This window comes from Oncorhynchus tshawytscha, linkage group LG05 (genome assembly GCF_018296145.1).
Source record: "Oncorhynchus tshawytscha isolate Ot180627B linkage group LG05, Otsh_v2.0, whole genome shotgun sequence".
Taxonomy (NCBI): domain Eukaryota; kingdom Metazoa; phylum Chordata; class Actinopteri; order Salmoniformes; family Salmonidae; genus Oncorhynchus; species Oncorhynchus tshawytscha.
The window spans coordinates 38246479-38318567 of NC_056433.1; the positions used below are offsets into that span (position 1 = coordinate 38246479).

The 72089-nt window shown below is 42.1% G+C and overlaps 1 protein-coding gene across 1 annotated transcript; it reads left to right on the forward strand.

Annotated features, from left to right (window-relative positions):
- Positions 1–10512: 10512 nt before the first annotated feature.
- LOC112232970 (prospero homeobox protein 1-like) lies at positions 10513–56353 on the forward strand. The gene is made up of 5 exons (XM_024400311.2): positions 10513–10873; positions 17711–19732; positions 26889–26996; positions 36917–37111; positions 55132–56353. The coding sequence occupies exons 2-5, from the start codon at positions 17777–17779 to the stop codon at positions 55315–55317; spliced, it is 2445 nt and encodes an 814-aa protein (XP_024256079.1). The 5' UTR covers positions 10513–10873; positions 17711–17776; the 3' UTR covers positions 55318–56353.
- The last annotated feature ends 15736 nt before the right edge of the window (positions 56354–72089 follow it).

Here is a 72089-nt window from a genome sequence, read left to right on the forward strand (position 1 = left end):
ATGTGCGTGTTTGTGTATCTGAGTGTATGTATGTGCATGTGGATGTATGTGCGTGTGTGTGCACAGCGCTCTGTGTGAGTGCGTGCGTGTGTGTTTTGAAGGAAGCAGCTTTGTGGTCCATGAGCTGCTGTAACCTGTAGCTGAAGTGTACTTATACATAGCCCAACTGAGAATGGATGAGGCAAGGCTCTGATGAATTAAAACACAGCACAGAAAATGGCATCTCATTAAGAGATAGAATATTGAAAACAGAGTACAGCATATTCAGTACAAATTCAGTTCATTACAATATATGATCAGATGATTACGGTCATTGCCATTGGAACAAAAACAGAAAATATATGTTTTTATGCATAATTAAATTGATGTGCACCAAGCATTTTTAACACCACAGTCAACCAAACAAGTCCTGCAGGCTCTAGTTTTGCCCTGTGGAATGGTCAAGTGCTACAAAGAAGGACCTAGAAAAGCTGGAGCTGGCCCAGAACTGGGCTAATGCCAACAGTATGCATGTCCATTTTTCTTGGCTCAAAGTAGAGGAGAGATTGACTACATCAATTCTTGTTTTTCTATGAAATATTGTTAAAAATTCAAAAATTGTCTGTATAGTCTACTTACATATACTACTAACAGAACAAATTTAAGGCAACACACAGTATTAAATAGAGCCATGATCACATGGAACTTCCTTCCTTCTCAAATTACTCAAGCAAACAGTTAAAATTGCTTTCAAAAACAAATAAAACAACACCTCACAATAAGTCTTACCTAATTAACCTAGTTAAGGCATATGTATAGGTAGTAATGTATGTATGAGTGTAAGTCTATAATGCCTTTGTTAATGTTTTATATGCCTGTTTTTTGGGGGGAGGTTGTATCATTTGATTTACACAACATGCCTACCCCTTTGAAGATGCTACATATTTTTTATTGTGAACTAAGAAAAAAATGACAACTTGCGCATGCATAACTATTCACCCCCCCAAAGTCAAAACTTTGGAGAGCCACCTATTGCAGCGATTACAGCTGCAAGTCTCTTGGGGTATGTCTCTGTAAGCTTGGCACATATAGCCACTGGGGTTTTTGCCCATTCTCCAAGGCAAAACTGCTCCAGCTCCTTCAAGTTGGATGGGTTCCGCTGGTGTCCAGCAATCTTTAAGTCATACCACAGATTCTCAATTGGATTGAGGTCTAAGCTTTGAATAGGCCATTCAAATACATTTAAATGTTTCACCTTCAACCACTCGAGTGTTGCTTTAGCAGTATGCTTAGGGTCAATGTCCTGCTGGAAGGTGAACCTCCGTCCCAGTCTCAAATCTCTAGAAGACAGAAACAGGTTTACCTCAAGAATTCCCCTGTATTTAGCGCAATCCATTATTCCTTCAATTCTGACCAGTTTTCCCAATCCCTGCCGATGAAAAACATCCCCATGGTGTTCTCGGGGTGATGGGAGGTGTTGGGTTTGTGCCATACGTAGTGTTTTCCTTGATGGTCAAAAAGCTCAATTTTAGTCTCATCTGACCAGAGTACTTTCTTCCATATGTTTGGAGAGTCTCCCACATGCCTTTTGGCGAACACCAAATGTGTTTGCTCATTTTTTTCTTGAAGCAATGGCTTTTTTTCTGGCAATTCTTCCATAAAGCCCAGCTCTGTGGAGTGTATGGCTTAAAGCGGTCCTATGGACAGATACTCCAATCTCTGCTGTGGAGCTTTGCAGTTTCTTCAGGGTTATCTTTGGTCTCTTTGATGCCTTTCTGATTAATTCCCTCCTTGCCTGGTCCATGAGTTTTGGTAGGTGGCCCTTTCTTGGCAGGTTTGTTGTGGTGCCATATTCTTTCCATTTTTGATAATGGATTTAATGGTGTTCCTTGGGATGTTCAAAGTTTCAGATTTTTTTTTTATAACCCAACCCTGATCTGAACTTCACAACTTTGTCCCTGAACTGTTTGGAGAGCTCCTTGGTCTTCATGGTGTCGCTTGCTTGGTGGTGCCCCTTGCTTTGTGGTGTTGCAGACTCTGGAGCCTTTTAGAACAGGTGTGTATATATACTGAGATCATGTGACAGATCATGTAACACTTAGATTGCACACAGGTGGACTTTTTTTAACTAATTACGTGACTTCTGAAGGTAATTGGTTGCACCAGATCTTATTTGGGTCTTCGTAGCAAAGGGGGTGACTACATATGCACACACTGCTTTCCCTTCCTTTTTAAAAAGACATTTTTTACAATTAGTTTTTTCATTTCACTTCACCAATTTGGAGAGCCACCTTTTGCAGCAATTACAGCTGCAAGGGTCTTCATGTCCATTACATGAAATCCAAATTAAAATCTATTTAAATTACAGGTTGTAATGCAACAAAATAGGAAAAATGCCAAGGGGAATGAATACTTTTGCAAGGCACTGTAGCTGTGTGTGTTGGTGTTTACATGACCCCTCCTATACTCTAGAATGTTATCGGTTTGAAAGGTCACTGAGAGGTCAAAAAGGGTCATGGATGATAGGACACTCCAGTCTAGAGGCCTGCTGATAGCTAGCCAAAACATCCACACATGGGCTCAAAGCTCATGGGTGTATGTAAACTAGAAGAGGGGGTGCCAATGTTTAAGATAACAGTTAACAGACCATCTTGAAGAAATCTTCCGGCAACCCTGAGGAAGGTGTGTGTGGGGGTGCATGTGTGTGTGTGGGTGGGTTAGTTTGTGTATGGGTTACTGTACCAGTCTAGTATGCCATTAGATGAAAGTGAATGTGTCTCCCATCCAATCCTTTCCAATGTATTTTCCATAAAGTGTTGTTAGATTTCATTTGGCTTCTCTTTGATTTTAACACCCTTGCTTCTGTTATTGTAGAATATCTTAGCGGTTCCTTGTAATGTGGTTTTATGATATGGAGAAGCGAATACAACACCCCCGGCGAGCAGCACTTACCTCCCCGCCAACAAATATAATTACTGAGGATCACAAGAGCGAAAGCAGACCGCCGCCCGCTTAGCATTTTTCTATCTCTGACACACGTTTGCCCGTGCAGGGGCTTACTGGTGTGGGCACATGACAGACATGGTGAAAACAGCTAAATATGAAATACAGCAGCTGAGGTCTGGAGGTGGGTGGGTATGGAAAAGATAGAAGTCCAGTGTTTATAACCCCGCTGTGCGCCCAAAGCCATCCCTCAACACTCCTAAATGGAGCAGCTTTGACACACCAAGGCAGGCACGCACATGGAGGCAGTGCGGAACTGGGCATTTATAATGCCTTAATAATCATATGGTTCACTGGCGGAGACGGTTGATCATGTCTTTGCAATCTGTAATAGACCCATAGTAAAACCATGCTTTAGGGGTAAAACCAGGGGGAAATATTGTTGGTCCCACTGATGTAAGTGTCACACCCTGATCTGTTTCACCTGTGCTTGTCTCTACCCCCCTCCGTCTCCACCCCCCCTTCAGGTGTCGCACATCTTCCCCATTATCCCCTGTGTATTTATACCTGTGTTTTCTGTCTGTCTCTTGCCAGTTTGTCTTGTTTGTTCATGCCTACCAGCGCTTTGTCTCAGATGTTTTTCTCTAGTCTCTTTTTTCTCGTCCTCCTGGTTTTTGACCTTTGCCTGTCCTGACCCAGTACCCGCCTGCCTGACCACTGCCTGTCTCTGACCCTGAGCTTGTCTGCCGTCCTGTACCTTGGCCTCTGCTCTGGATTATCAACCCCTGCCTGCCATGACCTGTTGTTTGCCTGCCCCTGTGGTTTCAATAAACATTGTTACTTCCCACAGTCTGCACTTGGGTCTTACCTTGATTCCTGATAGTAAGATTTGATTAGTCTACCACAGCACCGCATGTTTAGCCACAAAAGTGATATTTTTGAGTTGAAAGGTCAATATGAACAATGTTGGTCTCTCCTGTGGGTGCTGTGCATGTTTTCAATGACATGAGAGTGCGTGCAATCCCAAGAAGAGTCCCTCTCTGTGTGTTTCAGAGAGGGAAAGAGAGAACAGAGGTGGGGATACAGGCAGACAGAGACTGAAAGAGAAAGTGCTGAGGGGGCTCTTTGACTTTGAGCACTATAAGCCCCTATTTCATGGTGCCATTGTTTGTTTTAAGGATGTCGGCTGGGTTTAATGTAGTTCCAGGGCATTTCAGAGTGTGTCTCTGCCGAAGCACCTCCAAGGCGCGCAGTGCTCTTCGGTCCGCTGCCTCCCTGGCATAGATTCTCTTTGACTTAGCCCACCCTCTGATAACAGTTGTTGTTTTCTCTTTTTTTCATCTACCATGTTGATTTATTATTATGCATTTCAAGGTTAGGCTAAAGAGACACTCAACTATGTGTGTAAAAGCTTCCTGTAGTGCCAAAATTGAGATGAACATTTGCATTTCTAGCTGCAGTTGTGGCTCATAGAACAGCCGAAGATGTAAAGTAGATCATTGTAAGACCAATTAAGATGTTTAGAAAACATCTGCAATTTTAATGAAGGTTTGATTGAAGCCATGTTTGTTACAGCTTCAGTGAGCATTGTTTTAATTGCCCATTATTTCCAAGACATGTATTCTGAACTGGAAGTCATGGTATCCAAATAACATGACACTTCTCCAGATACGAGATTGTGTTTATTTTTTCTTAGGCTATAGCACGTTATTCCCTATTATTACTTTTAAAAAACTCTTAAGGATCCACCCCTTTAAAAAAAAACTTTAGCCTAAAATGACATACCTAAATCTAACTGCCTGTAGCAAGTATATGCATATTCTTGGTACCATTTGAAAGGAAACACTTTGAAGTTTGTGGAAATGTGAGCAAGTCAGTTAAGAACAAATTCTTATTTTCAATGATGGCCTAGGAACAGTGGGTTAACTGCCTGTTCAGGGGCAGAATGACAGATTAGTACCTTATCAGCTTGAGGATTTGAACTTGCAACCTTTTGGTTACTAGTCCAACACTCTAACCACTAGGCTACCCTGCTGCCCCAATATAAGCACAATAGATCTGGTAAAAGATAATACAAAGAAAAAACGTTATTTTTATTTGTACCATCATCTTTGAAATGCAAGAGAAAGGCCATAATGTATAATTCCAGGCTAGGTGCAATTTAGATTTTGGCCACTAGGTGGATTTTAGCCACTGATACAATGAACCATTGCATTTCTGTTAAAAATGTTGTATCAAGACTGTCCAAATGTGCCTAATTTGTTTATTAATAACTTTTCAAGTTCAAAATTGTGCACTCTCCACCAAAAAATAGCATGGTATTCTTTCACTGTAACATTTACTGTAAATTTGACAGTGCAGTTAGACTAACAAGAATTTAAGCTTTCTGCCAATATGAGATATGTCTATGTCCTGGGAAATTGTCTTGTTACTTACAACCTCATGCTAATCGCATTAGCCTACGTTAGCTCAACCGTCCCGTGGACGGGACACCCATCTCGAAGAAGTTTTAACTCTTATCAACAGGTAACATGTCAAATTGTGTTGGCAATTTGACATGCTACCTGTAGGTGGCAGGGAGCCTAGTGGTTGGTTGGGCTAGTAACTGAAAGGTCGCTATTTAGAATTTCCGAAAAATCTGCCGATGTGCCCTTGAGCAAGGCACTTCACCCTAATTGCTACTGTAAGTTGCTCTGGATAAGAGCGTCTGCTAAATGACTAAAATTTAAATGTGTGTGTGTGTTTTTAAAATGTGTCCCACTCCTCTCAGGGAAGATTTGGAGAGACCTCGGATTGGATTATTCATCATGAAATAGGCCTTGGTTACAGTATCCAGCAATTGAGGACCCCAAAACACAACCAAACCCTCCCAAACCCCACACAGTGCTACACCTACCCTCCTATATTCACCACCAATGCCCAGGGGTGAGGAGAGGCACTGTGTGATTTGGGGCATGGCTGGCCTGGTAGAAAAGCACAGTACCAGCTCTGGTATAACTCTGCCAGTCAGTCGTCAAAAGGAAAATGAGAGGGGCGCCACAAACCACAGTCTCACTGTTACTCTGCCATTTAATCATAATGTGGACAATTCATTTGACTAGCCATTTTGTGGAGGTAGATATCTCTCCAGTATATACAGAGCTATAGTCTGTGTTTACACAGGCAGCCCAAATCTGATCATCTGCCTCATTATTGGCAAAAGATATGATTGGGAAAAAGACTAATTATTGGCATAAAATCAGAATTGGGCTGCCTGTGTAAACACAGCCTATAGACACAGATAGCAACGGAATAATCCTAAATTTTCCTCTTAGAAGTAATGTCTCCCACTCATTCCTAGCTACCGTCTCCTCTCCTCTCTTCTCTTGAAACAATTCTGTTTTTTTTCCAAGGACACAGAACCTCTCTGGAACAAAACAGTTTTTAGTAGTCTTAACTCTCTCTGCCTGTATTTTCCACAAATAGCACCTCTCTTTCCCCCTCTCTCTCTCTCACCCACTCTCTCTCTCTCCTCCATCTCTCTCTGGTAATTTATCTGACAACTGCGTCTTGTGAAAAGTGTGGAGCGTTGTGGTCAGACAATCATGTCATTATCTGATTGAGGTGCTTTTGTAAGCATAGGTGCTTAACAGGCTACTTCCACACATACTTTTGTCTGTTTATGTTGATAGCCTGATTCTAAGAATAATGGCATGATTAGGTAGTTACTTGGGAAATCATATTGCACTGGCTTAGTTTGTTTTTGTGTTATAAAGCCTTTTGACATTCATGCACTAAGATTCTGGGGAATGTGTATGAAAAGGCTACACATTTCTTATGATTCCAGACTCTGACATGGTTCCTTCTGATATTTTTTCATTTCTTTCTTTTTACTTTTTGCATTTAGTGTGTATTGTTTTGTATTGCTAGGTATTATTGCATTGTTGGAGCTAGAAACACAAGCATTTCGCTGCACCTGTGATAACATCTGCACATCTGTGTATGCACCAATAATCTTTGATTTGGTTTTATTAATAGTGGTATAGATTACATTTGAATTATCATTAAATAATACAATAATAATATCCATAAAGTGAAATAAAAACATGACATAATTACATGAAGTAATGTTTCGGTGAAATTGTGTCTGTAATAGCATAATCATTATTATTATTGTTATTATAAATATTATACATGAATTATGCTTATTGTAATTAATCACCATCCAAAATGTTTCCCTCTTTAGGCCCATTGTTGGGCCAAATTAGTGAGGAGGGAAATAGGCCAGTGACCCACCTCAGCACTGTGGAATGCCTGCCTGCCCGGTTTGTGCGCGCGCCTATTACCATGACTGGCCAACAGATTGTGGTTAAACAAATTACGTTGATAAAACCTCCGAGAGAAAATCATGTTGTCACTGTCTCCCTTAATGCCTCCTCCCATGTCGATACACCAACTTAAACCAGAATATTAAATATGTCAATAAAGCACACATCAGCGCGTAACGCTCAATTTATAAGCCTTGCAGGATCAAAGTGGTGATTCGGCGCACTCTATAGAAAGCCAAAATGAGTCTGAAATAAATAGGGTTGGTCTGGAATGGACCGAGATAAGAGGTGCCAGTGTTAACGAACACGTTTCCGCTACACCTCGTCCGAGTCTTCCTTTTCCAAACACAGTCTTTAATGTCCCGGACTGTTTTTCCATGGAGTGTATGCACCGAGGGCACCATGGGGAGTTGAAGCCAAATGAGCTGGCCGAGTTAGGGAGCGGGGACCGGGACACCTGCTTTGAAAAAGAGACTCCAGACACTAAATTTGCTGACTTCATTGCAATTTATTCGTCCTCAAAAACACTTGCTTGCGACATGGAAAAGAGACGCGCCTTTCCTTTTTGGCATTTGACAGAGACATAGGAAAATCACAAGACTTCTCATTAAGCACATCAGAATCCTGTTTATGTCACGGATAGTTTTATTATAGCCGGCATAATGGACTGAAAAAAGTTGGACTGAAACTTTTCAGCTAAGGGTTTAAAAAACAACTCTAACTCCATAAAAATAGATGCAATTTATAGCCTATTTGATTCAAGATAGCCCAGTCTCAGCTGATAAATGCTTGTTTATTTTCATAGGCATTAGACGTAGGCTACATGATGATGATAACAATAATAAAAACAACAATTTACACTTATTTTTCAAGCTCCTCTAGAAAAATAAATTCAGGGGACATATGTCTTCACATTGATGGATAACCACATTCCTGATTCCTATGAAATCGTATTAACAGTGATATCAGTGCATGTGAAAGTAGCATCAGCCACAATAAGAAGTAGCCTACACTGTAACAGAAAACGGCAAATTGTAGGTACATATGAGGTATTATGAAGAGTAAAATACTCTGAAACGGTTTACTGCAACATACTGTAAATTATGGTGCATTGTGGGAAAATGTTGTGGGTGGGGAAATACTTGCTGCTGTATTTCGAATGGTACTTTAATTCCATCCAACTGAATATGGTACACTGACATATCACATCTTTGGAGCAACGAAAACCTTTTGACCACTAGTTGGTGCATGGTATTATTGTGTATGGCTCATTAACATATTTTGAGGCGTGCCTGAGAATCTGACCGATTTAACTCCAATGTGGATTTATAGTGCCCCATCCATTTGTATAGGGGACAGATTGGAGTGGCAGCAAGTCTTTAACCTTTAATGGTTTTTCCATTCATTTTGCCATGTCTTTTTGGTCTGTTTTGCCCTGTAGCCACTGCCAGTTTGGAAGCCTTTATTAAGGCCTCTAGAAGTGCAAGTGATATATATATATCATTCCTATACCTTAATGTGTAAACACTTTACCTAGAAGCCAACCTGCTTGCACCAATCCCTTGTAATTACAGTAAAATACTGTTAATACAAACCCCTCCCCTCAATTAATGTCATGAACTAATTAATTCCAATTACGGTAGCATTTACTTTTTTACTGTATAATACCGTCAATTTTAGGCATTGTAATGTGTGTCATTAGACAGTACTTTCTTTGATACTATCTTAATATTGCAGTAGGTGTACTATAATATGAAATACTGAATTTTACTTTCCATCGAGCTGCCTGTAAGCTACTGTCAAATTCACAGTAACCCCTTTACAATGAGTGTATAACGCGGTATCGCGTCCATTATAAATCAATGATGCAGATTGAAAGTCGTGGACGCACTGAAACATTATTCGGCATAAAGAGGAGCCTGTTGAAAAATGTTTCAACACACGACTTAATAAACCATTAGAAATCATATATCAAAATAACAAATAATGCTATTCACACATTTGGATTGAAATGTATAACCTATATTTTAATTTATGGGGGACATTTAGCCTCTAGTTATACTTACTATGAACACATATGGAACTAGGGCTAAAGACATTAGATTATTTTACAGAAGACCGGTTCAGATATTACATTTACATTTTAGCAATCTACTACAAACATGCGTGAGAATTGTACACTGAAATTCACTAGTCTATAAATCACAAATATGTTGATGTGGATAATATGCCTATTCAGTTGATTAGGTGCTGGTTATTTGTTACAGGTGTCTTCAATTAAAATATACAGAGGGTAAAAAGTAAGGCCAAGAATTGCAAAGTACAAAATGAAAACTTTCCTGAAGGAAACCTCTTGCAAACTGAACCGCGTAACTAATTGCCTAAATGTCAAATGACAAATATAAAACATAACATGTGAGGATTACGTAGCCTATAATTGATCATCTAAATTGCCCACTTAAATGCATACGCTATACTAAAATACACACATTGATATTTGCTCAGTAGTAAATATAGTATTAGCCTAATATGCAGTGAAACAGAGGGATGGAATTTTGTCTCACTCCGTGACAGAAATACCTGTGAATGAAATTAAATGTAACATAAACTCGTATTTGAAATGACTCTGGCCAGTGTTATCAGGCAATAATATAATAACATTTCCATGATATAGTGTATTCAAACCTTAGCGTGTTCGTCTGTGGTTGGTAAATCAAACCAGGATAGTGATATACCGGCACCATGCCTTTCTGAGCCCCTGCGCGCAGTTACGTTCAACCCCTGGACTCAGGAGACTCACAAAGTTAATCTTATCGTTGTTACGAGGATAGTGTTGCACTAAACACAATTCAATCGGCCTAACCGAGACACGACAATGAATCTCTTATCGAAAGGCAAACTTGGAAATAAAAAACTAAATGAAACAATGTTGCGTAAAATTTTTGAGGAATGTGTGTCTTTAATGGACACCGTTTAACATGAATTTAAATGACATAAACACGTATTCAGGACATTTAAAATTTAAATGTTGTATCTTAAAAAAACTGCTATTATCATATATCCACAATAACATGTCCATAAAATAAATGTTCATGCAAACATTAGGCCTATTAACAGTATTGTAATGCCATAAGCTACTTCTCAATGAGTTTTTCTTACATATTAAATCATTTATTTGTAAACAAAATAAGATACTTTTTTGGTATGTTGAAGTCCCATTCCTCGGTCAAGTTCAGTGCATTGTACTCCTCCGTATACGACGGACGGTTCTTATTGGTAGGTGCGATCCGTTACATCACCAAGCGTATGACGCGCCGTCTTCCTGTTTCCTTCAGCTGTGTCTTAAAGTGAATCTTGTTGGTGGAGGAGAGCTCGAGCGTCGAAGCTCTGCATCGCGTGCGCCTCGGTCAAGCTGCTACGACATCATCACCAGTCGTTCACCCCTCGAGAGAAGATGACAGAGAGCGGAGCAAAATAGCTCTTGTATGTCTATTTTTATGTCCTACGGTCGCGCTCATCACTCACTTTACTCATACTCTTCCTTCCCTGAGAAATTATAATATTTAACGTTTCGCGGCGAAGCTTCCATAGTCCGTATTCTTTTTTTCAGCAGTAAAAAAAACGGCCTTTCCCTTCATCTGCGGGTAAGTAACCTTGTCCTCAGATACCTCCCTCTTGTTCTTTTGCGTCGCGTGCGTTTGGTGGGCAGAAAAACAAAAACAAAGCAAAAGATAAACAGCAGAATTTATTCTAATGAAAGACAACATTAGCTGTCTTTGACGATATTATTAGGCTGAATTGTTTTCTTTAACCTAAAGTGTGACTAAGTTGCTTCATTGTTATGATGTGCAGAATACTTTATTATTACAGATTATTTCTTACTTTTAAAAGTAAGTTACTGTCTTTTAAAATGTGTTATTTGTGAATAAATGTTTTTTTTAGCATATAGGCTAAAGACTTTCAAGGCTGTCTGACTTGGTTTGCCTTTCAAGGCTGAAGTCCGTTATCTTTGAATCTGTGTGGGCTACACCTTCAAGTCTCGTATATGGTCTTTGTTGTGTGTAGTCTTATTCGTTCAGTGTATTACGCTTGTGAGTCGTTTCGATTTTAACAAGCTTGGTTTTATCACTATTAATATCTGATATATATCATATCAGATAAATGGGATCTACTCTTTGAATGTTTCAGTCTAGTAGTGGTTTAACTGTTTCCCTGGAATAATTATTGTGGTGATAGTGCCAAGAACGAGCAAATGTTGATGAGGGAAAAAGCGTCCAAAGTGCACATTATGGAGACAACAGGGATATTAGGCACAGACACACACAACCTGGTCATGGTTAGAAGGAAACAGCTTTTGTCAAATGATATTATCATTATTTTCAATTTTAGCTAACCCTAACCCTTTTCCTGACCTTAACCTAATTCTCCCAACCTTCTGCTCTGCTGCCTAAATTCTCCCAAACTGCTAAGAGAAGTCAAATCTGACTAAATCTGCGGCCTATCCCTCTGGGCACATACTGGTTGATTCAATGTTGTTTCCACGTCATTTCAATTAAATGATGTTGAACCAACGTGGAATAGAAATGTAATTGACATGATTGGGAGTCCCATAGGGTGGCGCCCAATTGGCCCAGCGTCGTCTGGGTTTGGCCGAGGTCGGTCGTCATTGTAAATAAGAATTAGTTCTTAACTGACTTAGGTTAAAAAAGTCAGACTTGCTTGAATAGTTACTTTGCCATGTTACAAATCCAAATGATGAACTTTTTTTTAACCTTCATGGTGCCCCGTTCTCTCTCTCTCAGAGCTGTAAAGATCCCGGGAACACACACAACTGCACCACCTATCACTCTTTCACAAAAAAAACATGAAGACATGGCTAAAGGCCAATCAGACTTGTGAACATAATCCCTAGTTGTCTATTGCCGCTTTCCATGTTGTCTGTTGTCTGTAGCTTGTGAGGTGTGGAAACACTTTGTTGCTTTTATGGATTTTGTCTTGTTGCTTTTTGTGCTATGTTGGTCTGTATGCATGCTACGTCTTGCTTGTCCAATGTTGCCCTGCGTGTGCTCACTGCTCATTGATTGTCTGTATTATTATTGTAATTGTTTTTAATAACCTGCCCAGGCACTGTGGTTGAAAATTAGCCGGCTGGCTAAAACCGGCACTTTTACTGAAACGTTGATTAATGTGCACTGTCCCTGTAAAAATAAAAATAAACTCAAACTCAAAATGAGTGAGGGGGGAGAGATGAGCGTAACTCATTGTTCAAATGCACTCATATTTCCTTGAAATTGTTGAAAGGTATTCCAATAGACTGCGCATGGGCAATGGGGGTGGCACGTGTGCCATCGGAAACGACAGATGCAAGCGGCTTTATTTTCGAGCGACAATGACCTGGCCCTTTGTTAAGCTCTTGTGGCACCCAAGTCAACGTTTTCTTGGAGATATTTCACCCTCGTTTGAACTTCTGGAGATGGATGGATGGAAAGAGTTGAGCCAGAGCCATTTGTCATAACTAGACACAGACATGCTTTTAATAATTTTAATAATAGACCGACATTTGTTTAGTCTGTGTAATATATTTAATTTTGTTTTGCCAGACTTTGTTTCTGTAATGAGATAAAACAAATCTGTCAAGCTTCCCCAACCTTGTTTCTTCTTCATTTAGTTACACCAATAATGTGCTAAATAGTGTACATCTTACCGCATGTTGCTCTTGTATTGCTTAATAATACAGTAATAAGCCTATCTCAAACAGTTTCCATCTAAAATTGTGTGTGTGTGTGTGTGTGTGTGTGTGTGTTTGTGTGTGTGTGTGTGTGTGTGTGTGTGAGAGAGAGCGAGAGAGAGGGGTAGAGTGTGAGAGAATGTGAGTTTGTGTTTATTAGAAGAGAAAATTATGCTTGTTATGCATGGTTACTTATGGCATCAATTACGTTGACATATATCCTATAGGTGATTTTTACTCCCAGTTCAACTAAGTGACGGGGGTTACTTTATAGACGGAATGGGCTCAGATTATAAATACTTTTACACTGGCCCCATTTTTATATCCGACTCTTGAGTGGTTTGAGCAGAGATCTAAACATTTGTTTTTAAAAATTACATTCTCCCTCAAAATATTTCTTGACAAATGAGTCAAAACACTGATCAGTAACAGTATGAGCTGTTGATGAACATTTAGATATACCTATATACATCTATATTTTGTCAGTTCAAAATGTCTTTGACAGTCTATTTGCATTGTCCGTTTTATTGCACTAAAATCCTAAATAGTGTTTGACAGATTTAAATGAATGTACTCTACTTTGGTTCTCCAGTAAGAACTCACACAATTGTCAAGCGTAGAAAACCCTATTCACCCTATACATATATGTTATTAATATAGATTTCCTATTAGATTGTCTCACTGCTGTTCTGCTTAGCAGGGCTTTAGTGGTCTTTAAAGGATCAGGCTTTGAGTAAAACGACTCGCCAGGATGAAGTCTTGTTATCTTACACAGTATTGTTTGCACAGATAGACAATAGTTGAGATTTGGAAGGAGGAATTAAGGAATATTAAATAATGTAACAAAATAATTCTTAAATTTTACATAAAAGTTTGAATTTTTTCTCTATTGCCAGCGAATGTTAATTTGTTCTGTAAATACACTGAATAAAAGTCCTACACCTCTGATGATGACATGCGTAGTCGTCAGCCGATGCTTACAACGGGGTTCTGATTCCGTCTGGATGGTGACAAAATATTTGTCATAGTGCTCTAAGTTGCTTCTTCAATCAGTGCGCATTCAGTCAGTAAAATATAAGAAGCAATCTGCAAATAGGTTTTATTGTTTGAGGCACTTGTTATTATAACACTTTAAATGGGTGTGATATGTGGTTTGGATGAATACACTTTCTGTACTTTCTGGTCATTCATTTTGATTTCAGTCACTTTTTGACCGCTCCCTTTTGATTTGAAAACTTTCTATACATATTTGCCCAGTGTAGAAGGGGTCAGAAAGTAACTTCTTGGACCTGAATGCCAAAACATTTAGGAGATAGCGGTGCCCAACCCTACCATGAGACATCCATGTCTTCATCACTGTAAAGATAAACAGTTGAGTTTTATATAAGCTTACAAACAGGGTTGCCAAACTATTTTATAATTTCTTGTTTTTTTTTACTTTAAACATCAATTATCAAAAAATGTATACGTTAAACATCATCTGAGGTGTTTGTGTTGTGCCCACCATAGGTTGAGAGATAGCATGTCTTAAACTTTTAAAATTTGGTAGCACAAAGATGGTTGGTCCACACATCAGAGAATGATGACTTTAATGGGAATATCAGTTATTTTAAATTACACTGTCAATGTTCCATGGACAACCTATTGAAATCATATAAATATAGATAATAAAATAGACATCCCCATTTAAGTTGACATTCAACATTGGGTGGACCAGCGGCCATCTTTGTGGTTGTAACTGGAAGTTCAAATTTCAATTCAATTTAAATGTAAAAGATGTACCAGCTAAATTCCAGTGATACTAAAGGATATACAGTGGGGCAAAAAAGTATTTATTCAGCCCCCAATTGTGCAAGTTCTCCCACTTAAAAAGATGAGAGAGGCCTGTAATTTTCATCATAGGTAGACTTCAACTATGACAGACAAAATGAGAAAAAAAAATCCAGAAAATCACATTGTAGGATTTTTAGTGAATTTATTTGCAAATTATGGTGGAAAATAAGTATTTGGTCACCTACAAACAAGCAAGATTTCTGGCTCTCACAAACCTGTAACTTCTTCTTTAAGAGGCTCCTCTGTCCTCCACTCATTACCTGTATTAATGGCACCTGTTTGAACTTGTTATCAGTATAAAAGACACCTGTCCACAACCTTAAACAGTCACACTCCAAACTCCACTATGGCCAAGACCAAAGAGCTGTCAAAGGACACCATAAACAAAATTGTAGACCTGCACCAGGCTGGGAAGACTGAATCTGCAATAGGTAAGCAGCTTGGTTTGAAGAAATCAACTGTGGGAGCAAATATTAGGAAATGGAAGACATACAATACCACTGATAATCTCCCTCGATCTGGGGCTCCACGCAAGATCTCTCCCCATGGAGTCAAAATGATCACAAGAATGGTGAGCAAAATTCCCAGAACCACACGGGGGGACCTAGTGAATGACCTGCAGAGAGCTGGGACCAAAGTAACAAAGCCTACCATCAGTAACACACTACGCCGCCAGGGACTCAAATCCTGCAGTGCCAGACGTGTCCCCCTGCTTAAGCCAGTACATGTCCAGGCCCGTCTGAAGTTTGCTAGAGAGCATTTGGATGATCCAGAAGAAGATTGGGAGAATGTCATATGGTCAGATGAAACCAAAATATAACTTTTTGGTAAAAACTTAACTCGTCTTGTTTGGAGGACAAAGAATGCTGAGTTGCATCCAAAGAACACCATACCTACTGTGAAGCATGGGGGTGGAAACATCATGCTTTGGGGCTGTTTTTCTGCAAAGGGACCAGGACGACTGATCCGTGTAAAGGAAAGAATGAATGGGGCCATGTATCGTGAGATTTTGAGTGAAAACCTCCTTCCATCAGCAAGGGCATTGAAGATGAAACGTGGCTGGGTCTTTCAGCATGTCAATGATCCCAAACACACCGCCCGGGCAACGAAGGAGTGGCTTCGTAAGAAGCATTTCAAGGTCCTGGAGTGGCCTAGCCAGTCTCCAGATCTCAACCCCATAGAAAATCTTTGGAGGGAGTTGAAAGTCTGTGTTGCCCAGCAACAGCCCCAAAACATCACTGCTCTAGAGGAGATCTGCATGTAGGAATGGGCCAAAATACCAGCAACAGTGTGTGAAAACCTTGTGAAGACTTACAGAAAACGTCATTGCCAACAAAGGGTATTTAACAAGGTATTGAGATAAACTTTTGTTATTGACCAAATACTTATTTTCCACCATAATTTGCAAATAAATTCAATTAAAAATCCTACAATGTGATTTTCTGGATTTTTTTCTCATTTTGACTGTCATAGTTGAAGTGTACTTATGATGAAAATTACAGGCCTCTCTCATCTTTTTAAGTGGGAGAACTTGCACAATTGGTGGCTGACTAAATTATTTTTTGCCCCACTGTATATGTCCATTCTATGAATTCTATTTCTATGACTGAAATTATACCCACCCTGAACTCAAGAGTATTCTGTGTCTCAAACGATTGCAGGCACAACACTAACACCAAAGATGATGTAAAATCATGTCTATTCTACAACATGGGAAAATGGAAAAGAATCTTGACTCCATGCATTTCTAGATAATTGACTTTAAACGTTAAAAAAAGGTACATATTTTGTATTAAAACTTTTTTCCCCCAAGAAATTACAAAACAAAACAACCATGTTTGTAACATTTTTTTAAAATGACATAAAATTCAACTGTTTATATTTTCAAGTGATGAAGAAATTGATGTCTCATCATAGGATTGGATGTGCAAAATGGTTCAACTTTGAGCACCTCTATCTCCAAATATGTTTGACATTCAAGTCCAAAAGTAACTTTCTACCATCGGCAAATATGTATTGTTTAAATCAAAAGGGGTGTGGTCAAAATGTGATTGAAATCAAATTGAACAACCCCACATGCACGTAATGAATTGCTTTGGGTATGGGCAACTTCTAATCTAAATGACTAAAATGTAACCTAAAATGTAAATGACCTACAGATGACTTTTGGAGAAGAGATTGTAATTAAGTCAGAAAGGAGTTCCACTGAGTTTACTGTGTCTTTGTGGTATTCTTATTCCAATCTCAGCCTTTCTCTTTAGTCTTTTGACTTAATGGTTTTCTGTACCGGCTTGAAGCCGCACAAACATGGAAATGAGGAAAAGTGCTTAAGTAATTATCATCATTTTATGAAGCTTTGTGTTGCGTAGGAACTGGTTCAGTGTTGCGCAGGCAGGCAGTGTGGAACAGGGGACAGACAGAGAAAATGTAGGGTGCGTGTGAAATGGTACCCTATACCACGGTTTCAGAAGCAGGACAAGACACCCTATTTTTGTCTGATGACTTGACACAAGGGGCATGTACACGATAGGCCTATCTGGTTCATATGATTATGATGTTCATAATGCTTCTTGACAGTGCCACAAAGTGTATTTTCTTAGTCCAAGTAAAGTGACACACAATGGTCATAATTCTTTATGCGGTGTCATGAAGTGTATTGTATTTTATTTGAAATATAATGAGAAAAAAAACATGTCTGTGAAGAATTCATAACAACAACAAAGGACTTAAGAAATACATTTTTCAAATGAAGGAAAACTTCTTGACAGGGGAAAACACATTAGAATAAATATGGCTTTTGACACTCTTATGTTGTTGTTATAACCAGCCATAAAATAACACAATATATGTCACAACAGGTGTAAATATATCGGCCATGACAGTTTTATGACCATGTTTCCTTTATGTTTTCATTCTACAGGTGACATTCAGTAGTGGTGCTAGAGGAGTGGCTTTGTGGGATATGGCCCAATAGCAGCAGACCGTGATGCCGGACCATGACAGCGACTCCTTCCTGAGCAGACAGACCAAGAGAAGACGAGTGGACATCGGGGTGAAGAGGACTGTGGGCAGCACCGCTGCCAACGCAGCAGCAGCAGCAGCCACAACAAGCGCCGACATCGCCCATGCCAAAGCAGCAATCTTCGGTGCTATGAACTCTCTCAACTCCCACCACCATGGCTCCGATGCAGACTCCATGGACTGCTCCATGGTGCAGCCGCACGGCCATGCCGGGGTCGTCACAGCAACCAACAGCGAGTCCAAGTCCAACGTGCTCCGGAAGCTCCTAAAGAGAGCCAACTCGTATGAAGACGCCTTCCCCGGCGCCACTATCATCTCCCAGCTCCTCAAGAGCAACATGGCCAAGAACGGAAGAGGAGAGAGAGGGGAGAGAGGAGATAGAGAGGATGGGGGGTTCCCCAGGTCGGGCCTCTCCAGTGGGGGTTCCGAAGCCCCCCAGGAGGACGCCTGCAGTAATTCGTCCCAGGACAGCCCCCAGGAGTGCCTTTCCCCTTTTGGCCATCCCCCGGCTCTGGGCGCCTTTGACCTAGAGCGCCTCAACGACGAGCACCTCCGGGCCAAGCGTGCCCGAGTGGAGAACATCATCCGGGGCATGAGCCACTCACCCGGGGTGGTGGTGCCCACACGCCACATCGGAGAGCGGGACCACGAACTGGAACAATGTGGACGGGAGAGAGAGCGAGAGATGGACGGTGACAGGGACAGAGAAATGGAGATGAACTGCCCCCCACAGCTGCCCAGCCCCAGGGGAGAGGTGTGCAGCCGGGAGAACAAAAGGAAACAGCGCCTGCCCCAGCAGCAGCAGCAGAGCTTCACCCAGCTGGTGTGCCAGCGTAAAGAGCAGAAGCATGAGGAGCGCAGACAACTGAAGCTGCAGCTGGAGGACATGCAGAAGCAGCTGCGCCAGCTGCAGGAGAAGTTCTTCCAGATCTATGACTCCACCGACGACTCGGAGCATGACCTGTCCCATGACCTAGGCAACATGTCTGAGGACAGCGCTGGGAGGTCTGATGCTGGAGGAGATGACCGGACAGACCGTTCCGACAATGAGATGTCAGACCTGGATCCGGGACACTTCCTGGACCGAGCAAGGGCGTTGCTCCAGGAGCAGGCCCTGCTGGCTGAGGGGGACAAGCTCAGGAGAGAGGGGCTGGTCTGGGGGAAAGGTCCTGGTCAGGGCCCCTCCTCCTCCATGCACCATGCAGAGGGCAAGCTGCTGGCTGAGACGTTGAAACAGGAGCTCAACTCGGCAATGAACCAGGTGGTGGACACAGTGGTCAAGGTGTTTGCCAAGCCCCCTCGCCCCACACCACCCCAAGTCTTCCCTCCCCTCCCCATGCCCCCAGAGAGGTTTGGTGTCAACGTCAAGGGCCCCAACTTCCACACAGCCAACCAGCGCCTGCAGTGCTTTGGCGACGTCGTCATTCCCAATCCCCTGGATTCGTTCGGCAGCATACCTGTGCCCGGCGCCAACGACCAGACGGAGGCGCTGCCCCTGGTAGTGAGGAAGACGCAGACGGAGCACCATCAACAATCCTCAGCCGTGGGCGCCCACGGGGGCCATCAGCACCCCTCCCTGCACCCCTCCTCCCTCTCTACCTCCATGGGCTTCAGCCCCCCTTCTTTCCGCCATCCCTTTCCCCTTCCTCTCATGGGTTACCCCTTCCAGAGCCCTGTGGGCCCACCCTCCGGCGGTTATCCAGGGAAGGACCGTTCCTCCCCAGACTCCATGGACCTGTCCAGGGAGACCACCAGCCTGCGGACCAAAATGTCATCAGGGCATCATGTGGGGCACCACCACCGGTCTTTCTCTCCGACCAACCCTGGGAGCACTGCAGAGGGGCTCTCCCTGTCCCTCATCAAGTCAGAGTGTGGAGACATGAGCGACATGAACGACATCTCACCATACTCAGGCAGCACCGTATCCTTCACCACACAGAGAGAGGGAGGGAGATGGGGAGGGAGGGAGAGAGAGTTAGAGATGCTATAGAAGGGCTGGTTGTTCATCTTAGATAGTTTAATATATTGTTATGATGACTATTGCATATTATTGCTACATCAGCACATTTATTTTATTTTCAGTTCTCTCTAAAACATCCCTTTTTTTATTTGATCATATACCTTTTGCTCTACTAATTTGTTGAAAGCACTCTAGTCACTCTACCATTGGTCAGATAATGTCTCCACGACATTTATAGCCCTGATTCCCATTTGAAACATGACTGAAAGAGACAAACGCTATAGAAAGCTGAAGTTGAGCACAATGGCTCTCTGTACTGATAGTTTAACCCCTGTGTACCTCAATCATGGGCTGCAGATAAAGAGGTAAGGTACCTATGGGAGGATCACAGTCAACCAACTGCGACTGGGCCTAAAAGCCTCAACTGATCCGTTCAGTTTGCCCTGTTCTCCTATATAGGCTACCTCCCTATCCCTCTACCATTCAGACCTGTCTTTGCAAAGACCTTTCACTCATGAAGCCTCCGTAGCAGTTATTTTGCGTGATCGCTGTCACTGAAAATGTTATATCAATGACACACACGACACACATGTACAGTGTACACTGAGTGTACAAAACATTAAGACCACAATCCTAATATTGAGTTGCAAGCCCCCCTTTTGCCCTCAGAACCGCCTCAATTTGTCAGGCATGGACTCCACAAGTTGTTGAAAGTGTTCCACAGGGATGCTTGCCCCTGTTGACTCCAATGCTTCCGATGGCACACATACACAATCCATGTCTCCAATGTCTCAAGGCTTAAAACACCTTCTTTAACCTGTCTCCTTAATCTACACTGATTGAAGTGGATTTAACAAGTGACATCAATAAGTTATCATTGCTTTCACCTGAATTCACCTGGTCAGTCTATGTCATGGAAAGAGTTGGTGCCCTTAATGCTTTGTACACTCAGTGTATCTATGGTCTAACAGGCTTGGACATGTTTTGGCTGAGATTCGACAGAGAGCATGTTTTTTTTTTTTTTACTTGACTGTGTCTAAAAGTTAGACATGGACGAAAGCATCTAACATGGATGCTACTGTATTATGATCACCTCAGGGCTCGGCCTTTGTGTGTGTGTGTGTGTGTGTGTAAATGGTAGATAGGGTTCGCCTGAGGACTCAGTAAAGATGTTTATTTATGGCCACCTGTGTCTTATCATCCCCCATTGTAAAAACAAACAATCGTTGTCGTTTCTTTTCTATTTCTTTCACGTTTCATAAATATCTGTCAACAGCCCGGGGAGCTTTCAGCAGTTGCTTGGCACCCAAATACTTAAAAAAAAAGGTTTATTTCTCTCCCGCTCCTCCCTTTCTTTTCTTTAAAATGGACGTTAACAGGTGTACGCAGCGAACTGCTTTTCTTTCATAACAATGATTGTCTTCATTTGTCTTCTGACCAAAAGGGGAGGAGCACTTCCCAGAGATCCATAATATCCTCTGCTACACTGTTTCTCCCGATGGGAGGATGAAAAGAGAGAGAGAGGGAGAGGGAGGGAGGGAGGGATAGAGAGAGGGAGGGAGAGAGGGAGAGAGAGTCAAACAATAACTAAAATTGATGTCGGAAGTTTACATACACTTAGGATGGAGTCATTAAAACCACTCCCCAAATTTCTTGTTAACAAACTATAGTTTTGGCAAGTCGGTTAGGACATCTACTTTGTGCATGACACAAGTAATTTTTCCAACAATTATTTACAGACAGATTATTTCACTTATAATTCAATGTATCACAATTCCAGTGGGTCAGTAGTTTACATACACTAAGTTGACTGTGCCTTTAAACAGTTTGGAAATTTTCAGAAAATGATGTCATGGCTTTAGAAGCTTCTGATAGGCTAATTGACATCATTTGAGTCAATTGGAGGTGTACCTATGGATATATTTCAAGACATACCTTCAAAGTCAGTACCTCCTTGCTTGACATCATGGGGAAATCAACAAGACCTCAGAAAAAAAAGTGTAGACCTCCACAAGTCTGGTTTATCCTTGGGAGTAATTTCCGAACGCCTGAAGGAGCCACATTCATCTGTACAGACAATAGTATGTAAGTATAAACACCATGGGACCACGCAGCGGTCATACCGCTCAGGAAGGAGACGCAGTCTGTCTCCTAGAGATGAACGTACTTTGGTGCGAAAAGTGCAAATCAATCCCAGAACAACAGTAAAGGACATTGTGAAATTGCTGGAGGAAACAGGTACAAAAGTTTCTATATCCACAGTAAAATGATTCCTATATCGACATAACCTGAAAGGCCCCTCAGCAAGGAAGAAGCCACTGTTCCAAAACCGCCATAAAAAAAACTAGACTACGGTTTACAACTGCACATGGGGACAAAGATCGTACTTCATGGAGAAATGTCCTCTGGTCTGATGAAACAAAAATAGAACTGTTTGGCCATAATGACCATTGTTATGTTTGGAGGAAAAAGGGGGATGCTTGCAAGCCAAAGAACATCATACCAACCGTGACGCACGTGGGTGGCACCATCATGTTGTGGGGGTGCTTTGCTGCAGTTGGGGCTGGTGCACTTTGCAAAATAGATGACATCATGAGGAAGTAAAATTATGTAGATATATTTAAGCAACATCTCAAGACATCTGTCAGGAAGGTAAAGCTTGGTGGCAAATGGGTCTTCCAAATGGACAATAACCCCAAGCATACTTCTAAAGTTGTGGCAAAATGGCTTGAGGACAACAAGGACAGCTTGTGGAAGGCTACCCTAAACGTTTGACCCAAGTTAAACAATTTTAAAGGCAATGCTACCAAATACTAATTGAGTGTATGTAAACTTCTGACCCACTGGGAATGTGATGAAAGAAGTAAAAGCTGAAATAAATCATTATCTCTTCTATTATTCTGACATTTCACATTCTTAAAATTAAGTCGTGATCCTAACTGACCTAAGACAGGGAATTTCTACTAGGATTAAATGCCAGGAATTGTGAAAAACGGAGTTTAAATGTACTTGGCTAAGGTGTACGTAAACTTCCGACTTCAACTGTACATATATGCCAGATGCTTTTATCTCTAATGTGGCATATAATTTGGGGGCATTAACAGATGTACTCCCTTTAATGGGAAGAATAGTTAGAACAACACGGCCATGTGTTCCAGGTTTTAAAATTTTCCGCCACATGTTAATTTCACGTCTACAATAACTAAAGACAACACATTGTCAGACATTTTGTGTTGAAGTTCATCGGCGTTCCGGAGCGCCGCACAGCAGATGGCTTCCATCAGTTTCCTCATTGTATATTGGCCTTACACCTGAAATGAGCAAGTGGAGCAGCTATTTTCTGTCTTGACTTGGGAAGAGCTGTGGAGAATGATGATATCTTGTCAGATGTGCTCAGATACCACTAACCTTGCTGGTACAAGGGCACCAACATGGCTAAATAATAGCTGTGTGTCACCCCAAGTCCAATCACTATTACATTTGCAAGCTGCAAGAGATATTAATTCATCAAGATTCACTGTTGCTTGATATTGAAGCATAGGGAGAGGATCCTGTGTTTGTAGATTTTTGCAACTTCAATTTATTTATATATATAAATGTAATCTATGTAATGATGTGATTGTCATTCGTTTTGAATTCATTTTGATTTAGAAGCGAGAGCGTAGTAGTATCATTGGGAAAGCCAAGTCTTATGAGACGAACATGATTGTGTCTTTACTGCAGCAAGTCATCTTGCCAGACTTGAAGAGAACAACCCTCTCCCACTCTGCCCATGCCTCTTTCTCTTCTGTCTTGCTTCCCTCTCTCTCAATTCAATTTTCAATTTAAGGGGCCTTATTGGCATAGGAAACATATGTTTACATTGCCAAAGCAAGTGAAATAGATAATAAACAAAAGTGAAAAAAAAAACAATAAAACATTTCCAGTAAACATTACACTCACAAAAGTTCCACAGGAATAAACACAGTTCAAATCTCTCCCTCGTTCCCTCGCTCCATCTGAGAGGCCATGGTATCCCTCGCTCCCTCGCTCGCTCTGAGAGGCCATGGTATCCCTCGCTCCCTCGCTCGCTCTGAGAGGCCATGGTATCCCTCGCTCGCTCTGAGAGGCCATGGTATCCCTTGCTCGCTCTGAGAGGCCATGGTATCCCTCGCTCTTGGAGCAGATGATGTGGAGAGTGGAGTGCTGCTCTTTTGGCCAGGCCTGTTGGTTAGCCTGCTAGGGTTCACCCCATAGGCCAACCCTCCCTCACTATTTTTGGACATAAAAGACTGTAAAAACACCAACAAATAAGCTCAAAGTGATTTTATTTTGGAAATCTGTGATTTGAGATGATTATGTTTTAGACAAATATTATATCTGTTTGGGCTACATGCTGTCAATTTGCAGTCTACAAAGAATTTCTAATAATGTTCTGTCCAATCCGCTTAAGAAAAATTCAGCCCGCGGCTGAATCTAGTTGATGATCCCTGCTTTAGGGCCTAACTCTATGCATGCCAAATACACACCAATCACCAAATGCTTTTGAGAACTTGGGCAGAAAAAGTAAACGTCGATCCAATGAGGCAAAATGGATGATGTCAAAGTTGAATCCAAGAAGAGAAAAGCTGTGAAATGGAGAGTTGAAAATAAAGAGAAAGGAGGGCCAGAACGGTAATGTTCGGGGAAGATTTTGTGAAGTGGTAAAAGAGGATGATAGCAGTGCCGGCTATGTGTGAGGTGCTATTTGAGAGTCACAAGACAGGGACTTCAAATATGACACGTCAAGGGAACTGTAGGCTTAATAGGCTTACTGTACAGATGGGTTACATTTAATAGCCTAACTGAAATCTGGACACTTACTGTATAATATTAACCCCTGCAAGGTTTAAGCATTTCTTGCAGTAAAATTATACACTAAATGTAAATGTTGACTTGAGAACAGGAGTGGATAAATATGATTTCTTTCTTTCGGCATCTTGAGAGAATGAATGTGCAGTTAGGGACCATCTGTAAAGGTGCTATATTTATCAGCATCATAGAAGATGATAGTTTTTCAACCACATAAGATATTCATCCAAGCCAAACTTAAATCGTATTAGAAACATGTTGGGTTGTTTTCACTGCTTTAAATTTTGTTAAAAGCGGTCAAACTGAAATGCTGCACTAAAAATATATTAAAAACATGTTTTGTATTTTCTCACCGGCCCCTAAACACCTGCTGCGTGAGAGAAGCAGAGATTAAATTAATTCATTCATCAATTTCATCGAGCAAGGGTTTATTTAGTCTTCTAGGGCTTCTAGGGCAGTTATGACAGAAGAGAAGCTGTATGTATCTAGTAAGACAAGTTGACTTACAAATACCCAAACAAAAATTATAAGCAGAAACATATATAAATTAGGCTAAAAAATTAATCCTGCACCTCCTGTCATAAAATCGTTCCACCGTCTGACTGTACAGCACATTTTCTATCAGCCTATTTGCGGGTTTGGGTATTCTACGAGGAGTCGTAAACGTTCCACATGAATGTTGGTCCATGCTGAAGCGATGTCATCATGCAGTTTCTGTAGATTGGTTGGCGGTACACTCATGCTGTGAACAGCCCTTTTCCCAAAGATGCTCTATTGGGTTGAGGTCTGGTGACTGTGCAGGCCACTCAAGTAAACTGAACTTGCTCTCATGTTCCAGGTGATGTATATGTACCTAACAAACTGGCCAGGTGAGTGAGTAGGGCGGTTACGGATGGGTTATTACCAATTGCGGACGGGTGCGGGTGAACAAACAGCTGACCCGCGCATTAAAACAGCTGATGCCTTCCTTGACTGACTGTCATGACACCCCATTATTGAGTGTAGAAACATTACACCATGAAAAGTTCCAACCGTAGCTATATAAACATACAATCCAGAAGGACAAGGTACTATGACATTGTCCTACTTACAGACTTACAGAGTAGCCCTTTATTTGTCGGTTCAAGATATAATAGTTACTAGAGATTGCTTTCCGCTCAACGAGAGAGCAGGTTTACCCTCATCTCTTTTCATTGTCTTAGCCCCAGATTGATATTAGCTGAATTATACAGCCATTAATTCACCATGGAAATGGTTTGGGCCGGTCCGCAGCACAGATGTGTTCCAGGGATGCAGCGCCCATCGCTGGAGAGATTCACTGCCTTGGAGCCCCTCTTCCTCCTCCTCCCAAGGTTTGGCAGCACTAGGAAGGCTGGAGCCTGGGGGACGAGCAGGGGGTGTAAATGAAGGTGAAACAACTCTATCGTTCAATGTGCACCCCCCCCCCCATCCACCCCCTGCTTCCTCCTGAGACTTCCCTTGGAAAACCTTAGTCTCTAAAATCTATGACGTGTGTATTTTAAATGAATAAGGTCTACAGCACTGTTATAGAGAGACAAGGCACTTAAAGACTTTGTCAGGGTTGTCCCTTTAAAACCTTATTTTTACATTAATATGAAGCCAACGTCACGTTAGTAGATCCTGTCTTTGGTTGTCATGTCTTGTCGCCAAGCCATTAGGCTCCTCTCTCATAACCAGTGTTAACTGCTTTCTTTGTCTGTGATATGCAAATTTTATTTTTTTCCCCTTCCTTTTTTGGGGTGGAGGTTGGAGGGGGGTATGATGGGGGGAAGAGGGAAAGGCGTTTGCTTACTTTGACTGTGAAATTAGCTCCTTATGTAAAGGCACCAGCTGTGGCGCTGGCCAACGTTTTATTTACCGTGACACGCTCACACCTGATTAAGAGTGGATGCTAATCGCAAGCAAATGGTTTGGCCCTAGTTCACTCACTACTCTCTAACAACTGATTCAAGATCAGCCCTACCCTTCTCCAGTGCTATCACCATCCTAAAATAATGAATGTGAAATGCATAATATTGGTTTGGCCTATATCTATTATAGTCTTCAAGGAAAACAATTAACTAACTAATTATTGTACATTAAGTGCATGTTAATTACATGTTATTTATATTAAAACCACACCATCTGAAATAGCAGTGGGTTTAGGTCAAGTTACCCTACCATAACTATGACTACACATTGAGAAGCATTGCAAGGTCAGCCATTTTAATTATAATTTTCCATCCCCCCCAAAAATATACATTTCCTTGACGGCAGACATGTTCAGATTCAGGAGGGTCTTTCCCCCAACCACCTGAAGAAGGCCAAGCTCATGTTCTTCTACGCCCGTTACCCCAGTTCCAACATGCTCAAGATTTTCTTCTCCGACGTCAAGGTGAGCCACACCCCGGGACCCCAACCTTTTACCTCTCACCTTTTCACCTCTATCATCATGAAAAGGAGTAGGATGACGTAGGCCCTAGACGAATGTAGCTCCCTGAAGTAGAAGTTGCCCTTGGGCACTGATTTAAAATCAAATTACCCTCCCAAAATCCAAAACTGAATTATTTACCCAGTGGTTATGGTAAGGATTTGGTGAGTGTAAGCTGATCCTAGATCTGTGCCTAAGGGATAAGTGCTACATGAAGCTCATGAAAACATACTCTGGGCTGGCATTCCTCTCCATAGTTATCTAACTGTCTAACTGTGCAGGTGTGTTCAACACCGTCTGTGTGTCTGTCCTTTGTCTTCCCAGCGGAAGTGACTGTCCTTGCCCCCGGTGACAAGTTGTAAGGACAGATCACCATGCCTGGACTTTTCTTCCTTTTCTTTTTCTCTGTGTTTTTCTATGCCTGTGCTCTCACCTCAGACTGCAGTTAAAAGTTGAGTGAAGCAATTACTCTTCTCACTTCCCCCGAGATGTTCTTCCGGCATAGTGCTGTACTAATGTGAAGTGCCTGTTGTGTGTCTTACATTGCTTCTGTATGAGGATCTTTTCCCTACTAAGTCATGGCTTTATGCAAAAGAGAGAGGATGAGGAAGGTGCAATAGGTAATATTTAGAAGCCAGCGGGGGAGCACGGACGTTACAGCATGGCAAAGGAATTGAGAGGGAGCGATAGACATGGGGTAGATTTTTTAAAACCTTTATTTTACTAGGCAAATCAGTTTAGAACAAATTCTCAGTCTTTTCCAAAGACAGCCTAGAAACAGTGGGTTAACTGCCTTGTTCAGGGGCAGAACGACAGATTTATACCTTGTCAGCTCGGGGATTCAATCTTGCAACCTTTCGGTTACTAGTCCAATGCTCTAACCACTAGGCTACGCCGCCGCCCCATGATGGGATAGCGTGCAGAGAAGGGGTTATCTGAACGGTAGGGACAAGTGAGGGATAGACATTGGGGAGAGGACAGAATAGAGTGCAGAGAAAGAAGAGGGGTTATCTGAGCAGGTGTAAGGGTGGGAACGGAGAAGGAGGGAGTGGGTGAGGGAAATGGTAAAGATGAGCATGAGGTATGTGGGGACAAGGCCAGGGAGTGATCAAACAAAGCACAAGTTGGCTTGTGAACAACGCAACAAGGCTACACAATAGCTGTGCGTGCTGGTGTCTTATATGCGGCCAAGTTTTTTTGTTGTTGTTTTTGTTGAGTCCCTCTCGGACCATAAGGAGGGTAAAAACTGTGACCGATAGTTAAGGGTATTAAGATTGTAGTGTCTTTGTCTTGGCTAACAGTGGAGGACAATGGAGGAGGTAGAGCTAAGCTAGTGTCCGTATATGGAAATGGGAGCTGCCAGTTAATATACAGTCATTGAAGTAAGCAGACCAGACCTAGCTTCAATCGAATTGGTGCCTATGGGAGAGCCACCCCTTAATGAGACCGGAACTGTGACAATTATTTTCAATGGTGAACGGCATGAGTGGGACACCTTCATTCATCCACCATCTTTGGAGACGCTAGTGGCTAACTAATTAGACATGGCTAGCTGATGCAAGGCAAGGAGAGTGGCATTCTTAGACATGTCGTCTAAGAGCTAATAATATCTTGACTAATAAGGTACAAGTTCCCAGTTGTTTTGATCGCGGCATTATTCTTAGACTTTTTTAAAAGCATTTTACCTTGAAGACCTTGGCCTACGGTATAGGCTTTTTTTTAAATAGCAGAACCCTGCTTAACTGACTGGTTAATGTCTGCTTGAAAGAGCCCGCCAACCTAGCTAAGCTGCTAACGTTAGCCAGCAAGCTAAAGAAGTTTGTCCCAGTTGAGTTTTCCAATGGAGCCCTCTTTGTCTGGAGGGGTAAATGAGCAGTTCCCGTGCTGTAGGAGCTGTATCTACTACGCTTTGTTTCAGGACAAACTGGATCACTCAAAGTTCCAATGCGGCAATTGTTTGCTTGCTGAGGATTATAGGCTTGAGGTGGCTTCTTTGATCACACAGGTAGCCAGCCTACAAAGAAAACTGGGGTGGAATGTTTACCTTTTCTACGCCAGTGGCTGGGCTGCGTTCGTGCATGCTGGATGCATCTCCGTCTTGTCTTTAGTCTTTATCCGATTGGCCGGTGTTGCCCAGGGAGATATCTTCTGCATCTCCTCTCCCATCTTATGGCGGAGTGGAAGGAGCACTGCAAGAGGAGCATTGCAATCAATGATGGTCGCATTTCACGAGACTGTGGAAGCGGAAGACAGTGGCCTGACACAAAGCAGCCTACACTCCCAACGAGAGGCCTGGAGCCGATACAAACAACGAATAGTTTCGCCACGTTGGATCCTGCACCTTCATCGCTGGGGGTACCTGTGTGTGCTGCCGTCGTGCCTACCCATACTCCTTCCCCTACAATTTCAAAGTCGACGTCGGCAACCTTCCATCCCTGCTCTAGATCGAGGCCTGCACGAAGTGTGTGAAGTGTGAAGTGTTACCAATCCTTAGGAAAGTTATGGAAAATATGGTGTTTGACCAGATACAACGCTATTTTACAGTAAATAAATTGACAACAGATTTTCAGCACGCCTATAGGGAAGGACATTCAACAAGCACAGCATTTACACAAATTACTGATGATTGGTTGAGAGAAATGGATGATAAAAAAGTGTGTCTGGGCTATTTTGTTAGACTTCAGTGCGGCTTTTGACATTATCGATTGTAGTCTGCTTCTGGAAAAAAAATATGTGTTATGGCTTTACACCTCCTGCTATATTGAGGATAAAGTGTTACCTGTCTAACAGAACACAGAGGGTGTTCTTTAATGGAGACTCTCCAAAATAATCCAGGTAGAATCAGGAATTCCCCAGGGCAGCTGTCTAGGCCCCTTACTTTTTAAAATCTACTAACGAGATGCCACTGGCTTTGAGTAAAGGCTGTGTGTCTATGTATGCAGATGACTCAACACTATACATGTCAGATACTACAGCAACTGAAATGACTGTAACACTTAACAAAGAGCTGCAGTTAGTTTCAGAATGGGTGGCAAGGAATAAGTTTGTCCTAAATATTTAAAAAACTAAAAACATTGTATTTGGGACAAATCATTCACTAAACCCTAAACCTCAACTAAATGTTGTAATGAATAATGTGGAAATTGAGCAAGTTGAGGTGACTAAACTGCTTGGAGTAACCCTGGGTTGTAAACTGTCATGGTCAAAACATATTGATGCAACAGTAGCTAAGATGGGGAGAAGTCTGTCCATGATAAAGCGCTACTCTACCTTCTTAACAGCACTGTCAACAAGGCAGGTCCTACAGGCTCTAGTTTTGTCGCACCTGGACAACTGTTCAGTCGTGTGTTCAGGTGCCACAAAGAGGGACTTGGAAAATTGCAATTGGCTCTGAACAGGGCAGCACAGGTGGGCCTTGGATGTACACAGAGAGCAAACATTAATAATATGCATCACTACTTGTATTTGTGAGAGGTATTGACATGTTGGAAAGCACCGAGCTGTTTGTTAAACGACTAGCACACAGCTCAGACACTCATGCATACCCCACAAGACATACCAACAGAGGTGTTGGCAGCAGCTAATGGAGATCCATAGTAAATACAAATACTAAATCGAATGAGCGTGGGAAGTGGGTTGGCCCGACAATGGCGTGATGCTGCGCCGTCTTGGCGCTTGTTTTACTAGGGATGGTGGAAGAACGTTCTTACTACTGACCTGATAGGTAAATGTTGTGACAGTTGAAACAGACTGTGATTGTTGTTTTCGCTGCAACAGTTTAGCATTACGCTATCCTTACACTACTTACCATGATGGATTAACTTGTGTGCTTTGACATGGTTCAGTTAGCCATTAGTATTGATCGCCAATTACCAGCTTCTCTGTTTTGACAAATGCCCAGACAGCTCATACATAGGTTATTGTTATGGTGTGATGGATGAACAATAGGCTAAACACAATGTTAGCGTTATGTCTGGTTTCCATATTTCAGACGTTACTTGAGAAAATATGAAGTTGATGTGATGTCATAGACAGTAAATGTCAGTGTTGTTTTAAAATGTTGGGGTCATAAATGAACGCTGAATACACAAACAAGGATGTCCCAAACTGATGCTGCTGTGAAAATCTTTCTATCTCTTTCTCTCTCTTTCTCTTTCTTTTCATGAAAGCACTTGTTTTGGACACTCTCACTGCCCCCACAACCCTCTTTCCCTCTCTCGTTTTCTCTCTCTCGTTTTCTCTCTCTCTCTCTCTCTCTCTCTCTCTCTCTCTCTCTCGCTCTTTCTCTTTCACTTCATCTCTTTATCTCTCCTTCTGTCAGGCCTTTGTGTGTATTCGGCACACTGGCCTCAGTATTTGTACAAGTCGTGCTGTGGAGTGGATGAGGTCAGGAGGTTTTTCCTTTTACATGTCATTCCTTGTCTTTTCTTTTTTTCGCTGATGGTGTGGCATCCTCCCCCCGCACGACGAAAAGCCAGGCGCTGGATTTCAGGACTGGTTTTTGTAGAGTCAGCCAATAGACCACGAGAGATTATCTCCCACAATTCACCCCTGCAAAAACAGGAAGCGGTAGAAAGCCCTGATGACTGTGGATGGGCTTTAGTCAGAGAGGGACGGGCCGCTTCTCTTTCTGCTCCTCTTGTTGTTTTTCAAATAGCTTGTTGGTCTGAGGTCATGTGTATGGATTCTTCCTCCTCTCCATTGTTTGGAAGGCAGGGAGCTAGATGGACGCAGAGTGTACCTGTTTGTCTGTCCAGAGCAGAGCTGCTGGGTGACTGACTTTACTGTCAATGTCATCACAATGTGCAGGAGACACCTTGTTGGTGTGTCTCTCTCCTTTGAGGTCTTGCAGTCTGCTGTATTTGTAATGTCATACTACAACGATCACTGATAATACAGAATGGGGATTTAACATGATTTAACATGACCTAAATTTACTCAGCAGCTCTCTAAAATATTACTGGATAAGATTATGACATGTACAATACATGACTAACAATATGTGGACATCTGCTGGTCGAAAATCTCATTCCAAAATCATGGGTATTAATATGGAGTTGGTCCCCCTTTTGCTGTCTCAACAGCCTCCACTCTTCTAGGAAGGCTTTTCACGAGATGTTGGAACACTGCTGCAGGGACTTGCTTTCATTCAGCCACAACAGCATTAGTGAGGTTGGGCACTGATGTTGGGCGATTAGGCCTGGCTAGCAGTCGATGTTCCAATTCATCCCAAAGGTGTTCGATGGGGTTGAGGTCAGGGCTCTGTGCAGGCCAGTCAAGTTCTACCACTCTGATCTTGACAAACCGTCAGGCAGCCTGGTGGTTAGAGCATTGGGCCAGTAACAGAAAGGTTGCTGTATTGAATCCCCGAGCTGACAAGATAAAAATCTATCGTTCTGCCCCTGAACAAGGCAGTTAACCCACTGTTCCCCTGTAGGCTGTTTTGTAAATCAGAATTTGTTCTTAACTGACTTGCCTAGTTAAATGAAGGTTAAATTTAAAATAAATTCTGCTGGCATCCGCCAAACCCAGATTTGTCCATCGGACTGCCAGATGGTAAAGCGTGATTCATCACTCCAGAGAACGCATTTTCACTGCTCCAGAGTCCGATGGCGGCGAGCTTTACACCACTCCAGCAGAGGCTTGGCATGATGATCTTAGGCTTGTACACCCTAATGAACAGTTCTTGTGCTGACTTTGCTTCCAGAGGCAGTTTGGAATGATTATTACCTGCTTCAGGACTCGGCGATCCCATTCTGTGAGCTTGTGTGGCCTACCACTTTGTGACTGAGCCGTTGCTGCTCCTAGACCTTTCCACTTCACAAAAACAGCACTTACAGTTCACCGGGGCAACTCTAGCAGGGCAGAAATTTGACAAACTAACATGTTGGAAAGATGACGTCATATGATGGTGCCACATTTGAAAGTCATTGAGCTCTTCAGTAAGGCTTTTCTACTGCCAATGTTTGTCTATTGAGATTGCATGGCTGTGTGCTCAATGTTATACCCCTGTCAGCAACTGGTCTTGCTGAAATAAACAAAATCCACTCATTTGAAGTGGTGTCCACATACTTTTGTATGTGTAGTGAATGTCCCTGTTGTCTTACAGAAAATGAATAGGATTTTGTTTCGGTGTTGAAAAGAGCTTAATCGTTGGGACTAGAGTGTTTTCCTTCTCTGGCCCTATGTGCACAGTTTTATGTAGGTTGCATGGTAGGGAAGCGTGTGTTTGTTTTGTTCCTTTATAGTTAACGCTTAAGGTTGACCTTTTGTAGGCTCTCGAGTGTGAGTGTGAGAAATACGCTCTCACCATTCCTCTCTCGTTCCCCTCTTTGCTAATCACGCCTACACATACAGGCACACACACACACTCCAACAGGCCATGAACACTCTGGTCCTTAGCTGATATCAGGGGATATTTATCCCCCCCCCACAAGCAACTTAATGAAACAAGAATGGGGACCTGATTTGTTGTAGCAACAAAGACTTTTAGTAGACACACATTGAATCTCTCTCTTTCTCTCTCTCTGTATACATGTAACGTGTGATTAAACCACATTTCATCCGCATACAGTAGATATTCCATACAGTAGATTTAACCATGCTTTGTGTCAGATAGATGTTGAGGTATAAAGCCTAGCCTGTATAATGAAAGCCATCCCTGTCCAAAGTGACAAGTCTATCAGTCAGAGGGCTGAAGTGACACTAAAGGTATCCAGTGTGAGTGATGACATCTCTTTCACTGACTTTAATCTCAGTATGCAGCCCTCAATCACACACGCACACACGCACGCACACACACACTCTCCAACCCATCCAAGAGAGAGTGATGGGTCTGAGTAGTGACGTATCTGTGATAGTGAACTCGCAAATGTATGTGCATGAGTGTGTGTGTCTCAGAGTCTGTGTTGTGGATGTTGGCTCTTGCCTGTGTACAGTAATAGCCCCTGTGTGTGTGTAATTGTAAGAGTCAGTAGTTTGTTTGTTTGACACTTCGATGTCATGAGCCTTGCTTGCTGACAGCTCACGTTCCTATACTGCCCTGGTCTATTGTCCAGCCCTGCATTTCTCTACACCCCTCTCCCTCCCCATCCTAACTCTAACCCGCCCGCTGTTCTGCTAACCCTGCACTTTAGGCCTCGTCGCTCTGCCCCCACCCCTCCCCTCCCCTCGCTCCCCCCCACGCGACCCACCCCCACCCAATCCCTCACCCCCACCCATTCCCCTCGCCACCCGACCATGCCAAACAATTTCAGGCAGACATACTCTTTCAGTCCTCCCCCCATTATGTCACCCACAGACCATTCCAGAAAAGAGTGACCCCTCCTTTCCCCCCTCCAGTCCCTTTCTCTCTCATACTCTCCCTATCTCACTTTATCTCTCCCTTTTTTGTTCTCTCCTTCTTCTCTGTCCCAGCCCATGCCTAGCTCAAATGAGGCTGTGTGTGAGCCTGCGCTAGTGTGTGTGTGTGTCGGCCAGGGTCAGATGAGAATGTGTTCTGGAACAATAGCCAGAGCCTAATCTCCATGTCAAAACCGCTCTCCCACCCCAGCGAGTGGCTGCTCAGCATTTAGTAACGTTTTGTCTCCTATTCTAACAGAATCACAAAAAGAGCAGAGAGGAGGGGTGGAGGGTGAGAGTGGGGGAGTTGGTGTAGGGGCGGGGCAGGGATAGGGGGATAGGGGGGTGTAAGGCTTTTGGGGGAGGGAGAAGGGCTGAGGAATAAGTTAAAGGATTTTGGGGGGCTGAGGGCTGAGGTAAAGGGTTTTGAGGGATGCGTGCATGTGTGCGTGTGCATGTATGTGCGTATGTGTGTGTGACTGTCCAGGCTGGGGACTGTGCTGGGCCCTGAGGTCCTTATCTCCCTGTCTGGCTGTTTGGACAATGTGTTTTCAGTAGCGAGGCAAAACGGAAGACAGCTCCAGCGCCACTAGGCCTTTAATAGGTTTATGTCCTATTGAATCCATGCAGCCACACAGATCAGATAGCCAGACCTTCTCAGCACTCATCATCTCTCTCTCTATCCCTCTCTCTCTCACTCTTTTTTTTCCTTTTCCCACTTTCTTTTCTTTTCTTGTAGCCTGAGAGGTCTGGAGAAGCAGGGTGCAGTGCAGGGTAAATGGTGAATGGGGTTAAGTACATGTTTGAGCCCCCTGCGGGCAAGGGAGCTTTAGATGATGACTTAATCGTTTTCCTGGTCAATTATGTGTTTGTGGTCGCTCCCCTCCCAGCCCCGGTTATGATAGGGGGAGGTCCGGTCCCCCAGGGAAAAGAGTAACAGACACACACGCTTGCTCTTTTTTTCTCTCTCCTTCTGTCTTACTTTATGTCTCTCTTTATTATCTTCTCTCTCTTAGTCCTGCTGCGGTCTTTCTCTCTCTTGTCTTGTATCTCTCTCTCTGTTATCATCCTGCCTCCAGACTCCCTGATGTGATATGAATCCCCCTATGCCCCCTTAACTACGCTCAACATTGATGTCTTCATCACAGAGCCCAGAAAGCCTTAAAACAATTGGTTCTGCACAATAATGTGGCCCTATATACTTTATAATGTCAAATAAAATAAAATCCAATATTATCAGTGTTGGTATTATCATGATGTCAATTAATTATCCAGGTTAAATAAATAACCATTATTTATTAAATAATTATTTTCATAATTATGATAATTATTATTTGAAATCTCTCTGACCCTTTATCTCTCACAGTTTAACTACCAGGGTTGGGCTCAATTCAGAATTGAATTGAGAATGCCTCCTGAATTCCAATTCAATTCTTGAATTTGAATTGAATTTGATGTAGTAAAAACGATCAGAATCACAATTTCAATTAAAGGAAATATAATTTAATTCAGTTAAACTCATTGAAATTCAAATGCCTCTTCTATTTTATATTAGGTCTAGTCTATACAAATAAACATCTTGTACAATTTTCAGGACAAACTCTTCAAATTAATGATCAAGAAAAACCAAATCTTAATGCAAATATTATCCTAAGTTGTTATATTTCATTAATCACCTACATTTAGTTTAATATGGGGTAAATACTACATTTCCCAGAATGCATTAGTTTAACCTAAAATACATAATTTGAAAATCAAGACAAAATGGCTTCTTGTCACAAAAAGCTTAGAGATGTGATCTGAATAATGTTACTTTCCACCCTCAAATTCACTAACAAGGCTTTGGATGCAAGGACTATTGGGCCAAATTGCTGTCATTAGCTTAGCTGCATGTTAAGCACCCAGCTGAGTTTTAGCTAACATTTTTGGGAACAAGTCTATGCTAAGTGATAGAGCTATTGTCCCATATGTTTTAAATTGGTCGTTTACATTGTATTGTTTGTAACCATGGGGGGGGGTTACATTCTCTCCAAGAATCAATGGGTTTACATTACATCCATAAAGTACATGTCCACAAAATCTTTGCACCAATCACGGATTGTGGCTTTAGAATACATAACATAATAAGGTAGCGTCTAATATAACTGCATTGTTTGTCGAGAAAATATAATTGCCTTTCCACACACTAAGGTTAAAAGAGTATATGAACATTGTTTCTAAGTGATATGTTCTTTGGTGCTAGAGAAAAGTGACATGTTCTTTGGGGTCTGGAAGTGTGACCTGTGAGATTCAATGAAACACTCATGTTCTATGACTGAGTGCAATTTCATTGAATTGCACTGAATTAAATTATATTTCCTGTCACAAACTCAAATTCAATTTCGACATCCTGTGAGGTGTGGCCATTCAATTCAAATATCAACTTGTGAGTTGAATTGAGGTTAATTCCAAAATTCTGAATTGATCCCAATCCTGTTAACTTCTATAGTGTGACAGTATTGTCATATAATCCTTATTATTAAAGCCTCTCTCCTCTCCTGTAGTTTAACCGCTGCATCACGTCCCAGCTCATCAAGTGGTTCAGTAACTTCCGGGAGTTCTACTACATCCAGATGGAGAAGTTTGCCCGGCAGGCCATCAACGACGGTGTCACCGGAGTGGAGGAGATGAGCGTCAGCCGCGACTGCGAGCTCTACCGAGCCCTCAACATGCACTACAACAAGGCCAACGACTTTGAGGTAGAACCGCTTTTAGTGCGACACCCATTTACTGCTGTGCGACAATAGCCTCGCCTGAAAACTAATGTGATGCACAGTTTAATAAGGCTAATGTTGTTGAGGTAGGACACCGTTAAGTGCGACACTTATTCAGTACTACTCACTACCTGTCAGCTCACTCAGTATTTTTTTTATGTAGAATAAAAGTGTCCTGAGACCAAACATACAGTATACATACACTACCTGGAAAGGGTGAGTTCCCCTTAGTGGACTAGATAGATTTCTTTGACAATTTAAAACACAATACAACCACACGTGCATGGATTTAAAATCATCAAGGATGAATTGTGGTCCTCTTAAATAAATAGTTAAGAAACTAACAAACATAAACGTAATAGGTCCATACTTCGGAACATGAGAAAAAGTTTACAATTTAGCCTGGACCTCCTTGTCATTGGCATCAGCCAATTACAATTGTCAACGTCATTGCATGTGATAGAAAGTTACATTGGAGCTGGTCCCACCAGATAACCTGGCACACGTTAGGCCTATGGTAACCTCACTAGCTGACAATGATACTTTTGTTCTACTTGGTCTGTCTCAAGTGTAGAGTGCCAATATTTCAAGATCCTTGACTAGGCTACTAGCTACTAACGTTAGAAGTTTTCACATACAGGTATATGAGAAAATCCCACGTTTTTGCTCATCCGTTTCAGATACACTTTACATGCGCTTTTAAGGAAAAAAAGATAAAGTAGGTCTATACAACATTTAAGTTGTCATATACCGTCTTCATCATTGCTTCATTGACCGGCCACATTAACTGTGGGTTTGAGCCCCCCTCGCGTCAAGCATTTTTGTTAAGGAAAACACTGTTCACTGTTGGTCATTGATCCTTGATTAAAATAACCCATATGTGAAAAAGTGGATGAATATTATTATACATATAAAACATTTACGTAACATAGCCTATAGTAGCAATGATTATTTATGTAGCAGTGCCAGTGCCTACTGTATGTGTCGGTATGCAAGAGGGACTCCAACAAGAAGCTCCTCATTAAATGTATTCGTAATCTTAATTTAAGGTTTTCGCTATGCATTTCTTCTCAACACACTCAAAAACTATGAACGTATGAACGTAATTATACATTTCAAAGGGCGGGGGGTGAACATGTGGAATTCGCACCCTTGCTACAATCTGCGACAAATACGAGGAGCTAACCACTGGGCACAGACCAGATCAGTTCAACGTCTAGTTTTGATTTACACGTGGTTGATTTCACTAACGTGAATTCAACCTGAATCAACAAAAAAGTTCACATTTTTATTGGATTTAGGTTCAAAGTTGGGTGAAAACAATATGAAATGCCCTTACGGTGATAACGTTTTGCAAACGTTAATTCAACATCATCACATAGTTTTTGGTGGGTTGAAATAACGTGGAAACAATGTTGATTCAACATATGTTTGCCCAGTGGGAAGGGCCTCTTAAGTGCATTTTCATGAACAAGTGTTGGATCACATCCAACTACGTCAACGATTTGAATTGACTGATCTGCGTTTTGAGACGGAGGTCCGGGCTAAACTTAAACTTTTGCTAATGTTTGCAAGTATGACCTAGTAGGCCTAGCCTACACAGTAGACCTAGCCTACACAGTAGACCTAGCCTACACAATAGACCTAGCCTACTAGGCTTACTTGGGTTACACATATAACACGTAACAAAACAAAGGACAGGACTACATTGTCATAGTCTAGAGCAGGCCTCCCTCAGAAGATCAGCAATCCCAGGCTCCTAAACTGAGTTAGATGATGGTGATGGAGGTGATGCTAGATGATGGTGATGGAGTTGGCTTGCTGACCATGATGTCGCCCTCCGCTCAGCCTCTCTGTAGCCTGGACTTGATAGTCCTCCACAACTAACGTGTAGCACCTACTTGGGTGGTTCCTCTGCGGCTGCTACAGCGCTAACAGCCCAGCACACATTAGTCCAGAGCAGTCGTCATCCTCCCTATGAGCTCTCTGCCATTTCAGTAATGCAGTCAGGTTTCATTGATCAAGAAGCACCCAGTGCTGGGTTGCATATTTTAAATGCAAAAAATAGCTAGCTAGCTAGCCAAACCAGACAAGTCAACCAGCCATCAGTCCTGCAACTCCGTGGGTAAAAACATCCAGATACTGTATATCCAATCAACAACTCAATGACTTATCAAAAACAAAAAAAGCTCATTAAAAAACAGCCTCTTGTGTTCACTAAGAGAGAACTACAGTAAGAGTGTTCTAAAGGCTTATGAACGTGGCAGAACATCAAGTCCAGCACAATATGCCTTCAATGTCAGCTGACAATAGGCCTTTAAAAGTCTGCAGCTGAGAATGGCCTGGAGTAGTGGGTGTGTGTGTTTTGTTGTTGCTGCATTTCCCAGTGTCCTGCTCACCTCGAAGGGTACAGCCGTCCCTTGGACCGGCCGCCGTGCTGGCGGAGCACTTCTCCAGTGTGTGTGTGTGTGTGCATGTGTGTGTGTGTGTGTTTGTGTGTCACTTTCAGGAGGGAAAATCTCACTGTTGTCAAGGTTAAGCGTCCCACTGCTTTAGCCAAAGGAAGAGGGAGAGAGAGAAAAAAGACGGGCAGAGAGGGAGATGGATAGAAAAGGGAGCGATGTAGGGGGAGAGCGGCGGGAATAGAGAGAAGATGAAAAGGGGGAGAAAAGGGGCAGAGAGAGGGAGAAAGAAGGATAAGAGAGAAAGACAATGCTTTGCGGAGAGTGCCCTTGTGGTAGGGGAATTCTGCAGCGCTCACATTTAAAGTGCCTCTCTCTCCCTCTCCTATGTCCGTTATGTGTCTGTTGGGGCTCTTCTTCTCTCCTCACACCCACACACATACACATAAACACACACACACCTCCCCCATACACTCTTGGCCCTCTTTGGGATTTGAACTACTCTAAGAGGAACAGAAGCACTTCCATATGAAGTCATAAGGACAAAATGTACAGCATAACAGCAACCCAAGTTCCCCAACTCAAATCAGACAAGACAGACCAGGCATTCTTCTCCTGTACCAGGAAACTAGCCTTGGCCTGGCTTAGGGAACTCTCAATTTACATACATGAATGTAGAAATTTGCAAGCAGACAGAGAGAGGGAGAGGGAGAGGGAGAGAAAGAGATGGTGCAGGTGAATAAGTCTTCTATTGACTGAGGAGCTGGTACGGGGGTGTGGGGGAGGAGGGTGTAGACGTTTTGCATATTAAGGTTTTTCGCGGCAGGTGTCTGGGAGATATAAGAGCTGATTACAGAGGAGCACAAGAAAAATTTGCCCAGCGATGCAAATACACCATGCCGACACAAACGAACTGCCTTGGCCCGTGTGAAGTCTGCCAGTGCATGCGTGTGAGGGTGTTTTGTCTGTCTGGTGTGTGTGTGTGTGTGTGTGTGTGTGTGTGTGTGTGTGTGTGTGTGTGTGTGTGTGTGTGCCCTGTGAGTCAGAGATGTGAGGTGTAGATAGAAATATACTGGATTTGTATCTAGATGCCCCCAAGGAGAAGGAAGGGCAGTGATCTATAGAAAGGGGTCTTGGGGGCATCTAGATACACATCCAGTATTTTTCAATCTACACTTCACATCTCTGACTCACAAGACACGCACACACACACAGGTCTGTGCTTTTTCTTGTTTGATGATATTCTGATCTGTCACTGTGCTCCACTAACGCACTCCCGTCTCACTAATACACTCCCGTCTCACTAATACACTCCTGAGCTCTTCTTTTGTAGTTATTGTTTCCTCTCCTCTTTCATTTCTCTCCCATCTTTCTTTCTCTCTTCCTTCTGTTGCCTCGCTCCTTTCATTCTTTCATCCCACTTTTTGCATGTCTTCTGCCCCCCCTTCCACCGCCCTCCATCCCCTCCTCTCCCCCTGTTCTGTTTTCCCCCATTAGGAAGTTTTTATGGCATAATTGCCACATTCCTTCTGGCACAGTGAATACCAGCTGTAATTAAAGAGCCTGTGTTAATTACCTGCCCCAGCTCTCTCTCTTGCTATCCTTTTTTCTCAGCCCTCTCTCTTTCTTCCCCTCTTCTCTCTTCCATATCTCTCTTCTCTTTCGCCCCATCATCAAAATACCCTGTCTAACCCCCGTCCTCCTCCCAGATTTGGTCTAGCCGTAAAAGTCAAACTCCCCATCCATAAGGCAACTGTCCCTTCTATGCTTCCCTGACACCCCAAAACACCATAACACTTTTTCTTCCTCTCTTTCTTTCTCTCTGTCTCCCTCTCTTCTATATCTCTCAATTTCCTCTCCCCCTTTCATAAGGCTGAATGGTGGGAGAAAAAGTGCCAGAAATAGAGGCAGAGAGAGTAGGGGTGGGGGGCGATGAAGATACATTTTTATGATGGCTCAAGGAACATCTCATAGGGACTAGGCCAAGTTTCCACTATCAGTGGCCCCCCCTCCCTCCCTCCCCCTCCCTCCCTCCCTCCCTCCCTCCCTCCCTCCCTCCCTCCCTCCCTCCCTCCCTCCCTCCCTCCCTCCCTCCCTCCCTCCCTCCCTCCCTCCCTCCCTCCCTCCCTCCCTCCCTCCCTCCTCCCTCCCTCCCTCACACACACACACACACACACACACACACACACACACACACACACACACACACACACACACACACACACACACACACACACGCACAGGGACACACCCTACAGAGCATTTAAAAGAGGAAGTCCCTATGATCTCTGTATTTAGAGAGTGAAGTACCAATGACAGCACACACACACACACTCATCCTCGGGGTATCATGTGTCCACCCTTATCAGCTGCTCCCTCGTATTGGAAAGACGTCTCTCACTACTTTTGTCTCTTTTCCTCTTTTGACTATCCATCCATCTGTCATCCCTCTGTTTGAATTGCCCTCCAACTGTTTGTACTCTCTCATAGCCAAGGGGTTTTATGTTCATCAACGACAAAATCCCCAAATTATAGAAAACTTTATTGTCCGTTCAAGTGAAACTTGGCTTTACCGCTTTCCTCTAAACCACTCCTTCCTTCTCTTCTCCCTTGTATCCATCCCTATCTCTTCTCCATCTCTCTCTCCTCTCCAGTCCCTGTCCATTAATGGTACCTTAAGAGAGGCTAAGACCAGATGCTGTCTTGAGACCTTGGGACTATTACTATAAGGTTTTATATGAACAAGCATAGTTCTGAGATATTGAGCATGACAGTTTTCAAATTCCAGATCTCAGAAAGGTTTTGTAGTGAATTCTTCTTTCATAACCCATTAAGGTCCTAACCTTTAATGTTACTAAAGTGCAGAGCATTAAAATCCTAACTAAATTAACTTTTTTAGCGGGATGGAATCTCGATGTGGCTCTGAAATGTCAATCTGGGTTTGGTCAGAAGGTTCTATCTAGCAAAGAATGCAATTATATCAATTACAACAGAAACATACAGACGTATAATGATTAACTAAAGAGAAAACCCTTCCTTCTTTCTTTCTTTCTTTCTTTCTTTTTTTCTCCCAATTCCGTGGTATCCAATTGGTAGTTACAGTGTTGTCCCATCGCTGCAACTCCCATCGCTGCAACTGTCCGCTTAAAACTTCTTGTGACTCTCAAACCCGGGTCCGGGAGCGTAATCATCGCCTGACACTAATTAGCATAATGCAACGGACATAAATCTTCCTAGAAAATCTTCCTATTCATGAAAATCACAAGTGAAATATATTGGAACACAGCTTAGCCTTTTGTTAATCACCCTGTCATCTCAGATTTTCAAAATATGCTTTACAGCCAACGCTAGACAAGCATTTGTGTAAGTTTATCATAGACTAGCATAGCATTATGCCTTGCTAGCAGCAGGCAACCTTGTCATGAAAATCAGAAAAGCAATCAACTTAAATCGTTTACCTTTGATGAACTTCAGATGTTTTCACTCACGAGACTCCCAGGTAGATAGCCAAAGTTCTTTTTTTCCCCAAAATATTATTTTTGTAGGCGAAATAGCTCCGTTTGTTCTTCACGTTTGGCTGAGAAATCACCCGGAAATTGCGGTCACCACAACGCCGAAAAATATTCGAAATTAGCTCCATAATATCAACAGAAACATGGCAAACATTGTTTATAACCAATCCTCAAGGTGGTTTTCTAATATCTATTCGATAATATATCCGTCGGGACAATTTGTTTTTCAGTGGGACCGATTGGAGTAATGGCTACCTCTGTATTTTACGCGAGAATCTCTCTCGGAGCCACCATGTGACCACTTACGCATGTAGCCGCCTACGGCTATTCTTCAACATAAATGCGTAAAACTACGTCACAATGCTGTAGACACCTTGGGGAATACGTAGAAAGCGTAAGCTCGTTGATGGCACGTTCACAGCTCAATAGGGACTCATTGGAACGCAGCACTTTCAAAACCTGGGGCACTTCCGGATTGGATTTTTCTCAGGCTTTTGCCTGCAACATCAGTTCTGTTATACTCACAGACAATATCTTTACAGTTTTGGAAACGTTAGAGTGTTTTCTATCCAAAGCTGTCAATTATATGCATATTCTAGCATCTTGTCCTGACAAAATATCCTGTTTAAAACGGGAACGTTTTTTTTCCAAAAATGAAAATACTGCCCCTAGAGTCGCAACAGGTTTAACTCGAAAGCCAGCCACACCAATGTGTTGGAGCAAACACCGTACACCTGGCGACCGTGTACTGCCATAGGAGACAAGAGCATCCCTGCTGGCCAAGCCTTCCCCTAGCCCGCTGCCCCATGGGTCTCCGGGTCACGGCCGGCTGCGACAGAGCCTGGACTCGAACCAGGATCTCTAGTGGCACAGCTACTGCACCACTCGGGTGCCCCCCTTCCTTCTTTCTAGTCTCATCATCAACTTTATTACAGTTTTTTACTTTCACTTTGGCACTAATTTCAGAACCTAGTGGTCATTTTTCAAAACTCTAGACACAAAACTCAAAACAGTCATCACTTGTAACACAGGCTGTCCAAAGTTCAAAACATTGCATTGTGCATTCATATCTTTAAAAGAAACATTGCACTTGCGGAATCATTGGTTCAAATAACTCATTTGTCATGAAATACCATAGTAACATTAATTTAGATCACCCACACACAAGATACCGATAGTTTCACTGTGTAGTTGTTCGTACAATCATTAAATATTGTAGTACAAAATATGTGATACATGTTTCAATATGCTACTACATGTAAATGCATCACTGTAAAATGACTAGTAGAGAGAATATTACAGACACTGGAATCATTGAACGAAATCTCACATTTATTGATAAAATACAATAAAATCACAACATTGGTTTCTTTGAATCAAAGCAAAAATAATTAGCTATCAAAAAGAAAAAAACTACAGTAAAACATCAACTGCAGTGTTCTTCACCTTGCTTACTGTAAAAAGCCAAACAAAGGGTTGATTACTGTACTTCTATATTTCCCTCAACCCTGTCTTGTGGATTTGGCCATAGGTTCTCATCCACATCACAATGGATGTTTTCATTAGCCAAACATCTTGGGAAGAATCTTCGGGCATGGCGAATCCAGGCCTGACACTGGTGTGCCGTGATGTCATTGCATGCGTCATCCATGGCCTGGAGAAGGGCGGCTTGTTCGTGAGGGCGCCTATCATGTACCTTCCATCTCCATGTGGAGAAAAATTCCTCAATCGGGTTAAGGACAGGGGAGTATGGGGTTAAGTACAGGGTGGTAAATTGTGGTTGGGCCTGAAACCATGCTTGCACCATTTGAGCATGGTGGAACCTGACATTATCCCACACGATGACATAGGTCATGCCATCAGCTCTACAGACCTGATTTAGCTAGGGGGGCAAAAGGGGGTCCTACCCAGTACTAGATAGATATACCTAATAAAGTGGCCAGTGAGTGTACAATAATGTCAAATCTGAAAACATGGTCTGGAAAAGTGGTACATGGGACCATAGAAACAGTGTCTGATAAAGAATGATGATGAAATATTACATCCATAGATAATATAGTCCAATTGGTTCATGTTCCATGGTAATTGGTGTCAATGGACCTCGTTATCCTGAAACTTTCATGATCTAAACATGGAATATTGTTTGTCAGTTTCCATAAAACTATGCATTAAGAGTAATGCAACAGTACCTTATCATTTTGAGCAGTTGTATCAATTGATAGTTAGATCATTGTAATGAAATGAATAGACAGTCATCTCAGATGTAATGTGTGAATTGCATTTTGAAATGGTAATACTTTGATGTTAAGTTGTGTCATTTTGAACAGGTGATTTTAGTTCAAAGTTTTAGTTCAAAGTTCAATGATCTTAGCTTTATGTGTATTGTATCCAAGCAATTGGAAAAAGTGTTTGTTTTGAAAAATGTGCATTTTGATCATCGGTTTTGAGTTTTGTGTCTAGAGTTTTGAAAAATGACATCAAGGTTCCAAAATTAGTGACAAAGTGATTGTAAAAAACTGTAATACATCTTCATCTCACATCTCGCAATAGTTCCCTAACATGACAAATACACTATATCCTTGCTAAAGCTTAGCTCTGGATGAGTAAACTGATATACTGGTCTGGTCTCTGACACCCAAAGTCAATAAATGACTTGCTAGTTGTCAATACAATGTGGTAAGTTTATAATTTTTGTGAATACCCCTTCGATGGAGGTTTTCATATTGACTCAAAACAAGACAAAATGCCTCTCCTAAAGGCACCTGTATTTATTTGTTTCTACTATAAAGAGCATTCTTCTGAAAAAGTGGTGTATTTTAAAAGAGGACCAGAACCTATGACATGAATAATCAAAGACTTGGGACTGTAAGGTTCTATCTGCAAAATGTAGTTTTGAGATTATGAGTATTTTTCAAGTCCCAGATGTCAGAAATGTTTTGTGATGCATTCCTCTTTCATGACTTAAAAATGATATCACCTTACATACAATTATTTTGGATTGACAACCCAGCATTGTGCAATTGGATTGCAGATGGAATCTTTTAGCACCAAGTTAAAAGGTGTTTGCACAGATTTTTTTTATTTTTTTATTTTTTTCATCTTACATTTACTCAAAAATCTCACATGTAAAGGACCACGTAAATAGCACTCTATGTGAATAACACATTTTTGACGAACATGTCAGATTTATAGTCCCAAGGTCAGGGTCTCTCCAACTGCCGTGCCCCATAGCACTGCTTAAGCTTCACATCTCCTTCCCCTTTGCTCCCTCACTCTCCTCCTCCCTCACATTTGCTCTTTTCCAAGAGGGTAATGTCTGTCCTCTTCCCTTCTGTCTGTCTCATTCTCTCATTCCTCTCTGGTACACAGTGGGTGTGTTTGGTGTGGTGTGTGTGTGTGTATGTGGTGTGGTGTGTGGTGTGTTTGTGTGTGTGTGTGGGTCATATCACTGACCTGCATTTAACTCTGGGGGGTGTGGGGTTGAAAGGTGTCCAGTGGACACAGAGCAGACACACACAGGTGTAGTGTTTTCAATAAAAGCCGTGTGTGTGTGTGTGTGTGTGAGTGTCTGCGTGCGTGCGTGTGTGTGTGTGTGTGTGTGTGTTTGTGCGTGTGTGAAAAAGAAATAGACAGATACAAAGAGAGATAGATTTGACATGTTTCTGGCATACATACTGTAGTGTCTAATAGAGAACAGTAATGATGACCTGAGGAGAGCAAGAAGGAGCAACACTCTGATCAGCCTGTAAGGCTCACATTCATTTACATCTTCATTATCCTGGTTTTACAATGTGTTACTGTAACTGGCACTGTAGGTTGCTGTGAGAGTGTGTGACAAAAATGGTTTTAGCTGTTAACCTTGCAGACTTTAGTTTTAGGCACCAAAACAGTATTAGCAATCTCTGTGTTATTAGCCTCTAGTAGAAAGGGGAAAGAAAGAGGGTAAATCATGAAGGAGAGAAGAGAGCTGCAGGTCACTCTTCACTGAGTGTCCTGCAGCTTTAAGGCCTCTGTTTGAAAAATATGGCAGGTCCCGTCTTTAGTGTGCATGTGACCGTGTATGTATGTTTGTGTGTGTGTCAAAGGAAGCTACTTATTTTCTGAGTGCTTATTAAGTGAGCAGAACTGTGCTTGAAGCCTGGAGCACCAGGGGTGGGGTAGACTTACTTAATGGGACCTCCTTGTGGTCTGACTTCTCTTTTCTTTTTACATTTTTAAATGTATTTATTTTCTGCATTTTTGGTTGTTGCTTTGCTCTGACTTCTCTTGTCTCTCATACACACACACACACATACTATATCTCTCCTTCACACTTCATATTCCATAGCCATATACTAAATGAGAATAACTGCATACTCCACTCCATTTGGTCTTCTATCCCCCCCCAACCTTCTGTCCCTGGTCACCTTGTGAGGGGCAGCCTGCCTTGTGGCACAGCTGCTGATTATGTCATTATTCCTGGACGTTTTCGGTGTGTGTGTGTGACTAATGAAGCATGGCAAAGGGACCAATGCCAGAATAACCAGGGTATGCATCAGAGCTGCAGATGTGACAAAGACCCTCCCTTACACTCACACACGCACACGCACACACACACACACACACACACACACACACACACACACACACACACACACACACACACACACACACACACACACACACACACACACACACACACACACACACACACACACACACACGTCCCATTTCCCAGTCAATGATTGCCAACTCAATACCTCCTCCAATCTGCAACATTATTCCCTTTCTCTTTCTTTCTCATCCACCCTTCTTCCTTTCTCCCTAATTCCCCTCCTCTCTGCTCCTTACTGCCCCCATCTTTGTCAACCCGCCCACCCACACGCTCCTTCGCCCGCCCTGGCTCTTCTATTCTTCCAATCTCTCCTCCTCCCCTCCCTCCATTCTCTTCCTCACCAGATGTCCCTGTCCTATCTTCCAGATTCCCTCTTTATTTCCGCCTCCTGGTCTCTCTCTGGGAGCTTGCTTGGCTTACTGATATAAGAGGCCCCAACACACCACTCCCTGACCCCCATTTAGATCACCGGCTGGGTCTTTGCTGGGTTGGGGAGCATATCAAATAGATAAAGAAATGTGTGCTGTGTGTTTCAGTCAGAGAGTATTGTGCCTTTTGCTCATCTTAATAGACATTACTGAGAGAGCACAAAAGCTAGAGTTGCATTTCACTCCTGTATTGCAGTATTGGTTGTGTTCCTTGAATTTTGCAGTTGTGGAAAGTAGATGACAACATACATGTAGAGGTCTTTCATGATGGACAGGTCTCTCTGACTAACTTACTACCCATCTGGAGAGAGTTAATGAGGAGGGGAGGGGATAAGAGGGATATGATTGCGGGGAATGGGAGGGATGAGGGATGAGGGAAAGCAGCGTCTTCAACACTGTCCCGTCCTTCACTCCCTGCCTGTGGTACACCTTGAGAAACACACAGATGACGCTAGCCCAGTGTTTTCTCCTGTGAGGAAAAGCACACGATGCAGCAGCCAAATGCAGGAAGACAGCAGCCCCTAAAGGCTTCAGCTAAGGCCCCAAGGCCACCTCCACCCTACCACTATCAGTACTACAAGGAGCGTATTTACACAGCTTTCAGGTTAGTTTCCCCTTCTCCTCTCTTTCCTTTTCTTTATTTTCCTTTCATTTAATGTCCTTCTCTTCTCTCCTCTCCTCTTAGACTCTTCAGCCATGGCATTGTCTTATCAGCTAAAGTGGGGTGGCGGGAGACAGACAGGGAGGAAGGGGGAGGAATGGGCATTGGTTCTGTTTGCCCAAATTGACAGCCCAGTCCAAGAGTTTATCAAAGCCGTTGCAGATTATTGATTGACGTTTTGCTCAACAAAGATCTTATATTTTATCTTATAAATTACGATTCTGTTTCCCTGCTGAACAGTTTCCAACATCAACCATTCAGAATTTGAAGTTGGTAAAATGTTGAAAGAAATTGTGTTACGTTGTCAGAGCTCAACCTCCACAGAATTCCGTGTAATAGTAAAATCAGCCAGAGCCCTCAGCCAGAGCAAAAGACATGGGAAGCGTTCCTACTCCCAGTCCGGGTGCAGGTTAGGAATTACAGTGGCTTGCGAAAGTATTCACCCCTCTTGGCATTTTTCCTATTTTTTTGCCTTACGACCTGGAATTAAAATAGATTTTTTGAGGGTTTGTATCATTTGATTTACACAACATGCTTACCACTTTGATGATGCTAAATATGTTTTATTGTGAATAAAACAAGAAATAAGACAACAAAACAGAAAACTTGAGAGTGCATAACTATTCACTACCCCAAAGTAAATACTTTGTAGAGCCACCTTTTGCATCAATTACAGCTGACAGTCTCTTGGGGTATGTCATATAAGCTTGGCACAACTTTCCACTGGGAGTTTTGCCCATTCTTCAAGACAAAACTGCTCCAGCTCCTTCAAGTTGGATGGGTTCCACTGGTGTACAGCAATCTTTAAGTCATACCACAGATTCTCAATTGGATTGAGGTCTGGGCTGTGACTAGGCCATTCCAAGACATGTAAAGTTTTCCCCTTCAACCACTCGAGTGTTGCTTTAGCAGTATGCTTAGGGTCATTGTCCTGCTGGAAGGTGAACCTCCATCCCAGTCCCAAATCTCTGGAAGACTAAAACAGGTTTCCCTCAAGAACTGACTTCTTTGACGAGCTCCTTGGTCTTCATAGTGCTGCTTGCTTTGTTGGTGCCCCTTGCTTCGTGGTGTTGCAGACTCTGGGGCCTTTCAGAAGAGGTGTATATATACTGAGATCATGTGACACTTAGATTGCACACAGGTGAACTTTATTTCACTAATTATGTGACTTCTGAAGGTAATTGGTTGCATCAGATCTTATTTAGGGTCTTCATAGCAAAGGGGGTGAATACATACAGTGGGGAGAACAAGTATTTGATACACTGCTGATTTTGCAGGTTTTTCTACTTACAAAGCATGTAGAGTTCTGTAATTTTTATCATAGGTACACTTCAACTGTGAGAGACGGAATCTAAAACAAAAATCCAGAAAATCACATTGTATGATTTTTAAGTAATTTATTTGCATTTTATTGCATGACATAAGTATTTGATCCATCAGAAAAGCAGAGCTTAATAGTTGGTACAGAAACCTTTTTTTGCAAATACAGAGATCATACGTTTCCTGTAGTTCTTGACCAGGTTTGCACACACTGCAGCAGGGATTTTGGCCCACTCCTCCATACAGACCTTCTCCAGATCCTTCAGGTTCCGGGGCTGTCGCTAGGTAAATATGGACTTTCAGCTCCCTCCAAGTATTTTCTATTGGGTTCAGGTCTGGAGACTGGCTAGGCCACTCCAGGACCTTGAGATGCTTATTACGGAGCCACTCCTTAGTTGCCCTGGCTGTGTGTTTCGAGTCGTTGTCATCCTGGAAGACCCAGCCACGACCCATCTTCAATGCTCTTACTGAGGGAAGGAGGTTGTTGGCCAAGAACTCGCGATACATGGCCCCATCCATCCTCCCCTCAATATGGTGCAGTTGTCCTGTCCCCTTTGCAGAAAAGCATCCCCCAAAAAATGATGTTTCCACCTCCATGCTTCACGGTTGGGATGGTGTTCTTGGGGTTGTACTCATCCTTCTTCTTCCTCCAAACACGGCGAGTGGAGTTTAGACCAAAAAGCTCTATTTTTGTCTCATCAGACCACATGACCTTCTCCCATTCCTCCTCTGGATCATCCAGATGGTCATTGGCAAACTTCAGACGGGCCTGGACATGCACTGGCTTGAGCAGGGGGACCTTGCGTGCGCTGCAGGATTTTAATCCATGACGGCGTAGTGTGTTACTAATTGCTTTCTTTGAGACTGTGGTCCCAGCTCTCTTCAGGTCATTGACCAGGTCCTGTCGAGAAGTTATGGGCTGATCCCTCACCTTCCTCATGATCATTGATGCCCCACGAGGTGAGATCTTGCATGGAGCCCCAGACCGAGGGTGATTGACCGTCATCTTGACCTTCTTCCATTTTCTAATAATTGTGCCAACAGTTGTGGCCTTCTCACCAAGCTGCTTGCCTATTGTCCTGTAGCCCATCCCAGCCTTGTGCAGGTCTACAGTTTTATCCCTGTTGTCCTTATACAGCTCTCTGGTCTTGGCCATTGTGGAGAGGTTGGAGTCTGTTAGATTGAGTGTGTGGACAGGTGTCTTTTATACAGGTAACGAGTTCAAACAGGTGCAGTTAATACAGGTAATGAGTGGAGAACAGGAGGGATTCTTAAAGAAAAACTAACAGGTCTGTGAGAGCTGGAATTCTTACTGGTTGGTAGGTGATCAAATACTTATGTCATGCAATAAAATTACAATTAATTACTTAAAAATCATACAATGTGATTTTCTGGATTTTAGATTCTGTCTCTCACAGTTGAAGTGTACCTATGATAAAAATGACAGACCTCTACATGCTTTGTAAGTAGGAAAACCTGCAAAATTGGCAGTGTATCAAATATTTTTTTCTTTTCAATTCAGCAATATAAAATATTTTGTGTATGTCCATTACATGTCAAAATTCATTTAAATGACAGGTTGTAATGCAACAAAATAGGAAAAACACCAAGGGGGATGAATACTTTTACGAAGGCATTGTAACCCAGGGGAACTCAGAGCATGTGGGCTCTGTGTGTGGTGTGCTTCTTTCAAGGCTTGTCCAGCACACACAGTGCTTATCTTCTAGGTTCTCTCTTTGTTTGTCCAGCGCTGAGCAAATAGAAGGTGCAATACATCTCCTGACAGTTCCCAAAGGCAGGCATAAAACACGCTGGCCAAACAAACACTATACCCTGAGTCACCTAGAGGAGCTTTCTCAGGCTTTGCAGAACACAGATTCCCGCCCCTTGAACAGTAGTGGATTTAGGCCCCCTGGCTGGCTACCTTTCTGCTGTTGATTTAAGCAGTCTTAAGACAGTCTGGATGATGTTGTGTGAATATCCCCCAGCAAGCAGTCTAGGAGCTGCCATTGTCCTCTGCCATATTTTATTACCCCATCAGAAAAAGAGGAAATCCGATTCCCCCTTTCTGCAAGAGAGCTTATCCTGCTGTCTCAAAGCAAGCTGTCATGAGAGAGAGAGAGAAGGGGAAAGAGAGACAGAGAGAGAGAATGAGCGAGAGAATGAGAGAGGAAGGGGCGAGTAGGAGAGACAGAGGATGAATGAGAGTGATTAAATGCCTCATCTGTGCCGCTTGTCCATGGAACCCCCTCGTTTTCTCGTTTCACCCCCTCCATCCTCAGTAGGGGGGATGATAGGTCCACTTCTCCTTCATCAATATTTACTACCCTAACAGCAGGACTTGGGTTGGGCCATGGAGGGGGAGAGGTGGAGGGTGAGCGACATGCGTGTTGTGAGAGGGTACACAGCGGGATGAATGAATGCTGGGTAAAAAATTACAACTTTTATTGTCGCCAAACAACACTCTGGCGCTTTTTTTGTCCTTCCTTTCTCTGGCTCCCCCTCTCTCCTCTTCTCCTACTCTCTTCCTCTCATATTGTGTTATAATGGGCAAGAGCAGCATAATATCACTTTACATGAAAGCTCTTGTTTTGGACACTCTCTCACTGCCCCCCCCCGTCTACCTTTATTCTGCGATCACCAACGCCTCTGGAACAAAGGTCCAACAGCTGACCCAAGGAAAAAAGGTTGGACGGAGAGGGGGACACAACAGTTAGAGCTCTCTGTTGGCCACGACAAGCAGGCAGCTCGTAAGCACACACACACACACGATGACAGACAAAGGGCTCAGGGACAAGAATAACTCTCTCTCTCTCTCTCTCTCTTGCTCCTGCCGCTCTCTCTCTTTCTCTCTCTCTCTCTGTCTCTCTCTCTCTCTCTCTCTCTCAGTCAAGAGGATCTGAAATACCAATACCCTTTTCTGCTTGACATTGCCTTCTCCTTGCAGTCAGCATTTTGCTGTCCTTATATAGTCAAAACGTCAGGAGAAATTCCCTGTAGGAATATTCTTAGTAATGCGGCACTCCCTGCGTCTCGTACTGCACTGGACCGCTGCCTGCCAGTTTGCCTGCCTACCAGTCTGGTGTCTATAGGGGACACAGTCACAGTCTCCTGCCATCCAGTTTATTGTGTCACTGTGTTTCACAGGTGACACCGGGCCAAACACTGATTTTTTAAATTTTTTATTGTGTCGTAAAAGTGTTATCCATCAGTAAGATATGGTGTTTTGTACAGCAGGTTGTATTGACTGCTGTTATCCCTAGATGGCACACATTTGCTGAATCTGCACACATACATTCACGCGCTGTATTTTTTCTCACTCTTTTCTCACACGTACACTTTCTTATTCACGACTCACCTTGTCACACAAAGAACAGTGGACATACACACATGCCTGCACACACACAAACATGTGTGCACACACACACACAAACACACACTCCATTCATCACACTGAGGGTGGTGTTTGGTTGTCCCGTGCCTGTGTGTGTTGTGTGTGTGTGTGTGTGTGTCTGTATGTGTGGGTGTGTGTGTCTGTGTGTTCCGGTGGCCACTAACCTTGCTGTGTCCTGACACTCCTGATGAGTATCTGCAGGACACAGGAGGAGAGGAGCGGAGTGCTCACTGTCAGGCGTTTGGGTAAGCTGCCAGGTGTGTGTGTGTCTGCCCGCATGTCTGCCTGTGTGTGTATGTGTGTGTGTGTGTGTGTGTGTGTGTGTGTGTGTGTGTGTGTGTGTGTGTGTGTGTGTGTGTGTGAACATGTGTGTGAACATGTGTGTGAACGTGTGTGTGAACATGTGTGTGTGTGTGTGTGGCTGCAGAGGGAGGCAGGCAGAGAGACAGTCAGCATTAACCAAGCAGGTGACCCCTGAATCCTGCATTGCTCTGGGGCTTTGAGTGAAGGAGAGCGGTTCAGCCAAATAAATCAGGGCTGTGTGTGTCTGTGTGTGCGTGCGTACATGCGTACACGCTCGTGTGTGTGTGCATGTGTGTCTCTCTCTCACAGTGTGAGGTGTGTCATCTACTTGGTTCAATCAGGTGTGTGTGTATGTGTGTGGACGTGCATGTGTGTGTGCTCCTACACATGTGTATGTGTGCTGGCTTGGGGTAAGGTGTCACAGATTTTCCAGGTTCTATGGTGTCAGTGACCTTTGCTGTCATGGACACTAAAGAGCCTGTGTGTCTGTGTGTTCCCAAAGCATTTAGTACTACTTCCTCTTTTCAGGCTGTTGTGTGGGGTCATATTTACAGTACACTCATAAAGACGTCTTTCTGAAGCAGGGGGAGCGGAGGGGGGAGGAGGAGGGTGGGATATAAACCTGAGAATTTGCAAGAAATAAGCCATTATAAGTCACAACACAAGTGTACTGTATATATCCATTGATTTTTTTTTAGGAAGTAGCGACTAAAGAGACAGGTGATACACAATATTACAGAACACCACAAGGCTTCTCAATACAGCCACGAACTCAACCCTTTATTGTTGTGATAACGGTGTGTTACTGTAAATGATACAATTACTTTCTACCACACTACTACTCTCACCTAAGTTGTGATATACAATACATTTTGATACGTTTTAATAATAGTATTACTAATAGAAGGTCTCTGATATTATAATATATTATTAGGTATTATATACTTAAGCAATAAGGCTTGAGGGGGTGTGGTATATGGACAATATTCCATGGCTAAGGACTGTTCTTATACTCGACGCAACACAGTGCCTGGGTACAGCCCTTGGCCGTGGTATATTGGCCATATACCACAAAACCCAGAGGTGCCTTATTGCTATTATAAACTGGCTACTAACATAATTAGAACAGTAAAAATGAATATTTTTCCATACCGGTGGTATATGGTCTCATATACCACGGCTTTCAGCCAAACAGCATTCAGGGCTGGAACCACACAGTTTAGAAATATACGTTTAGATACATATATAGTGTTACAGTTCATACATACATTCAATGTATGTGGCAGTCATCAGACCCACAACTATGGTGTTGCTATCACCATGCTCCAACGAACCATGCCATCAGGAGAACCTGAACTAACGCCCCCTGTCTTCTGTCTGTGTTGATGCAGGTTCCAGAGCTGTTCCTGGAGGTGGCTACAATCACGCTGCGTGAGTTCTTCAACGCCATTGTGGCAGGAAAAGACGTGGACCCATCCTGGAAGAAGGCCATCTACAAGGTGATCTGCAAGCTGGACAGCGAGGTGCCCGAGGTCTTTAAGTCGCCCAACTGTCTCCAGGAGCTCTTACACGAGTAACCTATCATGACCTGACTTCAACCCCCCCCCCCCTCCACGACACTTTTTTTGCTTTTCATGTTTTTATTTATTTATTTATTTTGATCTGATTTTCTTGCTTTTTTGAATGTATGAAGTATGAAGTTGCATTCCTCCCAATCTGAGGCCTACTGGGCTGTCCAAGTTATCTAGCTATTGTGTTGTTGTTATTATTATTATTATTATTAATTTCATCATGATTATGATTATTAGTCGTTTTTTTTAAATGATTCTGCTGATCAGAAGATAATTTTATCCTATTGAGCAGGGGTGTCAAACTCATTTGATGGAAGGCCTATTGTCTGGGGTTTTTTCTTTTTTCTTTCATTTAAGCCCTAGACAACCAGTTGTGGGGAGTTCCTTACTAATTAGTGACCTTAATTCATCAATCAAGTACAAGGGAGGGGCGAAGACCCGCCCTCCATGGATTGAGTTTGACACGTGCTATTTGGTGGTTGGACTGTGTGAAACCTGATCTATCTGCCCTGATGTACTAGAAACACTAAATAGGGGTCCTCACTATGCCCAGGCAAGGGCTTCCCACGACCCTGTACCCTACCTACTCTAAGAATGACCCTACAATGCTAGTGCGGTCACCAATAGATTTTGGCCCACTACACTACGAAAGGGGAGAGGGGTCGTCAATAGGCTCTCCCCACTATGCGAGGTGACTCTCCAATAGGTGGCCAATACAATGGATATCCCACGGAGGACAACACTACACTACGCTTTATTAACTACTGAACTATACTGGAATACTAGTACTGGTCTGTATTGGTATACTGGAACTGGACTGGTATCAGTCATCTACTGAGCTCGACCTTGATACTTTAAAGTGTGCTTTCTGTGATTAGGACATTGTGTTTATTGGGTGTATATTATTAATATTATTTTTCCTGTTGTTATTGTTGTTTTTATTATTATTATTTGTCATCATTGCTTGATACAGATTGGCACTTCCAGATTTGTCCCTTGACAACGTTACAGAAAATAAATTATTATTATTGTTCCAAAAGAGTATAAATTCTCTACATATAATTACTTTGCTCTCAGCAATTTGGGCAAAAACCTCTTGCTCATTTTCATATTCCCCATCCCTCCTCTTTCTGTTTGTGTAGGTCCAAGTTTTGTTTGAACTTCACTGCTGATAGGGAAGACAGTGGAGAGAGAGTAGGCTTCGGTCCTGGGGCTCAAGTAGATACACAAGGGGAAGTCTCAACCCTAAGCTTTGCACAACTAGAAAACATTGCTGTAAAAGGTTGGTTTGGAAGAGCACATGGTGCAACCAGTGGCAGTGCACAAATACAGAGGTGTGTGGGGCAGTGACACACACACACACACACACACACACACACACACACACACACACACACACACACACACACACACACACACACACACACACACACACACACACACACACACACACACACACACACACACACATAGAGACATGCAGCTTATGACCTTTTGGTATTAAGACAGACCAGTTACTGCTTGAGTTTATGACTTATTGTTTCAAGGTTGAATTTCCACATTTACTCCAGCATTGAAATATCAAGAGTACATGTTATCTTCATACATTTATGGGCCATTCACTAAGTACTACATCATTCATTCATTTGTTCATACATACATTACCAGTCAAAGGTTTGGACACACCTACTCATTCAAGAGTTTTTCTACATTGTAGAATAATAGTGAAGACATCACAGCTATGAAATAACACATATGGGATCATGAAGTAACCAAAAAAGTGTTGATAATGAGAGCTTTGCACACTCTTGGCATTCCCTCAACCAGCTTCACCTGGAATGCTTTTCCAACAGTCTTGAAGGAGTTCCCACATATGCTGAGCACTTGTTGGCTGGTCCAACTCATCCCAAACCATCTGAATTTGGTTGAGGTCGGGTCTAAGGCACTGCATCTCAAATCAAATCAAATTTGTCACATGCGCCAAATACAACAGGTGTCGACCTTACAGTGAAATGCTTACTTACAAGACCTTAACCAACAATGCAGTTAAAAAAAAGTGTTAAGTAAAATATAAATAAGTAAAATATTATTAAATAGCAGCACTAAAATAACAGTAGCGAGGCTACTATATACAGGGGGTACTGGTACAGAGTCAATGAGTAGGGGCACAGGTTAGTCGAGGTAATTGAGATAAAATGTAGGTAGAGGTCAAGTGACTATGCATAGATAATAAACAGAGAATAGCAGCAGTGTAAAAGTGTGTGTGCAGACTAAAGTGTGTGTGCAGACGAATGCAAATAGTCAGGGTAGTCAATTGATTAGCTGTTCAGAAGTCTTATAGCTTGGGGTTAGAAGTTGTAGGGGTCCTGGATGGCAGGAAGCTTGACCCCAGTGATGTACTGGGCTGTACGCACTACCCTCTGTAGTGCCTCTGCAGTTGCCATACCAGGCAGTGATGCAAACAGTCAGGATGCTCTCAATGGTGCAGCTGTAGAACTTTTTAAGGATCTGAGGATCCATTCCAAATCTTTTCAGTCTCCTGAGGGGGAATAGACTTTGTCAAGCCCACTTCATGACTGTCTTGGTGTGTTTGGACCATGATAGTTTTTGGTGATGTGGACACCAAGGAACTTGAAGCTCTCAGCCTGCTCCACTACAGCCCCGTCGATGAGAATAGAGGTGTGATCAATCCTCCTTTTCCTGGTGGTTTTGGAGTCGTGAACAGAGTGAACAGGGAGTACAGCACAGGACTGAGCACGCACCCCTGAGGGACTCCTGTGTTGAGAATCAGCGTGGTAGATGTGTTGTCATCTACCCTTACCACCTTGGGGGCGACCCGTCAGAAAGTCCAGGATCCAGTTGCAGAGGGATGTGTTTAGTCCCAGGGTCCTAGCTTAGTGATGGGATTTGAGGGCACTTATGGTGTTGAACGCTGAACTGTAGTCAATGAATAGCATTCTCATTTATGTGTTCCTTTTGTCCAGGTGAGAAAGGGCAGTGTGGAGTGCAAGATTGCATCATCTGTGGATCTGTTGGGACGGTATGCAAATTGGAAAGGGTCTAGGGTTTCTGGGATAATGGTGTTTATGTGAGCCATGACCAGACATTCAAAGCACTGCATGGCTACAGACGTGAGTGCTACGGGTCGTTAGTCATTTAGGCAGGTAAACTTAGTGTTCTTGGGCACACGGACTATGGTGGTCTGCTTGAAACATGTTGGTATTACAGACTCAGTCAGGGACAGGTTGAAAATGTCAGGGATGACACTTGCCAGTTAGTCAGTACATGCTCGGAGCAAACGTCCTGGTAATCTCAGTGTTAGATGTGTCACTACAGACCATGGTTTGATCCCCGGCTGTATCACAACCGGCCATGATTGGTAGTCCATAGGGCGGCACACAATTGGCCCAGCATCGTCCGGATTAGGGAGGGTTTAGTACAAATAAAGAAAAACCCTGAAATGAGGAGGTGTGTCCAAACTCTTGACTGGTACTATACATAGTTTACGATAGTGTGTGGATAAAATGGAAGGTAGAAATGTTTTCTTTAACAGTCCTATGAGGTAACAGGAGCTACTTACTGCTACTTGTGGTTGTAATCAGGGATGAAATGGTATGCAATGGTGCTTAAATCCCAGAGAAACTAAACTATAATTATTAGGTAATAATTTGGTTTTTACCATTAACAGTAACTTGTTAATTCTGTGAGGAAGCTAATTACAATTAACTAAGAGGATACAACATGAAGCTACTCTCCAAGCAAATTAAAAGTTGGTTTAATATTTTACTACAACAGCCCTGTACTACTCTGTGATGTAATTATTTTTTTTACAGATATGTAGCTAGGTAAATAGATGGCTAGGTAAATACATAGATGGCTTGCTGAATATTAGAGAGAGGAGAGATCAAATCAAATCACATTTTATTGGTCACATACAGATGGTTAGCAGATGGTATTGTGAGTGTAGTGATATGCTTGTTGCAAAGTTTCCTAAGGACTAGAAGCGAGGCAGCCCTCTTGTCAGCGCCATACTGTAGGTAATGGGAGGGAGGAGGAGAGGGATATTTTCTTGACCATGTCATCTAACCAGAAAAAAACTCATAGTATGGCTATAGCCTAAAACTGGGGCCTAGAATTTTGCCTTGTCAAGTCACAAGGTCAGGAAAAAATTGAGATAAAAATACACACACAGACATTCAGAAATTGTGTGGACACAGACACGTTTCTCCTCCTATATCCTCCTCTCTTCTCTTCTTCTCTGTATCATTAATATGGCTCAGCACTAGTTGCTCCCTTTCTTCCTGAACAATACAAGGTTAGAGTTCACCACTCAGCCTAGAGGGAAATGTAGAACCTCTCAAAGACCTGATACAAAGACTCTGCCCATGATACAGAATCATTTTATTAGAGTGCTTATGCCTAGTTTATTCAGTAATTGATACATTAATATATATATATATACACCATTCCTTGATTTATTTCCAGTGAAATACATTAACTTTCAATATTTAGCTTTTTGTTTTGATACATTTTTTTTGATCTAGTTGAATCCCTTTATCCTGTTTTGTTTGAAGCTGCCTGCTCTGGCTTTGTTACTGATACAATATAGTTAGTAGTAGTTCCTTGACCTTCGATAAGTACATTCTAAGCACTGAAAGATCACATACTGTATGTGTGTGTATGTATGTCTGTTTGTTTGTTTATTTGTATGCGCATGTATGTGTGTGTGTGTGTGTGTGTGTGTGTGTGTGTGTGTGTGTGTGTGTGTGTGTGTAATGTGTGTGTGCTTACTTGTCATTGCCCCTGGCCACATCGGCTTTGGTTCGCTGTATGTCAAAAAATATCCAAAGGAGCAGCGTGCTTAACCTGCTTGACTTGCAAAGGCGACACATAGCGTTTGGGAAAAAATAGAGGAGAGAAAGACAGAGAGCTACTCCCTTCATTATGTTCACCCCCAGACACTGTTCTTCTTAAGATCCAATCCCTGAGAAAGGCCAGGAGAGGGATTTCTCATTGAGGGGATGGGTTTGTTTTAAAGTCTCAAGGCACCAGCCAACGGCTTAAAAGATCCTGTAACACAAGACAAAGGAGAGGAAGGACACTTTTATCTGATACATGGATTAATATCCCCCTCCCTCCCTCCCCTCCTACAACCCCGCCCTAAAAAGTTGTTCCTGTGCGTTGTGCAGCTACAATGAACAGATTATTCCTGCTTTAAAGGACTCTTATTTAAATGGATTATGACGACCTTAATACCACCACACAAACATTTTTTGTTTGCTTTTTATTTTGGGTTTGTTTGGTTTCTAGAATATTGCTATCGAAATGCATATAAATATGGTATTTTTTAAGAATGATAAAATGTAAATCTATTTAAAAAGCTAATAATAGAGTGAACCTTTGGGAAGGATCTCTGGCAGGAATTGTGTCATGAAGCATAACGTTTCGATGGTATTTTTTGTGATTTCTTAGTTTCGATCTATTGCAGAAAAAAGTTATTTGTTGGTATCTTAAAAGGAGAATAGAAGCAACAGCAGTAGTTTTTGCAGGTTTATTGATTGTGAAGACATTTCATTTGATTTCTCTGCATTTTGTATTGAACGGGTGTGTTTTGGAGATAAAAAACGTTTTTGATTCATTTTTGGGGAGCATAACATGTGATGCTGTAACTGTACATATTGAAAAAGGAAACGATCGCTTAGATCTTTATCATGGTGCTCCCGAGTCTAACATGACTTGGAAGGGGATAGAGGGAGTAGGGATTAAAAGAAAAAGACAGAGCGAGCGAGTGAGATATGACATACTCCCTCTACCTGCTCTCCAATTTCTTCGCCATGCAACACCCTAAAAATATTGTCTGTTCCCATCTGTGGGCGATGCCCTTGAAAACTGCACCAGCATCCCTTTTCTGTTGACGGAACATGGCGTAGGTGTCCCTTTATTATGATGTCATAGTGCCCTGTTGGCAGTGGATCCAGACTGGTCCACACAAGGTCGTTGGTGTCTCTCTTTACAACCCAAGAGAGGCCTTAGTGAGAAGAAAACTGGAATTTATTGTCCCCATAGACTACTGGTGAAAGAATGGAGGGGGAAACTATTTTTGTAAACATACTGTATGACAGTCAGTTACCCAACATTCACTGGATTCTGTCATTGGAGTAGAATATAACTGGTGTAAAAACTGGAGGTACAGAATTAAGAAGAGTTTTGATGCACACACACACACTCCATTCATCACACTGAGGGGGGTGTTTGGTTGTCCCGTGCCTGTGTGTGTGTGTGTGTGTGTGTGTGTGTGTGTGTGTGTGTGTGTGTGTGTGTGTGTGTGTGTGTGTGTGTGTGTGTGTGTGTGTGTGTGTGTGTGTGTGTGTGTGTGTGTGTACAGGTGTGTGTGTGTGTGTGTACAGGTGTGCATACGTGCGCCAGTGTGTGTGTTTTTGCAAAGTTTCTGCATGTTGAATTATGACTTAAAAGGGGTCTATTTCTCAATGGTTTCACTAGTATTTTTTGGGGGGCTATTCTTTTGTAAATATCAAGTACGTGGAATCTAAAGTGATAAATACTGCCGTTGTATACAACTTTTGTTTATGCTTTTTGTATTATATTATTATTCAAATCTAGTGCAGTAATTCCAACTAAAATTGCCATTGCTCATATATACAGTCTCATTTATTATATACAGAGTTTAATAAGTTATAGAAAAAATATATATATTTCTATTTGTCTTTCAGATTTTATGTAATTTATTGGTTTAATTTATCCCAAATTATTCAATATTGTGTTTTCTTTTTTTTACCATGTGAAGGCTGTATTGTATTTCATTAGGTAGAACCAATCCAATTGAACATACACTATATATCAAAAGGTATGTGGACACCCCTTCAAATTAGTGGATTCGGCTATTTCAGCCACACCCGTTGCTGACCGGTGGATAAAATTGAGCACACAGTCATGCAATCTCCATAGAGAAACATTGGCAGTAGATTGGCCTTACTGAAAAGCTCAGTGACTTTCAACGTGGCACCGTCATAGGATGCTACCTTTCCAACAAGTCAGTTCGTCAAAAATGTCTGCCCTGCTAGAGCTGCCCTGGTCAACTGTAGGTGTTGTTATTGTAAAGTGGAAATCTCTAGGAGCAACAACTGCTCAGTGTGAAGTGGTAGGCCACACAAGCTCACAGAATGGGACCCCCGAGTGCTGAAGCACATAAACATTTTCTGTCCCCAAGTTCCAAACTGCCTCTGGAAGCAACGTCAGCACAATAACTGTACGTTGGGAGCTTCATGAAATGGGTTTCCATGGCCGAGCAGCCGCACACAAGATCACCATGCGCAATGCCAAGTGTCGGCTGGAGTGGTGTAAAGCTCACAGCCAATGGACTCTGGAGCAGTGGAAACGAGTTCTCTGGAGTGATGAATTGTTTCACTATCTGGCAGTCAGATGGACGATTCTGAGTTTGGCACGTGCCATGAGAACCTTGAGGTCAGGGCAGCCTTCCAATTCATCCCAAAGGTGTTCGATGGTCTTGACCATCACCAATGCTCGTGGCTGAAGTCCCAGCAGCAATCTTCCAACATGTAGTGAAAAGCCTTCCCAGAAGAGTGGAGGCTGTTATAGGGGGGGGGGGCAACTCCATTTTAATGCCCACGATTTTGGAATGAGATGTTCGATGAGCAGGTGTCCACATACTTTTGGTCGTGCAGTGTACTTTAAAAAGAAGAAGATACTTGAGAGCACTCAATCAGTTCTCTGAAATTGTCACATGAGGATTTTGACAGCTAATATTAACTGGAGAAATGTAGGAAAGGTTATGTTTTGTTAGGGGACAGGTAGAGTGCTAAAAGAATAGTTTGAAGCATTCTTTGTATTTTCTCCAGACTTTTCCCATTCTACTGCTTTGGCCCTCCCCATAGACAGAGTAGTTGAATTGCCTATCGTGCCTTCATCCTCTATGAACTGAATGTATGTGCAGTATAAGTGCAAGCTTGAGCAAGCGTGTGCAAAATAAAAATGTAAAAGAGATTACAGAATGTCTGACTCTCCAAACTAATTTCTAAATTCAACCTACCTTTGTGTTTGTGTGTATGTGTGTGTGTGTGTGTGTGTGTGTGTGTGTGTGTGCGTAAGGGGGGGGTCTTTGACACATCTGTAGCTCTGATGCACACCCTGGTTATTCTGGCATAGATAGAGGACGGAGAGAGAGAGAGAAAAAAATAAGTAGTGTGGTTATTTGTGCGTTTGTAACTGTATGCATGCTTGACTGTGTGTGCTCGCTATGATACTTTTCTTAGAAGAAAAAAAACGTAGAGTCGATGACCGCGCCCGGGCGAAAATCTAATTAGCATAATAAAGATAATAATCCCCATCAAAAAGCCATCTGGCTAGAGATACCTGCATGGGCTGCGTATCAATCAACCAAAATAGCCCACGTTAACATATGTAGCTTATGAAACAAGGTTCATGAAATCAATAATATGCTAGTAACAGATGGTGTTCATATTCTGACAATCTCTGAAACTCACTTAGATAATACCTTTGATGATACATTGGTAGCAATACAAGGTTATAACATTTATAGAACATATAGAAATGCCAATGGTGGAGGTGTTGGTGTTTAAATTCAGAACCACCTCCCTGTAAAGATTAGAGGATCTCATGTTAAATACTGTTGAAGTAATATGGCTACAGGTTCATTTGCCTCACCTAAAACCCATACTGGTGGGAAGCTGCTATAGACAACCAAGTGCTAAGTCAGTATATGGATAAAGTGTGAAATGCTTGATAATGTATGTGATAACAGAGAGGTATATTTTCTGGGTGATTTAAATATTGACTGGCTTTCATCAAGCTGCCCACTCAGGAAAAAGCTTCAACCTCTAACTAGTGCCTGCAACCTGGATCTGGTTATCAGTCAACCTTCTAGGGTAGTTACAAACAGCACATTAATGAAATCCTCAACATGTATTGATCATATCTTTACTAATGCTGCAGAATCCAGATCCATCGGATGTAGTGATCACAATATAGTAGCCATATCTAGGAAAGCCAAAGTTCCAAAGGCTGGCCCTAATACAGTGTATAAGAGGTCATACAATAAGTTTTGTAGTGATACCTATGTTGTTGGTCCGTGGTGTGTAGTAAAGAGAAAGCAGACGCTGCACCTGACACATTTGTGAAATTAGCTTATTCCAGTTACTAATAAGCATGCACCCATTAAGAAAATGACTGTAAAAACAGTTCAATCCCTGTGTATTGATGAGGAATTGAAAAAAATGATATGGTTGAGAGGTATGAGGCAAAAAAAGTTGCAAATAAGTCTGGCTGCACAACCGATTGGCAAACGTATTGAAAATTGAGAATTCATGTGTCTAAACTGAATAAAAAGGAGAAGAAACTAGACTATGAAACAACAAACAACAAAAACTTTGGAGCACCTTAAATGTAATTTGGGGAAAAAAGGCAAACTCAGCTCCAACATTTATTGAATCAGACGGTTCATTCATCACAAAACTAACTGATATTGCAAACTACTTTAATTATTTTGACATCATCGATCACAGTCTGCTGCTGGAAAAACATATGTTTTATGGCTTTACACCCCCTGCTATATTGTGGAAAAATAGTTACTGAATATACTGTTTTCTTTACTATTCTACGGTATCTCATTCACTTAATAATGTTTACATATCTTGCATTACTCATATGTATATACTGCATTCTATACTATTCTACTGTCTCTTAGTCCGTTCCACTCTGACATTGCTCGTCCATGAATACAGCTGAAGTCGGAAGTTTACATACACCTTAGCCAAATACATTTAAACTCAGTTTTTCACAAGTCCCGACATTTAATCCTCATAAAAATACCCTGTCTTAGGTCAGTTAGGATCACCACTTTATTTTAAGAATGTGAAATGTCAGAATAATAGTAGTGAGAATGATTTATTTCAGCTTTTATTTCTTTCATCACATTCCCAGTGAGTCAGAAGTTTACATACACTCAATTAGTATTTGGTAGCATTGCCTTTAAAGGCACAGTCAACTTAGTGTATGTAAACTACTGACCCACTGGAATTGTGATAAAGTGAATTATTGTCACATACGTCGTCTTGAAAATGACCGGACCAAGGTGCAGCGTGGGGAGTGTACATTTTCCTTTATTATAAATGTCACCAACAAAACAAGAAACAATCAAAAATGACCGTGACGCTTACTCGCGCTATACAGGCCACTAACAAAGATAACTACCCACAACTAAAGTGGAAAAACAGGCTGCCTAAGTATGATTCCCAATCAGAGACAACGATAGACAGCTGTCCCTGATTGAGAACCATACCAGGCCAAAACATAGAAACAGAAAACATAGAAATAAAGAAACTAGAATTCACCCCTAGTCACACCCTGGCTAAACCAAAATAGAGAATAAAAGCCTCTCTATGGCCAGTGCGTGACAATTATAAGTGAAATAATCTGTCTGTAAACAATTGTTGGAAAAATGACTTGTGTCATGCACACAGTAGAAGCCCTAACCGATTTTCCAAAACTATAGTTTGTTAATTAACAAGAAATTTGTGGAGTGGTTGAAAATGAGTTTTAATGACTCCATCCTAAGTGTATGTAAACTTCTGACTGTATATAGTCTTAATTCATTCCTACTTAGATTTGTGTCTATTGAATATATGTTGTTTAATTTGTAAGATACAGTGCCTTGCAAAATAATTCATCTACCTTGGTGTTTTTCCTAATTTGTTGCATTACAACCTTTAACTTAAATAGATTTTTATTTGGATTTCATGTAACGGAAATACACAAAATATTCCAAGTTGGTGAATTGAAATATAAAAAATCAAAAACTGTAAAATGGCGTGTGCATATGTATTCACCCCCTTTGCTACAAAGCCCCTAAACATGATCTGATGCAACCAATTACCTTCAGAAGTCACAAATGGAAAGAATATGGCACCACAACAAACCTGCCCCCTAACATCTTACGGACCAGGCAAGGAGGGCATTAATCAGAGAGGCAACAAAGAGTCTAAAGATAACCCTGAAGGAGCTGCAAAGCTCCACAGCGGAGATTGGAGTATATGTCCATGGGACCACTTTAAGCCGTAAACTCCACAGAACTGGGCTTTACGGAAGAGTGGCCATAAAAAAAGCCATTGCTTAACTTCACTTGGGTAGGGGGCAGCATTTGGAATTTTGGATGAAAAGCGTGCCCAAATTAAACTACCTGCTACTCAGGCCCAGAAGATAGGATATGCATATAATTAGTAGATTTGGATAGAAAACACTCTAAAGTTTCCACAGCTGTTAAATTAATGTCTGTGAGTATAACAGAACTGATATGGCAGGCGAAAACCCAAGGGAAATCCAACCAGGAAGTACTATTATTTTGAAAGGCTATTTTTCCATTGAAAGCCTATCCACCATACAAAGACTTAGTACCCAGTTCACGAGCTCTGTGGCTTCCTCTACATGTGGTCAGTTTTTAGGCATTGTTTCAGGCTTTTCCTCTGAGAAATGAGGGAGATACAGCACTTTCAATCAGTGGCCAGTGGACATTTCCATTCATCAGCCATGCTGATCAGCCTGATCGGGAACGTGCCTTTCTTGTATCTCCTTTCCTATTGACGAAGCTTTTGTCCGGATGAAATATTATTGATTACTTATGACAAAAACAACCGGACTTATTAGACTTATTAGTGCCTTAAGCATTCGGATTACTGGACAAAATGCCTGAACAAAAAGGAGGTATTTGATCATAAAGAGCGACATTATCGAACAAAACAAAAATGAATTGTCTAACATGCAGACCAGGGAGTGCCACCAGATGAAGATCATCAAAGGTAAGGGATTAATTTTAATGCTATTTCTGACTTTTGTGAAACTCTCCTTGGCTGGAAAATGGCTGTATGGGTTTCTGTGGCTAGGTGCAGACCTAACATAATCACAAAGTGTGCTTTCTCCATAAAGCCTTTTTGAAATCTGACACAGCGGTTGCATTAAGAAGAAGATTGTCTTTATTCGTATGTTTAACACTTGTATCGTTTATCAATGTTTATGATTAGTATTTTTATCATTTGATGTGGCTCTCTGCGCTTTCACCGGATGTTTGTCTGAGACCAAGCATTTCTGACCATAACGCGCCAATGTAAACTGCAATTTTTGGACATAAATATGAATTTTATACCCTAAAATGTAATCAAACTATAACATTTATTACGGATAGAAGTATGTTCAATAGGAAACCTATTTTAGCAGGTGCGTCCTGTTTACATGGCGTGCGTAAATCTGAATTTCCAAGACTGTGTCCCTGTACTAAAACTGATATTTATTATTTGTTTTTGGAGTTACAAGCCTGAAACCTTGAACATAGACTGCTGACACCCTGTATAAGCCGCAGGAATTGCATCCAGGGAGCTAATTTTCAATATTACCTTTTACTTGTCTTTCTAAGATGATGGTCTCTCAAAAGAAAATCTGGTTGGTTTTGCTTTGAATTTTCTCCAACCATATATATTGTGTTATATTCCTATACATTATTTTAACATTTCTACAAACTTCAAAGTTTTGTCTTTCCAATGGTACCAATTATATCCATATCCTGGCTTCAGGGCCTGAGCAACAGGCAGTTTGCTTTTGGCACGTCATTCAGACAGGAAGTGGAGAAAAAAGGAGCCTAGCCCTGAGAAGTTTCAGATTGCTGTACACCAGCGGATCCCATCCAACTTGAAGGTGCTGGAGAAGTTTTGCCTTGAAGAATGGGTAACAATCCCAATGGCTAGATGTGTCAAGCTTATAGAGACATACCTCAAGAGACTTGCAGCTGTAATTGCTGCAAAAGGTGGCTCTACAAAGTATTGACTTTGGGGGGCGAATAGTTATGCACGCTCAAGTTTTTCTTGTTTGTTTCACAATAAAACATATTTTGCATCTTCAAAGTGGTAGGAATGTTGTGTAAATTAAATGATACAACCCCCTCCCCACAATTTTTTTTTGTATTCCAGGTTGTAAGGCAACAAAATAGGAAAAAGGCCAAGGGGGTGAATACTTTCGCAAGCCACTCTATTACTTGTTAGATATTACTGCACTGTCAGAGCTAGAAGCACAAGCATTTCACTCAGCGCTCTACTGACAATTCCTCCAACCTCATGGCTTTTTTTTGTTGCTTTGACATGCACTATCAACTGTGGGACCTTATATAGACAGGTGTGTGCCTTTCCAAATCATGTCCAATCAATAGAAATTACCACAGGTGGACTCCAGTCAAGTTTTTGAAACACCTCAAGGGTGATCAATGGAAACAGGATGCACCTGAGCTCATTTTCGAGTCTCATAGTAAATAAGGTATTTTTTGTTTTTAATTTGTAGTAAATTTACAACAATTTCTAAAAAACAGTTTTTGCTTTGTCATTATGGGGTATTGTATGCAGATTGATGACAAAAAAATGTATTTAATCAATTTAGAATAAGGCTGTAATGTAACAAAATGTGGAAAAAGTCAAGGGGTCTGAATACTCTCCGAATGCACTGTATGAGTTCACAGAAACATGTATGGAGACACAGCACCATGGAGACAAGATGATGTGATGAAGTCTAGACTGACAGAGGGACTTGATACTGATGTCTCTGAATGAAGAGAGACCTGGCACGCATAAACATTTTACTAGACACAACTTTCACTTGTATCGTCTTTTTTATTACTGAATTGAATGGTATGATTCCCTATGGCGATGTAGAACTGTGTATTCTGCACCAGGATCAAGGAACTCCTATTGTATACGGGACACCACACAGGAAGGCATGACCACTCTGATATCTTTACCATTACCACTAGACAAAATGTTCGTCGGCACTGCATCTGTACTGGATGGGAATGAGAATAAAATATGAAAGGGTCACATTGTTAAATGAGCAGAACACTGTATCTATGGTATTATGTAAAGGGTTGTTGAAAGTTATCAAAATACTTAGTTTAGAAAACCTATATCAATTTAGCAATTGCAGTCTTCTCATATTACTCTGTAGGCTACTGACCTATTCAAAGCCTCCTTCTGCATCTCACCATACCTGTAGTTATTGAACTCAACCTGAAGGGGGTTTGTTTGTTGCGATTGAGTGGGGGCAACAGATGTGGGCAAGGTTCTGACGGATGGGTTTGTCTTGGTAATGGCAAGGACACACCCAAGAAACACAAACATTGAACCACACCCCCCAAGCCAACTCACGTTTGGCTTTTGTATTTCTTGCGGAGCAAGCCAAAAAACAAGGCAAAATCAGTGGGTGTAGTTCCCCTGTTGAACCAGCCTTAGTAGCGTAGGCCTATGGTAAGGGTAGTGGAGGGCTTGATATGAAGTGGAAATCAAGCAATCTGTTTTTTAAAACAAAAACAGCATTTCTAAATAGGATGGGGTCAGAAGCATAAATCACTTCTCTCGTTCCATGGTACTGTGTGCAGCACACGTAGGCCTAAATGTTTTCATGCATAACATTTGCACATCTCTTTGTATCGTTGCCTATTTGCAAGGCAAATTCTCCAAAATCTGTAATTGCTAATGCATGTCTTTGGTAATTGGACGATGGGGAGAGATTGCTTACTTGAACAAGAAATTAAGTATGCAGGTATGTGAACTATGAATAATTAAAAAGTATCAGGGCTGAAACCTCCGTAATATGTCGAAGAACTCCCATTAGACCATTTATTACCCCTTTATTCATAGGTTACTTGGCAAACGGTCAGGATAAAAAGTCCAGTGCACCAGTTTCTCCATGACGAAATTGCAAACAAACGTGCATTTAACACTTGCGCCTCTTTGGACCAGACCAAAATAAAGCCCTCTCTCTCTCTTTTTGCTAGCCTTAACCGGGAGCTACGGCTCCTTAGGTAGGACTGAGGCATCGTACTTGTACAACACCAACCGTCTGCTATGTAATCAAATACCATCTGTCTCCGCATCAGAAGACTCTCACGCAAAAGCACGCACGCACACTCGCACGTATACGCTTTCACTCTGGTTATCTTTGTATGTGTGGATGTGTGTATTTACTATCAAGATTCCCTCTTCCCCTGGCCTGATGAGGAAGTTGGTTGGGTCACATTAGTAGCTTCTATTTTCGATAAGTCCCCACAGTGAGTTCAGAGGTCATTGTCGTTGGGTATCCATGTTTGTTCTGGTGCCTGTGTATCTCTGTGTCGCGCAAACATTGGCTCCCGTCTCTGCTCTTCCCAGCAGAAGAGATAGTGGACTTTACCTACAGCCTTACTCCCATCCTTAAATCAATGGCCCACTATCTCAGGGCAGCAAATGTTTCCCAATGTTGACAGAATGCTACCTCTGCTTCTGCACCCACAACTTTTATACAAACACCAAGGTCCTCCATGTCCCTCTTCCTCAAGGTTAGCTTGTTTTGCACTCAGGTTTACAGTTTATGCAATAACACTGAATTACACTCAATAACATTTGCTTTTCAACCAATGCAAACTGTCCCTTTTGATGATATACTGTGACCTTCTGAAAATGTTATGTTTTATTCATTTGATTTATATATATATATATATATATATATATATATATATATATATATATATATATAAATATATATATATATATATATATATATAATTTTTTGGGGGTATTTTATTATAACTGCAATCTCATATATATATATATATATATATATGAGATTGGACAAGTCTTTAGACAGATAGCTGTGGGATAAATAGATTGCAGAAAAGACAGATATATGTCTCGTTAAGGGAAGGCCTTTAGGTATGGGGACATCTAGTGGTGAGAATGTGTGGTTCATTCAGTGAGCCAGGTCATCATCATAACTAACTACACAGCTGGACTCACAACATGTCAGTGACGTGTGGTGAGGTTATTGGCTGGGTAAGCACCATCGGTGTAGTGCTGTTTTTGTACGTACTGGAGAGCACATTTTTTGTTATGTCATAATTTCTCAATGATAGTTGGTACCGACATGTTGCCTATTGTATGATATATAGCATGCATTTTGTGACAAAATAAACAAATGACGAATACAATTTGATTTCATATGTTTCATTTATACTGAACAAAAATATAAACGCGACATGCAACAATTTCAAAGATTTTACTGTGACAGTTCATATGAGGAAATCAGTCAAATTAAATAAATGACTTAGGCCCCTAGTCTATGGATTTCACATGAAAGGTTGCAAGATTGAATCCCCGAGCTGACTAGGTAAATATCTGTAATTCAAATCAAATTTCAAATCAAATTTATTTATGTAGCCCTTCTTACATCAGCTGATGTCTCAAAGTGCTGTACAGAAACCCAGCCTAAAACCCCAAACAGCAAGCAATGCAGGTGTAGAAGCACAGTGGCTAGGAAAAACTCCATAGAAAGGCCAAAACCTAGGAAGAAACCTAGAGAGGAACCAGGCTATGAGGGGTGGCCAGTCCTCTTCTGGCTGTGCCGGGTGGAGATTATAACAGAACATGGCCAAGATGTTCAAATGTTCATAAATGACCAGCACGGTCAAATGATAATAATCACAGTAGTTGTCGAGGGTGCAGCAAGTCAGCACCTCAGGAGTAAATGTCAGTTGGCTTTTCATAGCCGATCATTAAGAGTATCTCTACTTTTCCTGCTGTCTCCAGAGAGTTGAAAACAGCAGGTCTGGGACAGCCCGTGAACAAGGCAGTTAATCCCACTGTTCCTAGACTGTCATTGAAAATAAGAATTTGTTCTTAACTGACTTGTCTAGTTAACAATTTTTTTTTTTAAAAGCC

Bases quoted from the DNA above. Each gene is read 5' to 3' on its own strand.
- LOC112232970 (XM_024400311.2), top strand. From the start codon at position 17,777: ATGCCGGACCATGACAGCGACTCCTTCCTGAGCAGACAGACCAAGAGA. The intron at 19,733-26,888 runs GTATCCTTCACC...AGACATGTTCAG, and splicing joins CACCATACTCAGGCAGCACC to ATTCAGGAGGGTCTTTCCCC. The intron at 37,112-55,131 runs GTAGAACCGCTT...GTGTTGATGCAG, and splicing joins ACAAGGCCAACGACTTTGAG to GTTCCAGAGCTGTTCCTGGA.